Raw genomic sequence first — 72,089 nt, forward strand, 5'->3', positions numbered from 1 at the left:
ATTGAAAGATCAATTTGCAGACTACTTTTAGCTTTTGAAGACTACTTTTTCTTTGAGAAATATCAAGAAAATCTTTCTCCAACTTTGCCAAAGCCATCAAACAAACGCTGCCAGCTGCCGTACTTTAACTTCCGTTTACTTACAAGTGGGTTTGCATTTCCATGAAAGAAGACATCTGGAGATAATAACTTTTAGATTTGGTTGTTTTAAGTATTACTATAGACACCCTTAACCACTATCAGATTTGGTGGTTTTAATTATAACTCTTACATTCATGCATGGGGTTACTTGCTGGGTAAAGACATTCACTGTAACTATTTCAGGAGTTGTTATGTTATACACACATTCATAAATTTCAATTGAATTACTCCAATAATCAACCTTAAAGCTTATGGAGTACATAAGAATATTCGTTATCAACATATAACATCTAATTCACCTATTGATTCTAATTAAACTTTAATTAATTTTTCATTATCAATTAATTATTAATTATTAATTATTCTACACATTTACTAAATAAATAATATTTGAAATAAGAATTATATTCTCAAATACTAATTCAACAAAAAATAAAATAAAATCTAGTGCAATAATAAAAAGAGTTATATTTTTATAAACTTCAAATACATAATTGTCATTATTATATTGTTTAGTTCTATGAAAAATGGCAATCTCAAGATCTCTTTAACTTGTACATTCATGATATTATATCTATACACTTTTCTTTATAATTTTTAATTAAAAATAGTTATATATTACTAAATTATGACCATAGTTGAAAACCACGGCCACAAATTTTCATTCGTTCTTAGCAAGAATTTTAAAACAAAAACAATTTTCAGGATTTGACCATCTTGGCTTTTCCAACTGGCGGTGGATAAATTTTTTTAATTCTTGTTTGTACGTACATAAATATCTACAACTAGACTATAGGTACTATCATTCATCATTTTTCAATATATATTTGTCTATTTCGTATGATTAATATATATATAGGTGCTATCATTCATCATTTTTCAATATATATTTGTCTATTTCATATGATTAATATATATAGGGAAAAGAGAGGTATTAACATTTTTGTAGATGTATTTGGACTCAGTAGATTTCAATTATGGAGTCTTTTTAAGATTAGAAGTACTTAGTTTGTCATCTTATTGTGAAAGAGTACTATAAAAAAATTGTTTAATTATTATGTAATTTTTTAGTCAAATTAATTTATTCATGTTTCATAGTGTTTATCTATTTGTAGTTGAACACTAATGGCTAAGTACTAATAACAATTATCATAACTAATGTGTAATCTAAAATGTATGAATATATTTTTAACCATAAATAGTATTTTTAACCCTAATGTTACCTAAAACTAAAAAGATAATTATAATTATAATTATAATAAAAAAATCCAACCCCAAGTCTAATATTAGTTCTATGTGAAATCTTATATTTCAAATTCTGTTAGCAAAAAATAATTGAACTCTTAGCACATTCCAAACTCTACTCCCATCTTTGATGAAAAATTAGGTCCACATGATAAATGAATCGTGAAACCTAACCCTAAATTTATGCTAAACATAATTGCATCTTGATCCATGTACAATCCAAAGAAATTAACCGAATCATGTATTATATTATAAATATTTTGAATATACATCGCAATCTTAAATATTTTATTATAGTTATGATGTCCTTCATTTAGGAATAATAGTACATAATGGGACAAAACTTATTGTTGATAAGATTGCACATCTACAATACTAAATTCATTGTATTAAATTAACACTTTTTTTAATTCTATCTAAATAACTATATACTATAAATGTTCCTTTCATATTTTCCCTCTATTAAAATATATATAGTTTCATTATAAATTCATTATCTTTCCGTTGAACATAGTATGTAAACAAAATTTGATCATAACTTTTAGAACAATTTACCAACTTGAAATTTCTATGCTTATAATTAAATAATTTCCCATGCCCACTATTATATCCAAACTATATCACTAGGCAAGAAAACTAATAATATAGAATAAATTATATATATATTCTTTTAAAATTTTAATTAATGTACAAGTTAGTATAGTATTTTATTATACAATTAAAGTTAGTATATTATGTTCAATTATAGAGTTAGTTATACTAACTATATTATCTTATCTAAGTTATATAATATAATATTTTTATTATTAATCTTGTTTTCTAGATATTAAATATTTATAGATATTTATCTGCAAATATTTATAGATATTTATAGAAAATTTTGTGCCTTCGTTATAGTAAGAACAATCAATGCTAAGAAAGACAATTACACAAGCACCGTAATCTCTTTTGTTTAAACCAAGTTTCTTAACAATTACATTCAAACAATTTTGATTTGAATATTATACTGATCATACTATTTGCACCATTTGTGGTTGAAACATTTTATGCTTTTAGACAATTGCAGTAATGCATACTACTTTATAATATTCTTTGTGTCATATATTTCCATTGTTTTATGCTTTTCTCAAGTTGTTTAATATCTATGAGCTTGAGTGAGTTCTTCATTTGTTCTTAAATTATTATCTTCATAATTGAATGACTGGTATGGAAATCCTGATGAATCTTCAGATTTTGAATTTTATGATGTATAATACTCTTACCAAGCTGAGCCATCTATTGACTGTTACTAGTTTATGCTGATTATTAATGCTGTTACTAGTCTGTGTTGATTGAGATTTTAAGCTTTTTAGGTGGCTTAAATTACACTATAGCTCCTGATTGTGCATCCCATTTTCAGCAATGTTCCACACTTTACTAGTATCTTGTGTACTGTCAATAGCCTGTTAAATTTGTTCAATTGCCAATAAGCAAACTATGATAAGTTTGCCTATTCATCACATGAAACTGCTACACTAAAATAACTAAATTTTTTGTCAAGCTATTTTAATTGTGTACAGCATGAGCAATTTGCATTCGTAAAATGATATCCCATTAACATTTTGTCTTTCAGTTTAGTATTCTATATGCAGTTTCATCCTAATAGTGCAAAAATTATTAGGCTCTTTTCTATTTTTAATATATTTTTCAGCATTAGTCTATTTCTATTTTTTATCATTTACCCTTCTATATATACTATATACTCTGTCATAAATTAGTTACCTTTATTCTTCATTTTTAATTTGGTTGACATTGAACTTTAAAATATAGAATCTGTACGTTTAAAATATATAATAGTCTAAATAAATATATAAGCTTCTCAATTCTTTTGGTTAAATATCTTTACATTTTTTAATATCTTTAGTTAAATATAAGTAAGATACTTTTTAATAGAAATATTATTTTTATTTTCTAATTCAATTGAATTTCTTTCATTTTATAAAACTCTTCTATATAGAGAAATATTTAAAAATGGACTATTCAACTTATATATCCAAACTATATGACTAGGCAAGAAAAATAATAATATACAATAAATAATATATATATATTCTTTAAAAATTTTAATTAATGTATACGTTAGTCTACTATGTTACAATTAAAGTATTATGTTCAATTATAGAGTTAGTTATACTAACTATATTATCTTATTTAACTTATATAATATTATATCTTTTATTATTAATTATTAATTATTTTATACATTTACTAAATAAATAATATTTCAAATGAGAATTATATTCTCAAATACTAATTAAATATTGATTGTATCTTAAATATATTTATTTATCATATTATTATTTGGTATTCTATAATTGTCTCCTCCTTTATCTAAGATATCTACGTTTATGAGTCTCATCTATATTTCTATTTTAGGATAAGGAGTCAATCAATCTTTTTAGTAACCATTAATGTCACATTTTCTAAATTGAGGTTGGCTAAGAACACTTGTTGCTTTTGACAGGTATACACACATAGTAGCTTGCATAAAGAACATAAAGCACATATAGAAAACAAAGTCAACAAATCAGTCAAGAGAATAGGACACTTAAGGTATTAATTCCATTTTCCCATGTATTTTATGCCTATTATTTTTGCAGAAATGAAATTGCTTTTCTATTAGGTTTTGAACAAAATATATAGTTTCTTTTCACTTTTGACTACTTGTATCATTTTTTTTTTGTATTATTTAATTTATGCTTTAGAGAAGTAGATCACATTCTATTCTAGTATCGCCACAACACATAAACTAAAAATAAAAAATATAGAAGTTGAAGACATTGAGAACTATGAAAACAATAGAAAAATTCAAGATTGTAACATTGATAACATACTTAGGGAACAAGGACTTTATAGATTACATACATTCAAATATAATGTAGGAGACTGCCTTTTTGATTCACTACAGTTCTTGTTGAACAATACATATACGTCAATACAATTGCGAAAAGGCATTGTTCACTATTTCTTAGCTTGCCTAGAAAGACATGAACCAGAAGCCATTGAATCCACAAAGTTTATATGAGTTGCACAAAGTCAATGATGTTCAAACATATTTACGAAGAATGCAATTGTCTACAAAACCAACAACACCAAATACAAAAACTGGACTTTGGGGAGATATATTCTGTATACACTGGCTATCAAACTGGTTGAATATACAAATATCTATTTGGTCATCAACAAGAGAGAAAAAGTACTTGCATTTCAACAAACATTCAAATACAAAATCATACTTATTACTATTCCATGATCTTAATCCACTATTTGGACATTTTGAACCTCTCATGGAATCTACAAGAAATACAAACACACAAGATATGCAATGCCTACCCAAAGAGCTTAAGAAAACAATTGATCTCAAATCAAACATATATAGATGCAACAATGACAAATCAGGCAAATTCAAAAAGCACTAATGAAATCAAAACTCAAATTAGCATGGCCCAAAAATGAAAACCAAATGAACATACATCTCTTCGTCACCTAAAACGAAAAATACGAGGAAACTATGAACTTGATTCCCACGACTCTATCTGTCGAAATACAATGGTGGAACAACAAAAATTCCAACCAAACCACATCAAAACCTCTTCTAACTTAAAACATAAACAATCCATACCTAAAAAAACTAAAAAAACACTATCCCCAACACAAGTGTTCGACGAAATAATTAAAGATACACCAAAGTATACATGTTCTGTTTGTTAATTATTGTGTTTCAAGAAAGGCATCATAACATTCAAAAATAAACAAAAAGAAATGTATCGCAAATTGGTCAAATCATTTGACAATCTACTAACAGATTCAATTTGTCAAAATTGTCAAACTTCATTAAAGCATTCCACTGTACCTAAATATGCAACTCCACATAATATTAGAATGAACAATCCATTACAATATGTACAATAATTAACACAATTAGAAGAGTGTCTAGTTTCACTACGAATTGCATTTGCACAAATATGGGAAATTGGATACAAGAGATCACAAATGGGCTTGACAGGTTCAATTATTAATGTCCTAGTCAACACAGAAATTATACAAACAGCATTGCCTTTATCAACTAATACCACAACAACAATTGCTGTATCACTGAAAAGACACATTGAATACAAAAATACCTTCCAAAAAGGCATGGTGCATCCAAGTTTGATCATGCAAGCACTTCAAAAATTAACAACCACAACCTTATACAAATTGCAAAATGTACAAATAAATGATAACTAGAAACAAGCACTTCAAACCAATAACGACATTGAAGAAAACCTAGAAAATAGCACAACTGAAGTAGATTCTGAAAGTGACAGTGAATATGAAGCATCTCAAACTCTAGTCCATGGATTCACTGAATCAAGCAACATTCACAACATGCAAGAAAAAGTAATAGAGATTGCACCTGCACAAGACAACTACCCCATTGGAATATTTAGAGATAAATATGCAGAAGAAATGAATTTTCCAACACTATTTTTTGGCATACCACGCTATGAAGATATTTTGAACAACTATAGCCAACAAAAAATTGTGCAATGGGAATTATTAAATTCAAATAAAAATTTTGCGTACCATACAACAAATCTATTTTTCAAAACAATAAAGATACTCATTCAACAAGTGCTATCAACAATGTGGATCAGAATACGAAAAGGACAATTAAAAGGAAGAAAATTATTAGCAAAAGATGTCAAACATAAACCAAATCTAGAGAAAATACTTAAACTAGATATTGGCTATGTTGACTTAAAAAAAATACGGATATCTTTTGACTACACAAAACAATTAAAAAAAATGTTTTTGCGATGATATGACAATTGGGGCCACCCACCTTTTTCCTCACATTCACTAGTGTTGAACAAAATTGGCTACCTTTGAACACCACGCTTGAAGAACTTCATAACTCTTACCAATTATCAAGAAAACAAGATATTTATAACGAAAATCAAAATGATGCATTTAGACTAATCAAAAGAGACCCGATAACTTGTGCTCGATACTATAGACATAGGATAAATGCATTAAAAAAATTGATCTTTGCAGACAACTCCATTTTTGGAAATATTGTAGACTATTTCTTTGTAACTGAATTCCAAAATTGCAGAAATGAACATGACCATTTTCTCATATGGGTAAAAAGTGCACCAATTTATGGAAAGCAAAATGATTCAAGCATTGTACATTTTGTGGACACCTATATCACATGTGACACAAAAGATTTAGAACCACATATAGCTATATTGCATAAGCACCATCATACAAAATAGTGCAAAAAAAAAAAAAAAACCAAATGTAGATTCAACTTCCCAATTCCACCAATGAGCAAGACTACAATACTCGAGCCATTACTTGAAACAAATGAAACTACACGTTCACTTGCAAAAAAAATTCTTACAAAAATTGAACAAGCAACTTACATCACTACATATATGTTCCAAAATTTCTTGGATGATATCTCAACCAATGAACCTGAATACATAATGGCCCTAAGATCAACAATCAACTGACCTACTATTTACCTTCAATGAAACCCTTCTGATATATGGAACAATAGTTTTGCCAAAAAAATACCGCAAATATGGAAGGCAAATACGGATGCACAATTTGTCCTCAATGCATATGCAGTAGCAATGTATTGCAGCTCATACATGACAAAAGTTGATAAAACAATGACAACTGCATTTCATCGAATCCGTAAATACCACCAAGAAAACAATATTGATGCGGTCAAAATGATTTCAAGGCTTGGAAATGCTTTACTTAACTTGCAACAAATGTCATCTCAACAAGCAACGCATCTTTCTCTATCACTCCCTTTAAATTATAGCTCCAGAAAGTGCATTTTTATCGACACAAAATTAGACGATAATCGTACTTTCATATTGAAATCTACAAAAGACTTAAACAAAGAATCTGATGATTTTGAAAATGTCATGCACAAATCTATAATTGACTACTATCTAAAACGCCCTCACACTATTGCACACATATGCCTTGCAGAATTTGTGTCAAAATACAAAAAAGATGGAAGAAAACTTCAACTGAACAACAAACCAAGAGTTATACGATTCATTAATTTCAACAAACACATCGACACAAAAAATTATTTTAGAGAACAATTACTCTTGTACATGCCATTCACACTATGTGCAGAGACATTGAAACATAATTTTCAATCTTGGAAAAAGGCATACTTCCATCAAGAGAATACTATCCAATTGAATCGAGCAAATTTTTGCTATAATACAAATTCTAGATGGGGTGATATTGATACAGCTATCAATGAACTAATTGAAAATGAACCCAACATTGAAAATACATGCTATATAGACAAATTGCATAAACAAGAAGACCACTATAATATACAGGACGATATGCAAACCACATTCCATATAACCCCACAAAATATATCTCGAAATGGATTTGAAATTGCTCGATGCCCACAAATAATGGATAATAATGACTACTACAAATTGAGAAGAATGTTAAATATAGAACAACAAGCAATTGTCAAAGATGTTATTATGAAAAAAATGAAAGATTTAAAGACTCCATTGCACTTGTTCCTAACAGGAGGCACTGGAACAGGAAATACATTTACTGCAAAAGCTATTTATGAAGCTCTAATACGTCTATATAGCAATTGCATAAACAATGATCTAGATAAACCAAAAGGACTAATAACTGCATACACAGGCAAGGCAACATATAACATTGGAGGGACAACACTACACTCAGCCTTTCACATACCTTTCAACAAATCTGAATTTGTCCCACTTAGCATAGAAATTATGGACTCAATGTCCAAGAATTATAGTCAACTACATGTGCTCCTCATAGACGAAATTTCATTAGTTGGCTCTACATTTCTACGATACATTGACAAATGATTACGAGATATAAAACAATTACCTACTATATACTTTGGTAACCTTGGCACAATTTTCTATGGTGACCTTTACCAGGCACTCCCTGTACTAGATGCTCTAGTCTTCGACAACAAACACAATCTCATAGAGTTAATGCCTCACAATTTCTGGAAGGACAATGTCAAGTGTTACTCATTAACCACAACCATGCAACAACAAGATGAAAATTTTGTCTCAACACTCAATAGAATATGCTTAGGTATACAAACAAACGAAGATATACAATACATAAGCTACAATTGTCTAAAGCCACCACCATCTGAACCAACATTTCCCTACCTTTTTTTATAGAAGAAATGATGTTAATAGACACAACAACGATATTCTCTCAAAAATTCCAGGCACACCCATAATATTAAATGCAATAGATGTTGAAGATGACAATTATTCAACAACACGACTATACAATCATGCAGCAATACTACCAACTCAAATTATCCTAAAACCAAACATACTCATTAAAATTATTGGAGGGAACTACAACACACAAGATGGCCTAGTAAATGGGTCTGATGGAATCTTCAAGTCATACACAAAACATCAAGATTTTGATATCGTATGGATCCAATTCAATGACCCCAAAGTTGGCAAACAACAACAAAAAGCACTAGATCAATACTATGCTCCAATAATAGAAAAACATTGGGTTCCCATAACTCGAATTGCAAGGCCCATCCCAAAGGTACTTAGTAATGAAAAAATAAAAATTAGAAACTAATTCCCAATACAGATCCCATGTGCTTGAACAATTCACCAATCACAAGGATTAACAATGGATGGGCTTGCATTTGATCCAACAGGCATAACACAACATGGATTAACATACACAACACTATCAAGAACAAGAACAATTCAATCATTATTTATATTGACTCCTTTACTTCCCAAACATTTTAAAGTCAAACAAAAAATTGAGCAAGCAATGTATCGGCTACAATCAATAGCACAATGGAAACTTGACAAGCCTCTACCATGCTCAAATTCTTTGTCCCACACAATATTGTGCACATTAAACACACGTAGCTTAAAAGCCCATGCACATGAGCTTACCACTGACCATGACATAATGTCCTCAACCATTCTATGCTTACAAGAAATACACATATATACACCATACTCAAATATTTTGCTTGAAAAATATAACCACCATATGATGTATCATATACATGGCATAGCAACTTTTGTGTCAAAGAATCTACTTGTCTCCAATGTAAAACACCATCGAACAAAAAATATTGAAGCCATTACATTGACACTATGCCACCATTCCACTGATCTCAATGTCTCCAACATTTACATGTGACCTAATACTGCATTTTCCGAAATCATGACATCAATTTATGAAATAGTCACATCTATAACTACTGATACTCCTCTTTTCATTGTCGGTGACTTCAACTTTGACATGTCTACAAAAAAAAAACTAACACAAAGATTCATTGAACAAATGCAACAACAGAATATGAACTTCATCCTGAATGAAGCACATGCTGCAGACAAAATACTCATCAACAATTATATGGACAAACGGACTAGGAAAAATATGTTCCACCTACAAAACAGAAGCGTATTGGATAGACCACCTTGCCACCTTCACAAATATTCACTTTCCCCCCTGACCACATTTCAACTACTCTCATACACAATTTAGAGTTCAAAGAACAACATAAGAAATTAATCCAAGTGCCAACTACTCAATCATCTCTCCAATCAAATTTCAACTCCATCGATTTCTCTTAGATTATACCTTGCAACATAAAAAAATGATTTGAGGTACAACTCAACCAAGGTGGCAATTTTATTGTATCTCTTCTTCCTAATGACCTTCATAGACTCAAGGATGATCTAACTTTAGAAATAAGATTTCCTAAAACATTTGCAATTCAAGAGATGTTAGGCGAATCATTCTAAATTTTGAAGGGAGATGAATGTTTAATGTAAATTGTAATAATTGGCTACTGTGGCAAGATCACATAATTAAAAAAAATAGAACATTCTATATAAGTTATACCAATAAATCTTGTCACACATATAGGACAGGATGAAGATGGCAACCCCTACTGACTAGCTTGAAATTGCAAAAACCTAAAGTCAATTTTTTCACTGAGCTTGTCTTCCCTTTACCCCTGCAATCTAAACTTTTTTGTATCCAAATCCAGGCCTTCTTGTTCAAGGTTCGAACCTCACAAGTGTTGGAGTTGAGGAAAGCCAACTCCGAAGACGCCAAGATCACCTACATGCGAACCTGTCAAAGAGAAGCCATAGAAGGGAAGAGCATGGAGCACGGGCAAAAAACCCTAAACGGACATGAGAGCCATCATAAATGCAAACACAATGAGAAATGTATTTACAATAAGAAATGATGTGATGATCTATTATGTTACAATGAGAGAGAGCCCGAATATAAAGAGCTCATGGAAGCTTGTAGAACAAGCTGGAAGGAGGTAGAGGACAAAAATGACAACTCAGCACATATCCACAAAAAGTGGAATATGCTAAAAAAGGAGAAAACTCCCGAGTTGTCAACAACTAACCACTACATGCATTAAATACAAAAGTATTAAATAAATGCATGACCTAAGTAAGCTTAAGCAATAGAATAAATAATTAAATATTAATTATTTACTCTAACACCCCCCCTTAAGTGCAACTTAGGGAAATGCCTTAAGCTCACAAAGCTAAGATGAAATGCATAATGGGTCCCGGCAACGAGGCCATTTTAGGTACCCAAGTACAATGCAAGAAGAAATGCAACCTCTGTAAGCGAGGAAAGAGAGAAAACCACATGGGAAAAACCCTCCCCCAAAAAGAGGTAAGAACCCAGTGAAGAGCTGAAGAAGTCTCCAACTAGGGAAAATGTCCCCTAAAACAGGAACAAGAAGTGATCATGAAGAAGCAGCATCACTGAAGCATGAAGAAGTCGCAAATCTGCCAAACTGCTGATCTGAAGAAACCTCCATGGAAGAAGAAGGCACGAGCCGAGCATGTCTATATGGTAGATGATCCATCTCACCGAAATGCATAGGTAGCCAGCCACTGCAATCGCCTTGTATGTAGGATCAACCACTGAATACATAGTTCACACTATCGAACCATCGAACCACGGATGCATTAGAACACAGCATAATCCCCCCTTAATGCAGACGGGGTGTGATGACAAGCAACTGAGAAGGTGAGCCAAAATCTTCTGAAAATGAACCAAGAACGAGGAGAGAGGAAAAGAAGTACAGACACCGATAAAGACACGGTCTTACTGACTCTGCATGGGCTAATGTCATGGAAGGGACACTCACTTGACAAAGGGAGAATGCCTAAAACAGCAAACAAATAATCCCCCCCATGGTGCTTTATGAAATAGTGCAAGTACACCTGACTCAAAACAACGTTCATGACTCCCAGAATGTAAAAGTGATAGTTTATCTCAGTGCGAAAAAGAAAAGTGCTTCAAAAAGATAGCTGCAATGATCAAAACTGAAAAAGAGCTGAACCAAAAGAAAGTACAGCCGAAAATAAAGCAAACCATGCCAGGAAAACGATCCTCGGGCCTAAAACACTCAAAATATCAACCATAGAGCAAAAATGCCAAAACTATGATAGAAAGAGAAGAGGCCAAAAAGAGAGGAAAAAAGACGACAGTTCTGAAAAGTTGAGAAAACCAGCTTTCCAAAAATATAAAGTTTTCCAAAAACAGACATGGGACGCAAAAGATATGCATGCCGGAGTCAAAAAGAGGACTTCGGACTTTAACTGAAAAAACAGGCAATAAAAAAACATCAAAACCTAAAAATACCTGCACCAAAATCTCCGTCTCGGAACCAGCTTTCCGGCGCTTCTTTCAAATCGGAAAAATACCTCCGTATGCAAGAGTTATGGCCAAAAAACCACAAGTAGGTCCAAAAGAGAACTTGAAGGAGAGTGCAAGCAAGGATGATGATGCAGCGCTGACGTCAGCAAGTCATGCGATTAAATTTGACGGCTTGGAGGCCGTCGCCGCAAAAAGAGTGTGCCACGTGGCATAGCCACGTGGTAGCTGTCATGGCAGGTACGGATCATGACGTGGCAGGGCCACGTGGCAATGTGCCACGTGGCAAGCCTGCCACGTGTCACGCGCGGATTGAATACCTGCCGCTGACTGTGCAGTGCTGTCCGGCTGAGCTGTCGGCGGGCGGAGGCGGCCGCACGGGCGGCGGAGCCGGGAGGAGCCGCCGGCGGAGGTGGCCGCAGGGCGGCGGGCTGGAGAGGCGCCGCCGGTGGAGGGCGGCGGCCAGGAGGCGGCCGAGCAGCGGCGGAGCGCGGGCGGCGCTGCCTGCTGCGGCCGCTGCGGGCGGCGCGCGGGTGGCGCGGCGGCGGCGCGGCGGTGAATATATTTTTAAAAAAAAATTTTAACGCCCTGCGTCCGTACGATCCGTACGGCAGCGAACCCGGGATCCTCAAAAAATCGCCAAAATTGCCCTGTCTCCAAAAACGAAAAGCTTTATATGAATCCTGACTGCAAACGGCCTTCCGGATCCAATGGTGATGTCCGTTTGGGCTGAAAGTGCTCCGAAAATTAGCTGATCCCCTGATTTGAAGAAAAATTGCACAAACAAACTAGGGTTTGTGACTTCAAATCACGGCTTCAAGATTTCTTTAACGAAGCAGCAACAGGAAGGCTCTGATACCATGTTGGAGTTGAGGAAAGCCAACTCCGAAGACGCCAAGATCACCTGCATGCGAACCTGTCAAAGAGAAGCCATAGAAGGGAAGAGCATGGAGCACGGGCAAAAAACCCTAAACGGACATGAGAGCCATCATAAATGCAAACACAATGAGAAATGTATTTACAATAAGAAATGATGTGATGATCTATTATGTTACAATGAGAGAGAGCCCGAATATAAAGAGCTCATGGAAGCTTGTAGAACAAGCTGGAAGGAGGTAGAGGACAAAAATGACAACTCAACACATATCCACAAAAAGTGGAATATGCTAAAAAAGGAGAAAACTCCCGAGTTGTCAACAACTAACCACTACATGCATTAAATACAAAAGTATTAAATAAATGCATGACCTAAGTAAGCTTAAGCAATAGAATAAATAATTAAATATTAATTATTTACTCTAACAACAAGTTCCTTCCAATCCACGATCAATAATACTACAATAAATGCCTACAGTGAGCAACTCTTGCATTTGTTTCCTCTAAAGGCAAGAAAATACCAAGCTTATCCTTCATTAAAAATTGTAAGAATCTTGTTGCTTCTTTTAAAATTGCATAGATCCCTCTCTTTTGTAGATTATAGGTGGCAATATTCTCATAGCTAAAAATTTGGCCCAAATTCTTTACAATTCCTCTAACTTTTGAGGCCATAGGAATCTTTACCCCTACAGTCTAAACTTTTTTATATCCAAAGTCGAGCCTTTTTGTCAAGGGTTCAAACCTCACAAGTTCCTTCCAATCCATGATCAATAATACTACAGTAAATGCCTACAATGAGCGGCTCTTGCATTTGTCTCCTCTGAAGGAAAGAAAATACTGAGCTTATGCTTCATTCAAAATTGTAAGAATCTTGTTTCTTCTTTTAAAATTGCATAGATCCCTCTCTTTCACAGATTATAGGTGACAATATTCTCATAGCTGCAAATTTGGCCCAAATTCTTTACATTTCCTTTGATTTTTATGATCGTAGTTACTAGTAGAATCGCATGGGTATGACAGACCTTCCTCACAATTGTTTTAGTGTGAAAAAGCCAACTCGTAACTAAATTTGCTAGGACATTTCGCTCGCTTATGATTCCAGGACATTTTGTACTTAGAATTGGCTGGTTAGTATGCTAATTCAGCAACTTAGGCTTTAATTTCATATTTATTTTAATTTTAATTTATATATAGTTTAAATTAGAATTCAATTATTTTTATTTTTACATATCTAAATGAATGCTTTTAATAGATTTTCTTTTATTTTTTATTTTTATATATAATTTTATTAGATTATACATTTATTTAACATATATAATTTTTATTATATTGATATTTTTATAAGTGTGTTTGGTTTTTTTAAAGCATAAATATTATTTTAAAATTATTTTATGTTTATTTATTTTTATGCATTAGTTAGGAAGTAAATTTAATACCTTTGTTTTTTATCCTTTCTTCGATACCCTTTTGAGTGCTTCCCACTCTATTTTATAAGGTCAATTAAATGTCGAAGTAATTGGTAAATTAGTAATTAAACCATTGTGGTCAAGAATTGTCAAATGGTGCAACAGTTGTAAAGAATTTGTCTGTGTTGCGAGACAAATGGATAAATACGGTCGATAAGACTACAACTTTCTCTTCATTCATCGAATCTTCCCTTGGACGATAAGTCTTCAAGTGTGATGTGAGACAACTAGGTGAATACTCTTGATAGTTTTCTTTCTGGTTCTCCCCAACTTGTTGACTACGATATGCAACAAAGCAAATATATCATCAAAGCACACGTCATCAGTTAAATGAGGAATCAGTTATAGATGCATTCACACTTTTCACCTGTATAGTAAATGATTTCTAAGCCAAAGACGAGCTATAAACTAAACCAAAAAACATTTACACTTAGATCATCATGAACTACAACCTTGGTAACTTTAATTATATGATTTTTCCAAAAAATTAATCTCTTACTTCAACCATAACATAAACTGTATCAGTTTGAGTTGTCCTTATGCACAAGATGCTATACTTGCATCCTTATTTACTATGCAAGTTAGCTCTAAAAGCCAGCAGATCCAACCTCTTTTCTGTTCATAAGTTGATAACCAAATTGCCCAGGATAGTTGTTGATCTGAAAATTTAGATTTGGATTTGGCTTCTGCAGACAATACTAAGTTCAAATGGCCCAATGCCTGATAGGGTTTTTGTCCCTCCTATTCTTTTGAATGGAAGAACAATGAATGCTCAAGCAATGCCTACTCAACTCCAAAATCACTAGACTTTTTGCATTGAAATCAAATATGATCCTAGGGTCCCAATTCAACTTAGGAGATCTATAGCTCCATCTACTCAATGCACTATCCTTTTGTGTACCTACACAAGTGACATTTTGAAATCCACCTGTAAGAAGACCAATCACACACTATAGCTCCATCTTCTCAAAGCACTGTCCTTTTCTATAGTTGCACAAGTGACGTTCTGAGATCCACTTGTAAGAAGAGCAATCACACACTACAAAAACTTGATCGATTCCTTAGTCAATTACTTTTCAAGACCACCAATCTGTGGTTCCATAGCAGTAAACTCAAGAAAGTTAACACAAACTCTCTCATTTGAAGGTTTCCAACACCTCGCACTCCCCAATAATGCTTATCACCGAAATTTAACTTTCTATCCCAAACATAAGTGAAACCTGAATATAAGCAATAATAATTATTTGGTGCCTAAACATCTCATGATTACTCAAATCCATAATTCTTGAAGTCCAATTTTTCAAAAATACATCACCTGCTAAAAAAAACAATTTCTTCAATAATGGACAACCTTGGCCAAAATGAAATTTCTGATCTTTTTGTTTGCTGGAATACAAAATAGTCAAAGCCTACACAAAATATATCCCGGGAAAACCCCTTCTCAATGAGAGAAACAACCCAACCCACTACAACAATAGATACTTTATTGAAATATCAAAACCAATTACAAATATCTCTGCTCCGAATAGTACAATTGCTCAATAATCATATAATCAGAGCTTATGCATACATAATAAGAATATAGATAGAAAAGCCACAATATACTTATGTATCTCAGAAGGTCTTTGTTAATGCTCGTTCCCAGAATTTGAGCAAGTACTCTTGTACAGGAGCCAATTTGATATCTTAGATTAAATATTCAAATCTTCTCCCACAGCAACAATGGATTCAACAGGATCAATACATGAACCAGACCCAAATGAAGACAAAATGGCAAAAAGGTAATTATATTGAGCATTTAAACTAATGACATTTCTTTCTAACACTACGAACATAAAAAAACTAATGTCATGGTTCCTCATTTGCATAGGCCAAAACTGACTACTCAAAGGCTAACAACTATTGAAGCTTTAAATGCCAAAAAATCAGTCAATACTTTTCAAGGAAATGTGCTCGTTGTGTACAAAGTTGTCCTTGATAGATCCATAGGAACACGAGAAGTTCTACGTGCAGATTTGACAAACTCCAAAGGTGAAATGACTATAACACTTAGTATTGGAAGCAACCTCATACATAAATATGAGAATACAATAGTTGTAGGCACAGCTATAGCAATTACAGATTTTGACATTGGACCTAAGAGTGAGTATGATCGTGGAGATTCAGACTGCACACTAACTCTGAATGATTCTAGCATAGTAGAAACAATTCCACTGTTGTCAATTGAATACAAGCTCATTCCAAGCACAACTATAAAAAACTTGCTCGCTAGTACAGAAGACTACCCCAATGGATCAGTCGACGCAATAGTCATAGCAGCATACAAAAAAGGATCTCAATACATACTCGACATCAAAGATGGTCACACAAACATGGATCAAGCACCAGTATTCTTTTGCATAATATTTCTATTTTCATTTGTACTTGTATGTTTTTATTTCCTTTTTTTTAAAAATCAAATGATTAACAGTTTTATCTAATAACACTTGTACATGCATTCCAAATTTGCCCACTTTTACCTCCAAATGCAAGAGAAACTACATAAAAATGAAATGCCAATATTGCTCTTTCGAAGCATTGCAAAAGAGCTTGATCAAAAACACTCTCTTCGCACTACTGTTGCAACATATATTTGTCCACTGAATGACAAAAGAACAACTCAACAACTAAACGACCTCTTGCACACAACATTCGAGGTAAAAATTTAAAATGCCTATTGTTCTTCATTTCTTCCTCTCCATTTTATTGCCATACTAACACCATCTTATTTTTTGTAGGTACTAGGAGTTCTGAAGCCTACAAATGCCTTTTGCAATCCTTTCCATGCTTACTACACTAATTGTAATTTCAGATTTGAAAAGTACAATGTACTTGATGACAACCAAGCTTATTGTACTGGATGCAAAGAACAGGTCAACTACATGTATTGTCTACACATAAAAGCAATTATAACAAATAACAATAACCAAACAATCCATTGCTTTGCTGAAAAAAACATTGTCTAGCAAATTTGGCCTTCCTTAAAAAACATGACCTATGAGAAGTACATTTTCGACAAATCAGCAGTCATTTTCACTTTACGAGACTTCACAATGAAAGGCAAATTCACACTCAATCAAAACAATAGGATTGTATGTGCCACTCTACTTCAAGAATAATAGAATGACATCATCAACATAGGTTAGTGTACTATTGATCTTTATGTTTACAATCTTATTTCCACTTGTTTGTGTTAAACAGTTCTAACATTTCGCCAGCATGAATCTTGTTTTACAGGTAACATACTATCAAGACTAAAAACATAATGCATACAATTATACATGCTTCCATTTTGTTTATGGCTGGCTTAGAAAATTTTGTCCCTTCGATATAGTAAGAACAATCAATGCTTAGAAACACAATTACACAAGCAATGTAATATCTTTTGTTTGAACCAAGTTTCTTAAGAAGTACATTTGAACAATTTTGATTAGAATATTATACTGATCATACTATTTGCACTACCTGTAGCTTAGACAATCACAGTAATGCATACTACTTTATAATATTTCCTGTCTCATATATTTCCATTGTTTTACATGCTTTCCTCAAGTTCTTTAATATCTGCATATATTTATACATATTTATTATAATGGTATTTTATGCTGAAGATATCTACTGTATTTTGAAGACAATTTCTGTTTAATTAGTTCATAACAATTCATTTCGTCTTCTTTACATTCATTTACCAAGAATATTATAATGTCATCCTAGCAAATAAAAAACAACAGAGAAGCAGAATCTGGATACATAGATTAGATAGGCTTATGTTGAGTTTCGTTAAGCTTGGATCAACAAACTGACTGATTTAGTTCTCTGAAAAAATCATAATTCCCCAAGTCCTTAAGATAGGAAATCAACAAATCTGATTGCTTTACACCTTCCAATGCAAAAATGTTCTTCGTACAAGACCAACCTACCAAAGCGATCTCTGACAGACATAACATTTAGATTTTGGTTGTCAGTACCCAGAAGGTTGTGCATAAACCTACCTAGTCCTTAAGCAATAATTGCTTCCACCTTTTGAAAACTCTTTTTCTTAAGTCTTGCCAGTTTGAGCTTTTTGTGAGTCTCAAGATAAACATGTTTCTATCTCCATCTATCAACAAATATTTTGAGTTCTTGCATTTTTTCCACTACCCCCATTGCTCCATCAAAAAACACTGAAGTACTTCTCTGCTGCACAATATCCATTAACTAAAAACAAGTAACTCTGCTCCAAACGACCAAGCTTACAAGAACACCAACCTCAACTCGTGGATCCACAACCAGCTCATCCAAAAAGGCAACCATCAACTTAGGCCTGTGGTTTTCAGTGAGACCAGTCATAATAATAAGGTAGATTGTCTTTGATGAACCCACCTCTCCTTCTCTCATGTCTCTAAAAAGTCCAAAAGCTCCCTTGAAATCTTCAAGCATCATACAAACATCTATAACTAATTCCATTCTGAACTTTAAAATGCTATCCCCCACAATACACATATCGAAGTTCCCCAACCTCCTACAGATTCGGAATGATATATTTTGTAACCAAATCGCTGGGCAACACCAGAAGCACAAATTTTCTGCCCTTGAACGGATTGATAAAGATTGATGACACTGTTGTGTCTAATTTGTCCATGAAACTATTGATAAAGATTGATGACAAACAATTATCCAGGGCCGGTGTCTTCCACGGACACACAGAGCTTTCCTCAGCTCAGGTAGATAAGAAAACATTTACTTTTTTCATGAAATTGTACAGTTAAGTCTATTGTATTCTTCATTGGTATGGTCAGAAATGATTCCCACTCATGATGGCCTTGTCCAGAACAAACGAAATGTTACAGGCTCGAAATACGTTTATACAAAAAAAATGAAAAAAATCATAAAAAAAAACAGAGATTTATTTCTAAACAAATATCCTGAGGCGTGTAGCACTTGCTAATACTTTTTTTTTTTTTTTGGGTCACCTATGGTTAGAGAACATTGATGGCTGAAACAAAAAAATGAAATAAATTGGTTAGTATAATATATTTCTATATTATACTAAAATTGATGCCACACCAGGATTTTTACTTGATTTGTATGCATGTCTATTTTTGGCTATGTTATAACTCTATCTCCATCAAGAAAGCATTTTAATCAATCAAAGTGCTATGAGCTCCATGAAGAATTGGCTTGAGTTTATGATTTTTGAATAACCGATATGCTGTTTGAAATGCTTAAAGTTGGAAGATTGCGAGTTTGAAATTGTGAAGAATTTAAGAGTCACGAAACCACGTCACTCTAGAATTCTGGATAACATATGGCAATATAAGATTCTTCAACTAAATGGTTGCTTTAAGTTGCAACCTGTCACAGCTGCCAATTTAAAGACTTCATCTTCATAATATTTGTGGGCTTTCAAGGCAGGCGAATCTGCACACCCTTAAAATGCTGAAAATATCCATCTCTTTATCTCTATTTAGTGGCATAAGCATACTTATTTATTGTTCTTGGTCTTACTCATTCTTGTTAGTAGTCAATCAAGATTGTTACAATTTAACTAATGTTCATGTTCTATATCAAATTTAGAACATTTAGTGAAAATCACAATATTAAATTTTTAAATCAACATTAGTTATTGAACAGATTTCAGAATAAGGACAAACAAGATTATCATTAAAGAAAAACTTTATACTAATTAATTAACTTATATTTTTAATACAACAAAAATATCTTCAAACGTAGGAACTTTGGCGCTTGTGCCTCTTGTTTAAATCGTAAACTTTTGCAAGTATTCCATTTCATGTGTTCATTTGGTAATCTTTGTGGAAATGGTGGTTTGCATAGTGGATAAAGGCATTCGATCGAACAGTTTGCATGCTTTGTATATTCAAACATAACCAAAAATCATAGTGCTTGGCATTTAAAGTAAGGATCTATGAAGCTTCCAACACTGCAAGCTTTCGTACCTTGTATGTCATAGACTCTTTCTCCAATGCTACCAAGCATACCAAGAGTTACAGGCTTTGAAACCATTAGTTAGCATATATGTTTTTGTTCGCAGGTTATTAGCCTGACCCCAACAAAGGATTGCTCTATGTTAGATTTTGGAATGTCTTCCCGTGTGTAGTCTGACACTATTCAAAACTCTTGCTTTGAAAAATATATTGACTGTGGTTTTAGAATGGTATTAACCATTTGTCATAGGCAATACTTCCTTGTGATGACATTCTATAATACATTGTCTTGATTTTCCATTATCACAAATCCTAATCTGTGACCAATTTCATGAACTTCTCGTGCATGTTCTTGAATGCCTTTTATAAATTTGAATCCTTTGCAGTGAGATTCTTCATTTGACATAAAGGAGAGGACACATTTTGGCTCTATACCTACAAATAAATTTTCCAAAAAAGTTCAACAAAGTAGTTAATTTGAAATGTGAGTTTGGGTTGAGGTTCTTGAATTTTTCAGGTTAAAATAGGGCAAAAAGTTAAGGTCATAACTCAAATCCAACTCAAACTTCTCAACCTTAACTTTATAAACATAAGTTAAGGTTTGGGGAGAGAGAGTAAGAAAGATTAACCATTAACTCAAACTCCTCAACTCTAACTCTCTAACCTTAACTTTTTCTAAAAGGTTATAGTTTGTAGACAAAATCAATTAGAGTTCAAGGAGAGAGAAAAAGAGTTAGAGTTCAGGAAATGATAAAAAGTTGGAGTGAGAAGGTTTGAGTTGATGGATAGAGAAAAACTTTAACATTTTAAAACTCTCATCCAGAATTAACCTCACACTTTCAAATCTTTAGACACGGTAGAAACATTAGAGTAACAATTAATAAAACAAAAAAGTATATTTTAATTTTAAGTAAACTGTTGAAGATAAGAAATTGTAAATATTTTAATCTCCTTACTTTACTGAACTTCATATATGATATTTTCTTTTCCTCCTTTCCTAACACGGCATACTAATTTTTTCTTCTATCCTCATATTTTATACTACTTAGGAATATGTCTCATTTAAGATGGTAGTATGGGAGAAAACATTGTGACCGAAATGTCCTTTTCATGTTAGCTTTTAGCAAAGACTTTAAGCTATCTCAAGAGAAAGATTCCTTTTCCTAGCATTTGTTCACCAACTTTGGTTTGGGTCTGCTGGTCTTCTTCTTTATTTATAAGCAATCATGTTTTCCTTCATCTAATGCATTACACACAAAGCTAGCAATAGAGCATGTTTTCAGTAAATGATTGGCATACTGAATATAATAAATAGATTAGTTGATTAAGCCTCTGAATTGAAACGTAAGCAGCTTTAATTTGTTAATTAATTCTCCTTGACTCTTCATAATTACCAAAGTGTTCCCCCTTCCCCCTTCTATAGAACCAGCATTTTCCACTTCCCACCTGTAAAGAATGAATTAACTTATTTTTTATGTATTCAAGTCGGAAGTACTTCTCATATTTAAATGAAAGTAACTTTCTGATTAAGTTATCGTGAGTAGAAAATCCAATCTATCGGAATCATTCAAGATGTGGAATGTAAACCAGTCAATCTTCTGAAAAAATGTAAACCTTTTAATTCATTGAAAAAGATAAAAACAAAGATCCCAACATCATTAAAGATGGAGTCAGTGAAATGATACACTTAAAAGAGTCATACTTGTGAGAGATTCAGGAGATGGGCCGTTATCCATGATGGAAATTGAAGCTGTGATGAGCAGAGAGAAGGTTCCCGCAGTGACACTAATCATAATTCATCATAACACTCAAAGTCCAACCACTCAACCAAAACCAACCAAAATGCAGCGACATCTCAACAGCCCCATTGCTTCACATATAATTTTCCTAAACCTGCAAACTAAACAACGAAATATAGTCATTAATAAGTTTCTTCTTATATTATTATATATCTGCCAACCAAGGCTGACATTAGCTTTCTACTAACTCTAAAACCTGCACTGAAGAAAAAGACATTCTTCTCTTTCAGTGACCCACAGTTGGATTGATCTAATGTTGCTTCATATATTGGATTCAATATATAATGATGCCTAGGCTTTGTCGTCTTTCCTTTTCTACCAATTGTGTGGTAAGGTTACATAGATTTGAATGATAAGAAAAGGGACAATTAACATAGATTGTGTGTTATATACAATTTCAAAGTCTTGGGAATTGGAGGGTGAGGATGGTGAGAGCAGGAATAATACGAAGAGTGTGCAGGATCAGGCTTATTATCATGCTCCTTTTCATGGCTGGATGTACTCGCTGGATGTTCTTCACTCCTTTTTCTTTGAAGCTAGACTATGAGCTCAGGAATTCTACACACGATGATCACGGGAAGGTAAGGTGAGTGCCATGGTTGTTCACTTGTTTTCAAGATCCTCTTAGGTTCCCCTGTTATGGTAAGATTTCATTGTCTGATATGAATGAGTTTAAGCATTTCATGAGGAGTTGTTTGCATTTGTTTGCAAAGAGGATGACAGGGTGGAATCCCTTTAGCATTGACCTCTTACATCATCATGAGAGAAATGCCCGTGCATTGAAATTTGGAAAAAAGAAAAGGAAATTTAAGTTACAACTTGTCAATGGAGTTGATGACGTTATTATCAGAAAAAGGTTCCATATATTTTAAGAAATTTGAGTTTAGAACCAAGGTTTTTCAAGGACAACACTGTAGCAGAATTTGCTAAAATCTCTTACCCGAGTTATTATGACTGGAACATTGTACTTAACATGACCCAGATGAATTCAATTGCTTAGAACCAAATACTTTTGGCATTGATAGAATAGATGAACAGTTTTCAGAAATTCAGAAATAATTTCATATTACCAGTTTCAGATGGACAAAATTCCTAGTTGAATCTCTTAATAAGTAAAATTGTGGGGTGTTGCAGATGGAGAGATTCGGAGAAAGTGGAAGCCATATGGGAGAGAAGCCTGAGGGAAGAGAGGAATCCACATGACATTAATGTTATTGATTGGCGTAGGCTTAGCTCCATGATTACATCTGTTATGAAGAGTAACCATAACAAGACTCAGAGCATGAGGATTGCGCTTGTGAACATTCAAGAAGAAGAAGCCCAGCAATGGGAATCTCTGGGAGAAACAAAAGTGATAAAGTTTGATCCAATTGACTCGGAGGAAGTGCGGTGGAGTGATCTGTTCCCGGAGTGGATAGACGAAGAAGAGCAGTACACAGCCCCTGCCTGTCCAAATGTACCAATGCCGGAGATGGAAGATGAAACAAAGTTTGATGTGGTTGTGACAAGAGTGCCTTGCAGGAGACCAGAGAAAGGGTGGTCCAGAGATGTTGTGCGCCTGCAAATCCAGCTTGTCGCCGCGCAAGTTGCCGCTAAGCTTTCAAGAAATGGGAAGAGCGTGGTAATGCTGTTCTTGACTTCATGTCGGCCAATGCTTGATCTGTTCAGGTGTGAAGACCTCGTTAAGCGGCAGGATGACGTCTGGCTCTACATATCCCAAGTTAAAAGGCTGGCTCACAAGATTTCTCTGCCCGTTGGATCTTGTGAATTGGCTGCGCCCATCAAATATGAAGGTAAGATTATTTGTTTTACTCCGGTTTTTTGGGGCTTGGCCATAGTTCTGGGGAAAAAGAAAAAATAACTCGTCAGTTTCTTGAATCGTTACAGAGGTGGATATTTTACACCAGAACTCTGAGTTATCAAATAGGAAGAGTACTAGTTACCATTCATATTTCAATTATCATTTATTGTGTTGAGAACTCCATAAAAAAATTCTATTGATCAAAAGTCACATTTTTAAAAACATTATCATTTATTGTTCAATTATCATTTATTGTGTTGAGAACTCCATAAAAAAATTCTATTGATCAAAAGCCACATTTTTTAAAACAGAAAAGTAGTTGTGCAATTTCATTGGTACTAAATAGTAAACCAGGGGACTGGCAAGAATCAATTCACGAATTTTTTTTAAGGGGATGCAGACACCGAGGCGATTGTTGTACAGTTCAGCTGTCCATATCAAAACAGGAAGCCTGTCTGAATCATGCGATTAAAATTGGGAACCAAATTAGAGGAGGCTGGTACTAACCATTTAGTGATGGGTACTTATCATTAGAGAGGAATAGTAGAAAAGATTGAACCGAAGAGCTTAAAGCCTTAAACTGGGGTTTTGACATTAATACCAAAAGAGCATAAATATACTTTGATAAGACATTTGAACTAAAATCTGTTGTGAGGCCATTGATGCAGGTAAGATGCTTCAGAAGATAAATGCGAAGGCAAAGCGCAGGGAAGCATACGCCACAATCCTTCATTCCTCGGAAACTTATGTTTGCGGTGCCATAGTTCTAGCGCAGAGCATACGAATGAGCGGGTCCAGCAAAGATCTCGTCATTTTAGTGGACAAGAGGGTTCGCGAAGAGAAACGAAAGGGGCTGCGAGCAGCGGGATGGCAGGTTCGAGAAATACGCAGGATCAGAAACCCCATGGCCGAAAATGAATCCTATAACGAGTGGAATTACAGCAAATTTAGGCTATGGCAGCTCACTGAGTATGACAAAATCATCTTCATTGACTCTGATCTTCTCATTCTTCGAAATTTAGACTTCTTATTCGATCTCCCGCAAATCTCTGCCACCGGTAACAGCAGATTCGTCTTCAACTCGGGAATGATGGTGATCGAGCCCTCCAATTGCACTTTCAGGTGATTTCTACCGTTGCATTCTAATATGAACTTCTCCATTTTATGATTCCTTCCAGTTTGATGGTAATATCCGGCGGCTCCATCCCAGGGTTTCTTCTGCTTTTTCTATTTTTACTTTCAAAGCCAAAACAAATTGAATGAAAAAGAATCTTTCTCAATAAAATCTTGAAACGAAGCTCAAGTTGCAGCTCTAGAACAGAGCAGATGAGGAATTCAACAACTAATTCTTCAAGCAGACATTATATAAAAACAAAGTTGGGAGAGTTTTGAAAATTTTGAAGCTGCAGTTGTTTCGAAGTCGGTTTGGTTAGGTTAAATCTGAAAGTTGTCATGAATTCTTAGTAAATGAGCTTTAAGCATTCTTTACTGACTTCACTGAGCGGTTCTTTGCAGATACCTGATGGATCACAGAAAAGAGATCATATCCTACAATGGCGGAGACCAGGGTTACTTGAATGAGGTGTTCACATGGTGGCACAGGCTGCCAAGGCGAATGAACTACCTGAAACACTTCTGGTCCAACGATACTGAAGAATATGAGATGAAAACCAGTCTCTTTGGTGCAGATCCACCGGAGCTGTATGTGCTGCATTTCTTGGGCATAAAACCTTGGTTGTGTTACAGGGATTACGACTGCAACTGGAATGTGGAGAACCAGAGGTCTTATGCGAGCAATGTCGCTCATGCCAGATGGTGGAGAGTTCATGACAATATGCCGCCCAATCTGCACAAGTTTTGCCTCCTTCCCGCACTTCAGAAGGAGAGTTTAGAGTGGGATAGGTCACAAGCTCGAATCGCAGGGTTCTCGGACCAGCATTGGAAGCTCAATATCACAGATCCCAGACTGTACATGTGATCATTACACGGATTTATAAGAAATTTTTGCATTGTATCAGAAGTTTCTTGTGAGCCATTCGGCATTCTTGTGCTGTATTTTGATGAGGAAATGAAGCATCTAGATTCTAGGGTGAGATTTGGGGAGCCATTTTAGCGTAGACATTGGCCAATCACATTCAAACTTGCTTGAATTTACAGGAGATAGATTGCGTACCTTATTTAAAGTTTATATTTACAGAAAATTTGAAATCGTCTCACATTATAAATGCTACGTATTCTTCACAACGAATCGAGACTGCCTGATTTTTCTTGCGAAAACAGTGCCTTTGAACTGCTTTAATTATTATACCATTGAACATGCATGCAATTACCCTGGGGTCCCATGGAGGCTCGGGCTCTATATTTAAAGAACTGGAGGTCCCATGATAATATTTTGGGGGCTAAAGCTTAATTTGGAATCTTTTCCTATTAACTAGGAGCCCTTACTTTTTAGTTGAGCGGATGCAAAAGGGGGTGTTTAGGGAAGAATTCTGCCACTTGGCAAGAACCTACCCTTCATTTTCCCTCCAAATTGAAATCATCCTACCAAAAATTCTAAAAACAACGATTTATATTTTTAATATTTCCTTCAATTTATGAGCTAATTTTTTAAAGCAGATTTATATGTAATGCCATGAGACCGCTCCCCTTTAACTGTTCCTAAAAAAGCTCAGCGACCCCCGCTCTATTTTTAAGCAAGCAGGTGCCCATGGGACCCCAGCCTTAGAATGTCTAGGAGTAAGCTTTGCTGAAGGTTCGTGTTTCACTCAAGCTTTTCGGTCTCCGTGTTTCTTTTGGACTATTATGAAGCAAATCATCTAGTCTTTGTGCCATTTATTTTCCATGAACTAAGGAGCTGAAATAGTATATTCCATAGATTTTGGATGGATCACTTTGTCTTTTCTTTTTGGATGGTGGTAATCTAGAAACAAGTTTTAGGTACTCAATATGGTCCACACATGCTTGAAACCTCTTCGGCTAAGAGCCAAGGACTAAGGAGCATTCATGCTGTCAAATTTGCCCAGGGTGTCTTCGAGCCTTGCACTCAGCAAGACTTGATCCCTAGTGGGCTCTTTGTGAGCCATTCAACTTCACTAGTAGACTAAGGGCCCATTGACTATATCACTTGTCTTTTAAGAGGAGGTGATCTATATTAATCTTTTTGATATGAATTCAAACATTGATTCTTTGACCATGAAATCAAGACTTATCCTTTCATGTCAACTTTGATTTCAAAACTTTTTTTTTCAAACTTTAAAATTGCTAAATAAAAATTAGGGTTGCAATATTGTGGGATGAAGAAATTGTCAACGTCAAAACTCTTTAAATATGGGGAATAATCTCTTGTAGTCAAAAGCCATAGTTGCAAATATCAAGTTAGTTGTTGAATGGTGGAGGGTTGTCTCAAATTTTCAAAACTAATGTATAGCAAGGGAACATTTTTTTTGTGTCTAATGATATCCAAAAATAATAATATTATGGAGATGCAAAGATGACAACCCGCTTTTAATTGGCTTATTTATAACAAACTTAATGTTGTAAAATTGTGCCTTGAATAATTTACCATTATGTCATGCTTCTTCCTTAACCAAAAAATAAATTTCACATAAGCCTCCACATCCCTACATATTTTGTGTCCTTTTCTAGCAAGATATTTGGCCATGCAACTTGGTCAAAACAAGATGTGTGTGTGCTACAATGATATTTGTGTCACCTTCTCATTTGTTGATGTGCGATGAACATTTAAAGTATTAAAACTACCACCCCTTCAGTGCAATGCCTCTTACCACTACATATCAACATTGAGAATAATCCTCCTCATTTTTCTTTTTCCACACACTTAAAATCTCTCTTGACAGATTGGTTTTCTTCTATAACACTTCTTTAAGGGCCCTTTTGGTAGCATTAATTGAGATGGAATTGGCAAACATATATGCAGGAATTCCTAAATCTATTGTTTCTTTGTTAAAAATAAAAACTAGAATTAAGATTCATAACTTCTAATTTTAGCCCAAAATGGGCATGGTAGTCTTCCCTAAAGAAAAGGTAGAATTGCAAAACCAATTCTAATTCCACCTTTTTCTAAGGCAAATTTGATGTGGTGCTGGGTCCTCTTGCCCGCATTATAGTTGTTTGGCATGTGAAGGACAATTGTTTTCATTCAAGTCATATCTATGGAGCTAAGAAAACCCTTATTTGTTACTATTTGGTTTGCATCACCATTTTGTCGGTCGTTTTCCTTGTTATTAGGTGATTTGCTCCTGTATTTTTCTTTGCTCTTATGTTTTTATTGCTATTAGGTGATTAGCTCGTGCATTTTTCTTTGCTCTTGAATACTAATGTGATGGTTGTGACTTTCCATGTTGTCTAGACCGTGACAGCTACTTATTAACGTATTTTAAAAATATGTTTAAGAATTTTCTATGCTTTTTGTTATGAGAAACTTATATTTTCTTATATTTTGTAGGGTTGTTTGTGATTGGGGTGGCTGGTAGTGTAAAAGAACTAGGATAAAGGGTTTATGTTGTACAAGACTAGTGGTTTTGGGTTTATTTATTTAAAAATTAACAATAGTTTTGAACAACAATTTATTGATTTAACAATTTAATGATAATATTATTGCAATGTATGCAGAAGAGTTTCATTCTAAAGGATTCAAAAACAATTTTCAGGGCTTGAAAGGTTTAGGGTTTGTTTTGGTGAGTAGATATTGTTTGGGGAGATTTGATGCAGTTTAGACCTACATTTGGAAAAGGGCTTCTTTATTCCTCATTGATAGTAAGCAAGATCTTTTGAGTCTTTTTGTGAATGTTTAAGGGATAAATGTTGAATGCTTTTGATATTGCTTTTTCCTCTTTTCTTGTTTTCTTTCTTTCATCATTTTAGGTTTTGAATTAAATAGTGGAATGGCATATGCTCTATCAGTTGTCCATGTCTCACTTTGAATCTTGAAGTGTTCCCATACCTGTTGACTGGAGTATTTGCAAATGCTTTATAAAGCAACACCTCTTCTATGCATACTATCAACTTATTATGTGTATTTTTTTTAGAAATCCTATATTGGCATGGCTTGGAGAGTATCAATAAGGAGCATGGAGTTCAACTCATTCAAAACTAATTATACTTGCTCTGTAATGTTTAAATATTTTTCAACATAGACATGCCATGCATATCCTACAACCATTACATTTTGTGAAATGACACGTGTATGTCATTTAGTTAGATAGTTATCCTTCTCAGTTCAAATGATTAAAATCCCTTTTACTTATGCCTCAAAAGGCAATCATGGGATTTACCTCATAGTTGTGTTTGTAAACTAACTTGAATCTATGTACATTGATTATGGTTAATTCATCATCCTAGTTTCCAACATCAATATGTTCCATAGGGCTTAAAAGTAATATTTAAATTCTCTTTGTTAAGTTCAACTCAAGTCGAGAATATTTTCAACTATGAGCATCCCAAAGACAGATAGTCTTATCTCCAAAGGCATTAGAAACCAACTCATAATGTTTTGGGCTCCAACATAACAGGTCAACACTATCAATGTGCCCTATTAATTATATATCCTTTCCCTTACTATGACCAAATGTCTCAATTTAACAAACATGAGATGCCTAATCAATAAACCCTGAAGCAAGCTTTGTTCTAGTACAACTCCAAGCAATTGAATGTACCCCTTTTCTTTGTGTCTAAGCTAGTATAAAGGACTTCACATGTCTTCTGTACCACAAGTCTCTTTAATAGTCTCTATCGCCCTTCTTTGTTTTGAAGGTCCTACTCCTCTCTTCGCATTAGCACTTCGACATTGCCAATTGAATGAATACTGGTTAGTGCATTTCATCATAATATCTTCTCTATATCTAGAAGTGTCTCTACTTACAACCTTCTCTTCAAGTGCCACTCTTTTTCATTTTTTTAGCTCGTCCCATTCTTTGCGCATGAGAAAATCCCCTCCTATGTTTTCACTTGTTTGTAAGCTTTCACCATATACATGGGATAAAGATGTTGTGGAGACCCATTTTTTTTCATTTTTTTTCCTTTTTATGGACCAAGCAAGGGTCTACTAGTTTGAAATCTCTCTCTACATAAATCATTATGATCCTACTTTTTAATGGAGGTCTCTAAAAGAATGAAGGTCTTCAATGGAAAATGTTAGTCAAACCATCTGTAGACATATTTGAAATAATAGAAGAGTGCAGAATAATCATCTATTCATGAACAAAAAACATGATATTTCTATTGCTTTTACCTTTACTTGTCTATGTATAAAACTTCTATTTTTAAGCTCTCAGTTTCTCGATCAAAATTTGTGTTTCCTCTTGACAAATTACACCATTATGCCTGTATATGTATAAAACCAAAGTCTTAAAAAACTACTTGACCTTTATATTGGAATGCATTAGTCTATAAGTGATTTTTTTTTTTGTTTTAAAGAAATTGTGTCCTCCTTCAATGGAGTACACTTATCAATAATTTTTTGCATTCTTGAAGATCTTAAATATTGTCACCTCTCGATATGGCATGTGCCTATTTATGTAATTGCATGTCTTATTTTTTTGAGAACTTGTATGTCATTAGTATGTAAGTTCTAAAAATAGTTGTTTGTGCATATATACATCGATAGTATGCCAATTCTTAAAATGCTTCTATGACACCTTTAGCTGAGATACTATGACCAATGTGGGTATTTATTATGAATTATTATCCTTGGATTTACACCATGATGTGATCAAAATCAAATCCCTTGTTTACTTTAAATTATGGTTCAAACCAATAAGAGAAATGATAAGTGTGTGTGTGTGTGTGTGAGAAAGAGAGAGAGAGAGAGAGAGAGAGAGAGAGAGAGAGAGAGAGAGAGAGAGAGAGAGAGAGAGAGAGAGAGAGAGAGAGAGAGACCTGATTGTATTTTGTAAAGTATATATTGTGACTGTTGTTCGCATTTGATGCCATTTTTATACCCTCAAACGAAAATAGTAGCATGAATTGCGCATGAGAATAGTAAAACCTGATCGATTTTACCATAAAAAATGATTTTTGATTGCATCTCCATCCATGATGCCCCACAAACAAGGTAATTCTTCATTCTATTCGTCGTTGATGTATTTTTTTAATCAAATTTTGTAATTTGGTTTTGTGATTTATAAGTTTCATAATTATTTTTTAATTTTTTTAATATAGATGCATCAAGGAATCCAAGAGAATGAGGGAGAGAAGAAAGACCATCTCTTACACAATCAAACCCTCCACCTATCATGGCACAACCCCAAAACACTCCAGCCATTGTGACACAACCACAAAACCCTCCACCCATAGTGACACAACCACAAAACCCTCCACTCAATGTTCTCGTTCAACAACCACCGCCTCCTATAAAACCTTTGCTCATACAATTACATCATTTAACTACTATAAAAGAGGACCTTATAAACCACTTCTCAAAAAATACTGCTAACATTACCCAAATGGTCAATAGGTTGCGGTCATCTACACTTTCTCACCACTCAACCCTAGCAAATACACTTGAACAAATGACCCAAAATGTAAATGAGGTGTCTAGGGAGGTTACAAAATGGGTTACATGGAGGGATAAGTGTCATGCATTTTATGTCGATGGGTAATAATATCAACAATTGAAAGATAAAGACATATAGAAAGGTACTATATGTTCTCTTTTTACCGATCCTATATCCGACAACTCCCTATTGCACATAGCCAAAACTTTTCCTTTTCATTGCTACACTCATGCTAAGATGAGATCATGTTTTTGGGATAAGTGGTATATGGTATTTTACCTACCACCATGTAATACTTATGAGGTGCCTCTATATTTTTTGACAAAACTATATTATGAGTTCATCCTTGGTTAGAAGCCAAATTACTTTGACATCCATTAGTTCCAGGGTAGAGGGAGAAGCTCTGTGTAGGATAGACGTGGGGCTCGTAAGGTGGTACCACAAAATAAGAGTTGACATACAACACAAAAAACTATGCCTCATGTTGTGCTCCCATCAATTGTGAAGGATTCTATTGATTTATAGACTCTTAATCGGCTGCATCATTAACAGATGTTATCATTGAGTGTGATTCATAGTTAGGTAGTTTTACTTCACCTATGGCACCCCAACCATCATTAGATGCACTTTTAGGTTCATCACAATGTGCGGCAACTCCATCATCATCACCTATGGCACTAGGGTCATCACAACATGTGACAGCTCCATCATAATTACCTATGGCACCTCGGTCATCACAGCCTATGGTAGCTCCATCAACATCACCTACACCACCAGTGTCATCTCCACTTGTGTCACCTACACCACTAGTGTCATCCTCACTTGTTCCACCTGCATCATCATCATGTCCATCATTATAGTCTTCGAGGCCCAATCTACATTTTTGTTTTAGCTGCCAACACATGTGTAATGGGATAGATATGGAGGAGTCTGAGGATGAAGTTTCATCTCACCCATGTGTACATTATGGACATACTTATTATTCATACAAAGGTGGACATTTCACATTCGTAGATGATTTGATGGCGATGGTCTTTGGTGGATAAGATACATAGGTTTGTTTGTTTGAGTTTTGACACAATATTATTTAATCACCTAGATATTGTAAAAGTAAAAAAATAATTATTTTATAGATCACTCTAGATTGATATGTGAACAATATGAAATGTAGGGTGCAACAAGCAGTTCAAGAACACCATAGAGTACTCATTCTGCTAGAGGTGTGAGACTAGGAGCAGGACCGCCTGAGGTAAAAAAAAATTAAATATTCTTAAAAGTACAATAATACATTGGTTTAAAAGTATTGTTTCTTAATTGGTATGACACTAACAACCTTCTTATAGATCATCTTCTATCCATACCATCATTGAAACCCTCCCATTCATCAAATCCATCCAATTCCCATCCACATCTCTTGCTCCTAGCATTACCCAAACCCCATCTAATGAACCTCATGAGTTTTGACATGATATTATTTAATCACCTAAATGTTGTAAAAGTAATTTTTTTTTCCATTTTATAGAGCACTTTAGATTGATATGTTCAAAGAATATCCAATGCAAGGTGCAACAAGTGGTACGAAAACACCACATAGTACTCATTCTACTAGAAGTACAAGGCTAGGAGCAAGAGCACCTAAGGTAATTTTTAAAAAATATTCTTAAATGTACAATAATACATTGGATTTAAAATATTGTTTCTTAATTAGTTTTCTTAAAAGTAAAATAATACCTTTCCATCTTCTACCATCATTGAAACCCTCCCAAATTCATCAAATCCATCCAATTTCCATCCACATATCCTTCTCCTAGCATGCCCAAACTCCATTTAATGAACCTCATGATTTCATCCTCCATATCACATAGGTTTTCTTATAGGAGTGTGGATATCATGAATCTCCACTTTTATTTCTTGACAAGGTGTCAAAAGTTCATTCACATCTCTCTTTTCCTTCTTAGTCTCTTTTTTTAAAATTTAGTCCTTGTCGTATTTTTGAGCCCCAAATTTTTCTATCTTTCAACTATCTATCAATATCGTCCTTCAAGTATTTCTTGTGTCTTCTTTCCCTCCTATGATCTTGTCTTTATTGTGCCTTCTTTCCATTTACAACATTATCTCATATTTATAACAATACTCTTTACTATTTTACAGGGCTTGGTGGGGGCTGAAATTTCTCAAATTGATGATGCCACACTTTTTGCCATTAACCTTTCCCTTGAGAGCTATGTTGTATAATATCTTGCACACCTATCAATTTTATGATTTGAGTTGAACTCATAATGTGTCTTATTGTTTCCTCTAATGTTATATGTGTTTCTTCTTTAGGGTACTCTACATAGCTTGAGGTCTAGAGGAAATGGGAGAAAATCAACAAGAACACCAAAAAAAAAGGTATTAAATAAAATTCAAGTTTATAGTTTGAAATTTATTATGAATGAATTTATATACATTTACTTAATATTGATGAATACATGTTGACTTGTTTGTTTTATATATGTAGAAATAATTTAGTTTTGTAGAGTTGATGAATGCACCTGAGATTGTCGATGTTGAGGCAATGGAAGAGGTAAAATATCATATTTTCCTTCTCATAAATTTTAGGTTATAGTATGTATTTATTCTATATACATATTAAATAGTTGTATTTGCAAATGAGTACGTGTTTTTTTCTTGTTTTATAGTAATTATCAACAATTTGTCTTATCAAAATGTGTTATTTATCTTTTACCTATTATAACACTCTTTGAGACTTCGTGCAAATATTTTCCCATTTCATTTTGTTAGGAGTCACGAGTGTCAAAGACAAGGTCAAACACAACAGAGGCTAGAGGTATGTATGTAGAGTCTTAGTTGAACCCTCTTGTGATCTTAATTTGGATCTCTTGTGTGTGATAGAATACCTAATGCCTACTATACAATTTTAACATTTTATCACTTACCATATAGGTTGTACCTCATACCAACATTGATTCATCAGTGGTTGTGCCTCCTACTAGTATGGGAGATCCAACTCAGGTTGCAACATATATGTTTTTTGTTTTTTCACTCTATTTGGAATCACTAATGCTACTCTATAATGCTAACATTTTATCGCATACCACATATGTTATGCCTCATACCAGTACTACTTCATCATTGGTTGACTTCCTGCTAGCACGAGAGATCTAGCTTAGGCTGCAGTACATTTTTAAATTTTTTAAACTCTATTTGGAATTCCTAATGCCTACTCTACAATTCTATCATTTTATCTCTTACCATAAAAGTTGTTCCTCATACCAGCATTGATTCATTAGTGGTTGTACCTCCTACTAGCATGAGAGATCTAGCTTAGATTGAAGTACATTTTTTGTTTTTTTACTCTATTTGGAATCCCTAATGCCACTCTATAATGCTAACATTTTATTGCTTACCATACATGTTGTGCCTCATACTAGTACCGATTCATCGATGGTTGTGCCTCCCATGAACATTGATTCATCAGTAGTTGTGTTTCGCATTGTCACTCTACCTCATCATTTTGTTAGGAGTCCCACCATCAACGAAGGAGCCCATTACTGTTATCATTCAATCCAACTATGGAAAAAAGGGATGAGGTAATGAAAAACTCAACTATCCACAATTTAGAACCCAATTTCTACTTATTTTCATATTACTTATAGATAAGATATTTGATAGTGTATTTTAACTTTTGTTCAGTAGAGACCTGGCAAGCCACAAACTACATCAAAGAGGCTCAATTTTGATGATCTTGCATAGTCATAGATATTGGTAGTCATATACATGTAGTTGTGGTCATCACATGGCATTGACATATATTTGACTTTTGTATTGTATATATTTGAGATTTCTATTGTGCACATTTGACATTTCTTAGACACATTTGACATTCATTGGGTGTTCAACTTTTGTATTGTACCGATGAGATACAACATATTTTTGTAACTATATGATTGATATGACATCATTCATTTTGATATACATTAAACTTAGATTTCCATCCAACTTTTTCAATGTGTGCATACAAACTTGTATTTTAGCTTACTTTCTTGCAATTAGTCAAACACATGAGCATTCATTATTTTATATAGAAAATGTAACATTTTTATCAATTCATTATAACATGTAATCATATGTCACTTATTTTGATGTAATAAGACATGAAAAATAAAAATATGTCATGATTTAAAGTATTTGTGTCAAAGATCACAACCTGATAGTGCATAGAGACCCTTAGGGACACTTCCATTTAGTGTGGTTGATACCATCAAAGGGACATTATGGTTGAAATGAGGTTGGTCCTGGGCTAAACCTGACCAATTGGACCTAATGGAGTAGATGATTCAATCCTAACACCAATGTTTTGAAATATACACAACCTTGCTCATTTTAACTAAGAATCATTACAACTTTTGGCAATAGGCGAGATATGGATGCCAAGTCAAAATAAAGTCGAATATATCATAACTAAGATAGATTGTTGTAGGCCTAGATTGTTGAAAATATAAGAGGAGTAACTAAGAGGGGAGGGGTGAATCAGTTACTACTAAAATAAATCTTAGATCCCTTATATGTCAATACAAAATAAACTCTAAAAACTAGATACTACTGATGCTTGACAATTATACATAAAATCTTGTAACTTGGTAAATACTGAATATGCTCAGTAAATACTTGACATGAAAATATTAGATGTTATCTGTGATTACCATTATCTTAACTTAGAAGCAAACATATAAAAGAAAAATAGTATGAACACATTTGACACCAAGATTTAACGTGGAAACCCAATTTGGGACAAACCACCAATTGCAACTAGTTACTGTTTTCACTTTTCTAAAGTGAGCCCTATTAGGAGCCAACCTTGTTAAAGGTTACAAAACACACTGTTAGGTGTGACCCTATTAGAGGATTTAATCACCCTGTTAGGAGTGGCCTTGTTAGAGGTCTTTAAACAATTCAACAAAACTGCCACCTTGTTAGAGGATTTACAAATAGTTTATAAGCCAACTTTGCCAAGAGATTTAGATCACTGCTACAATGGTTAGAGAGTAACAATGAGATGACTTGATTTGAATGCGACTGAATTCCTAATTATAGATCTCAATTCTAGCTTTACTTGTCCCTTCCTGATTGAATATATCTTTTTTGCTCCATGAGGATATTCTACTTATCCATTCTGATTCAGTACCTTATTGCATCATTAGGTCTTCAAAATCATCCATGCATTCACATTTTTACACACTTTCAAATTCACAACTTGACCTTATACTTATATCATTCATATTTTCAAGTTGGCTCATATACAACTTAGAATAACTAGTATTCATCTCCTCAGTCAGCTAGAACCAATAGATAAATGAATTAAGCTTAATATACCAAAATAAGAAAATCCTTTGTTAGCCGACCTAGCTTGGTAGACACTAAATCAAAAATGATTTCCTATGTTAACCAATAGAAGCTTGTTTAATATTGCAAACTCAAATATTTCTTTGGTAATTGAGTGAGCTCGGTTAATACTAGTTTCATCCAACATTTTCTTCATTAACCGAGTGAGCTTAGTTAATAGTCATCTTCTGTGAAGTTCCTTTGACACCCAAGTGAACTTGGTAGACACTATCTTTTGAACTAGGCAAACTCAGTAATGCTCGGTAGATACAAAAAAATGTCTTCACTACCTGAGTGAGATTGACATATACTAACTAATAATGATATGAAATTTGTGTAACATCAAAGATAATACACAATTAATCAATTGTATCCAACAATCTCCCTCTTTGGCATTGATAGCAACACAACATGTCATAACACCATGAAATTTTGGATTAAGAATAAAGTAAGGAACATATCCTTAGTTTTATCCATGAGAACTCCCTTTATCAGTGTGAGCTCTTTGTTTCTTTAGTTTCTTCCTCTGTCTGCAATAACTTCCTCACAGATATCTCTTCATAAAGTTTCTACGATAGCAAACTTCTTCTTTATGTAATAACAGAAAATTTCTATGAGATATGACAATAAACTTCTCCCTCTTTGACAATGAATGCGAAATACAACAACTCTGTTAATATCAATGTACCTTAAGTACTAATTCATTTTCAATATGCCCTTATAAATTCTACACCAACTGATTGATCGTCAACTTGCTCTAGTTGATGAATCACTAATCTTTATTTAGTGAGCTTCAGATAGGGGAATGACCCCTAGCTTACCTTTTAGATACAAAAATACATCCTTAGGTAATGGCTTGGTGAATATGTGTGCAATCTGTTCTTTTGTATTTACATATTCCAATCTAACTTCTTTATCCTACACCAATTATCTTAAGAAGTGATATTTTATAGAAATGTGCTTTGTTTTGGTATGCATTATTAGATTTTTTGATATATTGATTGCACTAGTGTTATCACAGTATATGACTACTAGATCTTAGATCTCTAACTTCATTGCTTCCAACAATTGTTTGAACCAAACAATGTTAGAACAATTGACTATTGCTACCACATATTCTGCCTCTACTGTGGATTGAGAGATGCAATTTTATTTCTTGTTTGTCCAAGATACTAATCTTTTACCAAGAAAGAATGCTCCACCACTAGTATTTTTTTCTAGCATCAAGACTTCCTGCCCATTTAGCACTAGTAAATACTTTCAAGTCCAAATTGCCTTTGAGTTTGTACCATAAGCCATAGTCTTCTGTACCTTTTAGATATATAATGATTCTCTTGATTGCCATCATGCAATTTTCTTTGGGATTTGCTAAGAATCTTGCCACCATACCAACTGCTAATGCAATATCAGGCCTTGTATGCACTACATTCTACAATTTTCCAATCATTTCTCTGTATGTGATCTGATCTACTTCTTTGGAATCATCATTCTTGGAAAGCTTATGTCTAGTAGACATAGGGGTTCCAACTGGTGTTGAATTTTCCATTCCAAACTTCTTTACTGTCTTCTATATATACTTAGATTGAGTGATGTAGATACCATTTTTGTTCAGTTGTATCTGTAACCCAGAAAAGATTTTTATCTCACTAAACATGGACCTTTCAAATTCTTTACTCATTTCTTCTAAAATTTCTCTGCACAAGTCATCATTTCCTGTGAACAAAGTATAATCAACAAATATTTCTGACAACACAATCTTCTTGTATAGTCCTTCTTTGATATACATACTATTATTATCATTTGTTCTTTGAAAGCCAATTTGTATCAAGTAATTATGAAGTCTTTCATACCAAGCTTTGGGAGCTTGCTTGAGACCATATAATTCTTTGTGTAATTTGCAAACCATGTTTCTTTTGGTAGGATCTACAATGCCTCTGGTTTTTCAATGCAGACTTCCTCATCAAGAATTCCATTCAAGAATGCAGATTTAACATCCATTTGATACACTTTAAATCCTCTTTGTGTTGCACATGCTAGTAAAGCTCTAACACCTTCTAATCTTGCAACGGGAGCAAAATTTTCACCATAATCAATACCTTCTTCTTGAGAATAGGCTTTATATAGTTGTCTTGCCTTATTTTTGAAAACTTTTCCATCTTCATTCAACTTATTTTTGAACACCCACTTTGTGCCAATTACATTTTTATCCTTGGGTCTAGGAACAAGAGTCCAAGTTTTGTTCTTTTCTAACTGTTCTATCTCTTCATTCATTTCTTCAACCCAACTTTCATTATCCAATGCATCTTTAATATTCCTTGGTTCAAATTTAGCAATTAAACATGTACCTTGTAATTTTCTTCTTGTCATTGTCCATCAACTTTGTCTCCAATGATTTGTTCTAGTGCATGATGCCTTTTGACATATCTTGCTAACATAGGTTCTTTGGATTTGGAATGAGTTTCACTAATTTCATTATGAACTTTAGTATCAAGCTTAGGTCCCACTATCCATGACTCGGGTTCATCAGACTCTGTTTGAACTAGCTTAGTAGCTTTTGACTATGACTCAGGTCCTTTCGACTGTGACTCAGGTTGCACTGTCTGTAACTTGGTAACTGTTGGAGATTTTAGGGACTTGAGAGATAAAGTATCATTCCTTTTAGATAGGTTTGGTAGGGTATCAGGTTCATAGTAAACAAATCTTATGTAATCCTCTGGCTCTTTGTTGCTATTTTCTTCACTCTTTTCTACAAACTCATGAATTCTAACACATGCACTTTCTATGATTTTATGAGTAGACAAATTCAAACATTTGTATGCTTCACTTTTGTAGGAGTATCTTAAAAATATGCCTTCATCACCTTTTATATAATTTTTTCTTTTGTAGATTGTTTCAAAATATAACATTTTCCATATATTTTCAAGTAACTTACATTAGGTTTGTAGCCATACCATAGTTCATAAGGAGTTTGATTTGAGTCTTTTTTTAATTGAATTCTATTCAAGGTATGAACTGCATTGCTAATAGATTCCTTCCAATATTTGATTACAACATTCTTTTCTATCATCAATGTTCTTGCACAATCCATGATAGATCTATTTCTTCTTTCAGCTATACCATTCTACTGTGGAGTACTAGTGGTTGATACTTGTCTTTTGATCCCTCTTTCAATGTAGAAATTATTAAATTCATTAGAGATGAATTTTCCACTTCCTTCTAATCTTAAACGTTCCAATCTCTTTCCAATTTATTTTTCTACTCTTTCCAGATACCATTTGAACTTTTGAAAAGCTTCCAATTTTTTCTTTTAGATACATTACAGTCATCATTCTAGAATAGTCATAAAAAAAAATACTGAAATTTTTTTCTCCATTGTAACTCTCTGTTCCAATAGGTCCACATAAGTCTATATGAACAATTTCTAAGACTTCTCCTAACCTTTGCTTTTAAAACCAATCTTTCCCATCTTACCAATTTGGCAATTCATGCATAAGCCCATATCAGGTTTCTTCAAACTAGGAATTCCTCTTACTCTTTTATGTTTTCTTATCTTAATTAGATTATCAAAATTTACATGACATAGTATTTTTTTCCATAACCAACTTTCTTCTACTTGAGTAATAAAACATGAACATTCATTGAGATCAAGATAAAATATATTACCTTTTGTTTGCTTGCTAAATCTAACCAGATTTCCTTTTCCATCCAATAGTTTGGCCTTTCCATTCATGAATTCTACCTTGAATCCCATGTTGTCCAACTATGCCACACTTAGCAGATTATGCTTTAATCTTCAACCCAATAAGCATTGTCACATACAAGTTCCTTAGTCAATGAAATACATCCTTTTCCTTTTATATTACAAGGTTCATTATTTTCAAACCTTACACTACCTCCATTATAACATTCCATGTGCTCAAATTTTGTTTTATCTCCAGTCATATAATGTGAATAACCACTATCAATAATCCATGTATCATTTTTGCTAACATGAGAGATAAGTGCCATCTAATCTCCTTCATCATCAAATTCATCCTTTATAGTAATATACACCATTTCATCTTCATTGTTATCAGAATCTTTAGCTATAAAACTAGATTTCTTACCTTTGTCCTTATAGTTCTTGTAGTTCTTGGAATCCTTCTTGCCTTTGTGCTTATTGCTTTTCTTTTCATCTTTTTTTTTTTCTCTATTTGGACACCTTGCAACAATGTGACGAACTTCTTCACAAGAAAAGTAGATTAGAGGAACTTTATCTTTGTACTTTCCTCCGCTTTTGGAATATTTTCTTGCAAATAGGGCTTCAATAACTTCAATATCACTATCTGAGCTTTCTTCTATTTATTTTTCTTCACTTTCTGATTGTTTGGACTTTGATTTCTTACTCTTTTTCTTGAGTGAGAGTTTAGCTTCAAATGTAGACTCAATAATTTTTGAATTAGGAACATAGTTATCAAAGTTATCTAACTCAAAAGCTATCAATCTTCCAACTAGAGCATCCAAAGATATTTTATTATTTGGATCACATCTCATCTCTTGAATAACAAACACTCTAATTGCATAAATAGGAGGAAAAGTTCTAAGTACCTTGCTTACAATCATTTTATCTTCAATGTCTCCTCCAGATGCTTTGATTACACTTACACTTGCTTTGATTCTTTCCACATATTTTTTAATGTTCTCATCTTCTCTCATTTTCATCTGATCAAAATGACCTCTAAGAATTTTAGCCTTAGCTCTTCTTACACTGTCATCTACTCTATGAATATCTTTTAGTTTGGTCCACATCTCATGAGTTGTTTTGCAGTCTTTAAGTTCATCAAATTTAGCGTAACTAAGAGCAGATGCAATATCAATCATCATGATGTTATGATTCTTCTTTTCAGCAATATCTTCAACTGATAATGTTCCAGTGGGAGTCTTGTATTCATCATCAAGATATTTGCACCCTGAATCACTAATAGTAGCCAAATGTAACCTCATAATTCCTTGCCATGCTACAAAATTGTCTCTGTTCAACTTGGGAATCTCTCTTCTGTAAGACATCTTAATCTTTAGCTTAGGTCCTTGAGACCTTATTTGCAAGCACCAAAAGCTCTAATACCAATTCTTAGAAATATAAGAGGAGTAACTAAGCAGGGAGGAGTGAATCAGTTACTACTAAAATAAATCCTAGATCCCTTAGATGTCAGTACAAAATAAACTCTAAAAATTGGATACTACTGATGCTCGACAATTATACATAAACTATTGTAACTTGATAACTACTGAGTATGCTCAGTAAATACTTGACATGAAAATCTTAGATGTTATCTGTGATTACCATTATCTTAACTTAGAAGAAAACACATAAAAGAAAAATAGTATGAACACATTTGACACTAGGATTTAACATGGAAACCCAATTTGAGAAAAACCACAAACTGCAACTAGTTACTATTTTTAGTTTTCTAAAGTGAGCCCTATTAGGAGCCAACCCTATTAAAGGTTACAAAACACACTGTTAGATATGACCCTATTAGAGGATTTAATCACCCTGATAGGAGTGGCCTTGTTAGAGGTCTTTAGACAGTTCAACAGAATTGCCACCTTGTTAGAGGATTTACAAATAGCTATTAAGCCAACTTTATTAAGAGATTTAGATTACTACTACAATGGTTAGAGAGTAACAATGAGATGACCTAATTTGAATGCAACTAAATTGTTGATTACAGATCTCAATTCTAGCTTTACTTGACCCTTCCTAATCGAGTATATCTTTTTTTCTCCACAAGGATATTTTTCTTATCCTTTTTGATTCACTACCTTATTGCATCATTAGGTCTTCAAAATCATCCATGCATTTTAATTCTTACACCCTTTCAAATTCACAACTTGACCTTATACTTTCATTCATATTGTCAACTCGATTCATATACAACTTAGAATAACAAATATTATCTCCTTAGTCGGCTAGACCCAATACATAAATAAATTAAGCTTAATATGCCAAAACAAGAAAATCCTTTGTTAGCCAACCCAGCTCAATAGACACTAACTCAAAAACAATTTCCTGTGTTAACCAACAGAAGCTTGATTAACACTACAAACTCACAATGATTATTTGGTAATCAAGTGAGCTCAGTTAATACCATTTCCATCGAACATTTTCTTCATTAACCAAGTGAGCTTGATTAACACTCATCTTCTACAGACTTTCCTTTGACGCTTGAGTGAACTCGATAGACATTGTCTTTTGAACTAGGTAAACTCAGTAATGCTTGGTAGATATAGAAAATTGTCTTCACTGCCTAAGTGAGCTTGGCATATAATGACTGATAATGATATGAAATTTGTGTAACATCAAAGAAAATACACAATTAATCAATTATATCCAACACTAGGTAACATGATCCTATAGCATTTGATAGTTTGTCAATACCTTGCACAAGCTCAAAGAAATTCCTAATCAAAGATCACATTTCGATGGTGCTTAGATACCCTTAGGGATGCTTCTGTTTAGTGTAGTTGATATTGTTGGAAGGATATTGTGGCTAAAAAGAGGTTGGTCTTAGCCTAAAACTGACCAAGCAGAGCTAACAAAATAAACAATTTGATTCTAGGACCAATGGTTTAAAATATACACAACCTTGCTCATTTTAACTGAGCAATATTGCAACTTTTGAGCCAAAAGTTGTTGAATGTGTTAAAAGTTGTTAGGGATGGAAAATTAAGGTATTAGGTTACTTAATACATCCTAGGAATCTTAACTAGGGTCCTATAATAGTCCTAGATGGTCCTATTTGACCAAAAGATGTCAAGAGCATACATTGCTCAAAAGTTGCAAAGTGGCTCAAAAAGTTGCTTGAGCAACTTTTGCAATTTTTGTGAAAAGTGCAAAATGGAGGTTTGGTCATAAATAAAATCTACATCATGATCTCAATAAAAATACACTCCTCCAAGTCATTTGGTCATTTCCTAACCAAATTTGCACTTGGTTGTTTATTCTTGACAAATTTTGCAAGAATTTGCAAAAATTGTACTTTTGATAAATTTGCACTTTGTAAATTTTTAACAACTTTTTGCACTATTATGCAATTTTTCTCTTCTCATGCTTTATATAGGGTGGTTGGGTGATTAGTCACCCTTTATAAATCCTCTTCAACACTTTGCAACTTTCTTGCCAAAAGTTGCTCAAGCAACTTTCGAAAGTGACAAAGTTAGACAACACAACTTTTACATTTTTTTTCAACTTATCACCAATTTGGTCAAATGACCTTCCTATTATCTCAAACTTAACCATAAATATAAATTATGGTAAAAAAAAAACCCTAACTCTTTGTGGACCCTATTGACCTCATTATGACATCATTATCATGCCTTGTGCTAATTAGAGGGTTATTTTAAGCTTAAAAAGGGGTGACATAGTGTGATAGTAAGGACACAGTCCAAAACAACACTATCCAAGATTTGCATATATTTTAAAGAAGCCAAATGGGTATCCAAATCTATAATTTATTTTTCTATGTTTTGGAAAATTTGGAAGAAAAATGCAAAAGGACAGCCATCTAAATCCATATAAGTTGAAGACAATTAAATATTTTCTTAAAGATATCATCAAACCCACAAAATATTAGCATCTAAATATGCACATATTACATGTCTTCTCTTTTTTATTTACAAAATTTGGCATCTAAATATGCACATGTGACATCTCTTATCATATTTTTATACAAAATATGACATACAAATATGCACATGTTACATGTCTTCTCTTTTATATATACTAAATTTGGCATCTACATATGCACATCACTATGAAGTTTTAACATTTTGAAAAACATATATACAAAATTTTCAAAATTATTCTACCATATGTAGAATGATTTATCTATATAACACACAATCAATCAAGGGAACCTTCTAGATCAACTCTAACCCTTATTGTATTAAGTATTGTCTCGTGATCAAATTCACATACTTTCCATAACTTCTTGTTAAGACGCCTACCATGATATAGTATCAATTTTATATTTTTTGTAATAATAAGGTTAGAGTAACAAAGAATATGTCTGTGTGTCTCAAAATCCTCAAATGACCATGTTGTGGATTTTTTGATAGGGCACCTACATTTAATTGTAAAGACAATTTAAAGATAGAACTGATACATTATACATGACAAATTGACTTAAAGAGATCTCAATGGCAGGGGAAAAAAAATATACTACTTTCTAAGCCATGTGCCTATCACAACGATGAATCCTATTGGATATTCAATATCCTCACCATTAATGACTGTAACTATCAAATTCTTTTTTGGCTCAATATACTGACATAGAAACTAATATGTTCCTTCATCAATATTCTGATATGCAATAACTACATATACATGACCAACATTATATAAAAGGATAAGTTACTGGAAAAAATTGAAAGTAATCTATTTTAACCAAGTATTAAATTAATAACTCAGTACCTAGTTCAACTAAGTCAGATACATGCTCAAAATCTATTGATGCTTCAACCTAATTGAGTTGTAGGAAGTTGATATGAATCAATTGGATGCAAAAGTCTATGAGGCCATTGGTCAACCCACTCTTTTGATTCACATTCATCCCATAAATGATGTATACACAAAGAGTAAAAGCATACAAGCTTGCTAGTATGAATATCTAGTGGCGCTACATTTGAACTTCAAAATGAATGCATCTCACTTGATCTTGTAACTATACAAAAATCTTGCAAATTTTCAATGTTAGGTTCACATATCAACCTAAAATATCTAGAAACCATAGAATTACTTGTATGACCTAGTCCCATCATAGAATTACACCATTGAACAATTTTTCCAACATTTTATAATATTGTGCCACTTTTGTACTTTAATTCCTCTTTACTAAGGGCTCTTTTCACACATGCTCTAGCATTATCATGCTCTCCATTTCCATGTTTCACCTCAATGAAATTCCAAAAAAATTTCACTCCACTTGTCACATGCATCCTACTCAACCAATAGAACATCCTTATATTTTTGAATTGTGTGATGCAATTGTCTGACCATATAATGTGTTGATTGTATCTTTCATCTCTTTCTCTCAAATTGTCATAGAAAACTCTAAAAAATCCTTGCACAAACTATGATGAATGAGTTTAATCATTGCTGATATAGAAGTGATATTCTCTTAATACTTTTCTATCATCCTCTATTCTATCATGTGCATGAATAAATACTATGTGTACAAAAATTGACGCTTGTATAGAGTTGTAATACATTGGTTGCACTTTATTTTGAGGTTTTAGTGTATAGTTTTCAGAAAAGTCAACAACCAACATAATCATACCCAAGGGAAAAGTGTCCTTACACAACTTGAATTTCTCATCTAACCATCTAGCTCTATGTGTATGGCCTATGTAGTCATAAACTATTTTCTTTTGAAACAATTTCATAAAATCAACTATACATACGTCACTTTTCACTAATTCACACCTCTTTAATTATTTTTCATCTTTAACACCATATATAACTGATTTTTACTTTCCAAGAGAAACTAGTGTCTTACTAATCTCATGTGTTCTATCTAGATGTAGGCATCTATGAAACTTTTGCAAACCACCACATTGAGGGCAAAAACCTTTCAAATACATGGTCTTCTAATAAATGCACCCATCATATTATTTACATAGTACACTTGCAATAAATTCTCTTGGTGACTTAGGAGGTAATTGTAGACCACATTCTTGCAATATTTTGTTAGTATGCAAAGTACAACATATATAATGATAAACATCATAATGCATAGAAAACTCAACATGAACCCTACAACAATATGTAGTGTGTGCATAATTTATTTTAATGTAGAATGGTTTTGTCATCTCAAAAAACCTTTGGCTGATTTTAATTTGAGGAAATATTTGAAGAAATATTTCATAAATTTGTGTTTGAGTCGTATCCAAAACATGTTTTGCATGTGGCTCATGGTTTGTTTTTCCAACTCTTCTTTTGACAACATCTTTTTGGTTTGGTGAAGCCCTTGTGTTGTCATGCCAAAAGTTTTCTATTAATTTTCTTAGTGCATCAAAAATAAATGTATCTTCACATGGGAGTCTACCTTGGAATGATTAAAAAGAAGTCTCATTATAATTCTTAGTCATAAAAAACATTCTTTCTTAGCACTTTCCTCATGATCCCAATCCCACAAGTACTCACACTAAGCGGAGATAAACACTATGTCTACCAATATTTTGTGTCCTTCATAGCCTTCATCTTATAATGGGTTGAAATAGGCATGTTTTCTTGTCCCCACTTGGGTCATTTCTCTTGATCTCTCAAGAGAAGGCTCGCTAAAGGATTCTAGACTAAACAAAATAGATCCACTTTTGGAGGTCAAGATTTTTGATTCATTGCAAGGGTGAAGAGAATACTCTCCTATTCCAATTGTTCCCCCAAACACACTAAGAATCTCAATTATGCCGCTTACTTTCAAAATATAAGGTTGGGTCAAGATTTCTAATTCACCCCAATGGTTAAGAGCATACTTTACTACCACCAAAAGACCCTAATTGCAAGTTTTATGTGCCTACAAAATGAACAACTATTATAATGATGGAAAAAATAAAGAAAATATAGGAAAACTTGTTTGTTTGTTTTTATACTTTTAGGCAACCCTTAAAGCAAGAATTAGTAGCCTCTTAGCATTGAATCTTTGACATGTGTTCATTTAGGGAAATTTTGCACACATTTTTAGAGCAACCCTACAAACAAAAAATGCTAGTCCAACAAAGGTTTAGTCCAAAATAAGATAAAAACCTGCAATAAGCCTCTATCAAATAATAATAGACCTCATAAGTTTGAAAAACACAATGCTAAAGTCTTGAAATTGACCAAATAACTCAAACAACAACAAGTTACAGGTAGAGTGATACTTTTTCACTGACAAAGTATCGTAGAATACTTTTGAGTATACAAGGATGATATTTATGCTCTATGCAATATATTTTAGTATACCTATGTGATAAAGCTTACACTCCTAGTGTGACAAACTTCTATATGTGTGTGTGTGTGATACTTTAACTAGTAAAGTATTGCACTACGGAACTAAGAAATATCATATGATACTAATATTGCATGATAATTACAATTGCAAAGAGAATAAAATGCATAACAACAAATGAAAGTGCAAGACAAAAATGTAGATATAGAGGAAAAATTTAGATGCCCTACCCCATGGTAGGCTCCAATAATGTACACTAAGAAAGTGTATTTCTCTAAACCCTTATATCGAAGGTATCTCATGAGTTGGAAAGATTGTCTTTTAGTTTAGAGCTCCCTATCCATGGAGTGAAAAAGTGTGCACATAAACATGAAAAGGGATCTTAGGTGAACCTTAGAGATGCAACCCTTGCTTATAGTAAAAAAATAAATGGGAGATTTCTCTAGACAAGAGAATGAGTGCTAGTGTCAAGGAAACTCTTGAGTATGTAATACAAGAATGAGCTATACTAGAATGAAATGCACAATGCAACTAAACTAAGAAAAAAGAGAGTGTTACAACCATTTTAATTAAGCTAGGTGATTTAAGTTATTGCAAAAGAAAACTAAGTTATTGCAAAAGAAAACTAAGTTATTGAAAATGAATCTAAAATATAATGAAATTCAAGAATGATACAAGAAGCAAGAATTTATCCATAAGCTCTCCAAGAAAACTTGTCAAGAAACCTACATCATAACAGTAACTCAAAATTGAGATACTTAGAAAGGGAGAGAGAGCTCTCTCTTTTAAAGGTATATAGGTGATTGAGATCAAGATCAAGGGCGGGGGTTGACTTTTGGCATGATCCATGTGCAAGATCATGTCTACCAATAAGAGATAGTTGACTTTTCATGTGAGGAAAAATCTTTTCTTTTAATTTGTAAATAGATAAAAGACTTATGTGTGCACATTAGAGTGGGTTAGAAGAAACAGGTCTTTTATTTAATTAAAAGAGGACATGTTCTTTTAATCAAATATGGATTTAGGATTTAATAATCAAACTATAGGTTAGAATCAAATAAATTAAATTTTAGAAATTTTGCGTAGGAAATTGATTAAATAATTTAACCAAAATGCTAAGAAGGGAGATAATTGATGTAGTGCAAGGTAGGAGAATCCCCAAAGGAGATGTCCTAGCCCTCAAGAAATAATGACACAATGGAAGATAAACAACAATGCAAGATTTGAAGCCAAGTCACAATAATTTATTCATAGATATAATTGATTACATGCAATGTGTTGGGTTGTAAGGCCTTCCTGGTTAGCCAAGTACAAAGCAAGTCATAGTTCTGCAAGATCCCTCAAGATCCAATCCAAACCCTAGCTAGTCTAGATCCACACTTTGGTAGAAACCTCCAAGGAAATCCAAACTCACAAGCCCACCATGAAATCTCCTTGTTTCCCAAGCCTCAGCTACTAGCCCTTCTCAAAATTTGCTCCTCTACCACCTCCTCTTCTTTGAGATGGATTTATAATGACTAAATACTTCACCACAACCCCTGCTTATACCTAAATAAGGCACAAGTTAGCCTAGTATGCTAGAAATTAAATATCCCTTATATTAACTACTTGAAGAGCCACAAGTCGACCTCTAATAGAAATTTAATACGAAATACCTTTAAAAGCTTACAATACTTATTAAATACATTATAATTAATTACCCAAGACCCAAATATGTCCACTCAACCCCACCAATATCCCTTAATTATGCATGATAGCCAACTACCCTAGGATGCTCCTACATCAGACTCCTTAGGTGTGAAAAGATGTTTTTAGTAGCTGAAAGAACATCTTTTAGAATCCAACACGCAAATCCCAAAATGGTTCTTCACATACATGTCCTCAAAGTCTTCAGCTTGTACACTTTTTCCTTTGCTCTTACTCCACTTTTCTATCCTTGGTGTTCCACCACTTTTTTGTCCACACTGATCGCTAACCCTTTTTGAATTGGTCAACTCAACTCGCTTGCCAATACTCAGGTTCCTCCTACTGACCTCTTCATTTTGCAAAGAAATTAGGGAATCCTTCCTACCACCTTTCTCAATTGTAAACACATTCTTGAAACAATCATGCATAGCCTTGAAATCATACTACTAAGGTGTACTAAACAACACATGATAACTTTTCATGTCTACAATAACACACAACACTTGATCCTTATACTATCCAATCTAGAAATCAACAAGGCACTGCTTCCTCACTTCCAAAGAATGCTCACCTTGCAACCAACCAATCCTATAAGTATAAGGATGTCTCACTTTCTTCAAACCAAGTTTTTGAACCATCTCCTCAGCAACAAGGTAATTAGTACTACCACCATCCATAATCACATTGCAAATTATACCACTAGACTTATAATGAGTCCTAAACAAATTACTCCTATGACATTGTAGACTATACCACTAGACTTATAATGAGTCCTAAACCAACTAGTACTTGCCGAGCCAATAAAATCTCTCCTTGCTCAGGTTCATTCTCTCCAACCTCATTTGCAACACTAGCTCTTCTATCACCAATTTTTTGTGGAAACTCGTATGATCTATGTCCCTCTTCATGACATCTAAAACAAGTACCCTTAAACTCACCTCTACCTATCCTTCTCTTTTGATCCTGGTTTTGGTTCATCTTCTGCACTCAGTTTAGCCTTTGTTTGGTAGTCCCGCTTCTCCTTCCCTCATGAACTACCTTGATTGTTCATCTTCAAATTTTATTATACTCTCAAAGCATACTAATAAGAATCCTCAATCAATGAAATATTAAGCATACTAACCTCATCCTGAATATTGAATCTCAAACCATTAATGTACTGAGCTACCTTTTCCTTTGAAAATTCTCTATGCTCAAACCAAATAATTAGTTTGTAGAACTCCTCTATATAATCTTTCACAATCATATCCTTCTACTTTAGATTCTACAACTTCTTAAATAACTTAAGTTCATAATCAACAAGAATGAACATAGTCATCATAAATCTCCATCTAGTGATCTTTAATTCACCTTCTTCTTCTCTGTCTCTTTGTAGTTGCTTCCACCAAAGAGTAGCGCATTCCTTTAGCTTAGTTTGTGCCAACCTTACATTGAGTGGATCTACAATATCATCAACATCAAAGTAGTCTTCCAATTTGCTAATCCAATCAATTAGGTCTTTAGGATTTAAAGTACCCAAGAAATTAGAAACCTCCATCTTATGCTTCAACTTCAACTAAGATCTAGGTCTAGCAAACTAACAAATCCTATTTCCCATAGGTCTCTCCACATGATCAGTTCTGGCCTCACCAATCAATTTAGAAAATTCAAAGTCTTCAATAGCTTCCTCATAACCATCTTCAGTACCCATTTGCTAAGGTACACCACCTATAGGACTTATGATCTCAACAATCATATCACTCTTCATCAATGCCATCTCAGATTTGAAATTGGCTTTAACCTCCTCTATTTTAGATCTAAAATCTAATTTAACCCTCTCTAAGATCCTTTCTTCCACAACATCACTAAGATCATCAATCACCCTAGGGTCTAATCTTCTTGGAGGCATCTTCCAAGATTTTGTAAACCCTAATAAATCCACTTCACAAAACCATAGTGCAAAGTGCCTCAACGTTGGCGCTCAGTCTACACACTTAGGAACAACCTTTCTCTTATTCCATTTGATGTAGTTCAAGGTAGGAGAATCCCCAAATGAGATGCCCTAGCCTCAAGAAAATGACCACACAATGAAAGGTAAATGACAATGCAAGATTTAAAGCTAAGTCACAATAATTTATTCATAGATATAATTGATTACATGCAATGTGTTGGGCTGTAAGGCCTTCCCGGTTATGACCAAATAAAAAGCAAGTAATAGTTTGACAAGATCCCTCAAGATCCAATCCAAACCCTAACTAGTCCAGATCTACACTCTAGTAGAAACCTCCAAGGAAATCCAAACAAGTGTCCCAAGCCTCAGCTACTATCCTTCTCAAAATTCACTCCTCTACCACCTTCTCTTCTCCAAGATGGATGAATAATGACTAAAGACTTCACCACTACCCCTACTTATACCCAACTAAGCCATAAGTTAGTCTCCAATATAAATTAAATACCAAATGCCTTTAAAGGCTTATGATACTTATTAAATACATCAAAATTAATTACCCAAGACCCAAATAGATCCACTCAACCCCACTAAAATCCCTTAATCATGCAAAATATCCAACTACCCTAGGATGCTCCTACATCAATAATAGTCTAGATGACCAATTTTAGGTGATTATATTAGTATATGTAATGATGCCAAAGTCTTCCAACCCAATGGATTAGGTGATCACACTTCCTCAAACTAAGTAAATAAGGTATGTATTAAATAGTGTTTCAATTTGCAAAATCATACACCAATTCCAAGCTAAAAATATATTAAAGTCTACATCAGCTTGAGTGAAGATACATAAGGACATATGTTAATATTTGAACTAAAATGTGGTGTTGAAAATTTGGTAATGATTGAGTGTTAGTTTGGTCTGTTAGTATGGGTCAAGATATGGTACTGATTGAGTGAAGTAGTAGGTGTCTGTGTCAAGTTTTATAAAGCATGTCAAGATAGTTGTTGTGCACTCTGTGTTTACCTAGTAAGAGGAGGGAACATTAATGGAAGATAATTTCAACCATTTGAAGGTATATAGCTAATTTTTTTAGTTCATTTTAATTCACCAAGCTATCGAATTCTTAGAATGAAGAATAAGATGATTTCAAGGAGAAAATTGTCTCAGTTTTAGAAAATCTCCAGTATGTGCCATCAACCAAAAGTATAAGTTTACAATTTTTTTTGAATCAAGTAGTTAAATTGTGAAATTGTTTAAAGGTTTGAAACCCTAGTTTGTGAAATAGCATTTTCTATATCTACAAGTGAGAAGAGGGAAGCATTGAAGGGAAGTAATGCTCAGATTATTTGCAATGATGCATGTCATCCTCCAAAATTCAAGGCATATCCAAATATTATATTGGTGAGAGACTTTTCAGGAACATGTTTGAGTTTTAGAAAATCTCTAGTATGTGCCATCAGCCAAAAGTGTAAGTTTACAATTTTTTTTAATCAAGTTGTCAAATTGTGAAATTGTTTAAAGGTTTGAAACCCTAGTTTGGGAAATAGCATTTTCTAAATCTACAAGTGAGAAGAGGGAAGCATTGAAGGGAAGTAATGCTCAGATTATTTGCAATGATGCATGTCATCCTCCAAAATTTAAGGCATATCCAAATATTGTATTGGCAAGAGACTCTTTAGGAACATTATCTAGAACTCCTTTTGGTGTAATCATGGTGCATGATGTAAGGTCATGCTACATATGAAAAAATTGTGACATAGGGAATTTTGAATTGAGGAATGCATATGATAAGTTGTACAAGAATGTGGTATTGAAGGATGAAAATGAAGTTATGGTTGAGAAAGGGTTAACTCATGCCCTAGAATTTCCCAAAGTATTTAAGGTTGAATGGATTAAGATTTTTTTAATAAGGGTACAGGATATGATGTTATAGCTAGAGATTAGGCCAATTAAGATTAAAAAGTCCACCATTCATCATGTAACTAGTTACCATGTTCTCAATTGAGTGAAGATTGTTCACTATCAGGTGATGGATGTGATTGAAGACCTAACTAAGGAAAAGTGCAATAGATGAAGTATGTTAATCAACTCAATTAAAGATCTAGTTATTGATTTTGCAATTTGTGTTGTTGGACACAAGTTCTATTAGTCAAGCTGACTAAATAGTGTGCATGTGTAGCTATTAACATGGGATATAAACTTATCAAGAGGGACCATACATATGACTTGGTTAAGCTACAATTGATTTAGCTTATAGAGGACCTTGGAGCAATGAGGAAAGTTACAAAAGCCTTGTGTAAGTTTGATTCTCTCAATATTTGTTTAGTTTTCCCTTTCCCATAGTGGGAGATGTTGTTAGGGATAATTCAAGGCCTGTTGCCAAGCAGATAAAAAAGTTTATTGGGTAGATAAGTGAAATTATTTAAACCATTATGGATGGATACTTTGAAGACTTTAAGAGAATGATAAAGAATAGATCAGGGATACATAAGTCAATTGTTGATCACTATTATGATCATGTATGTTTTCTAGCTGATACAAACTATACATATGTTCAAGCAATAATATCAAGGGTGGCAGGGCTAAGGCCTATGCATTATGAAGTGAATGTATATCAAGTGTATATTGTAACTACAATATTGTTGGCAAAATTTTTTAATAAGAATGTTGAACCATTCAGAACATATGAGATTTCCAAGATAAAAATGATGATATAGACTAAAGTCCCTAAGATGGAAAAAAAGAGAAAGAAATTCATCTAAGACGTTAGGATAAAACCACAAACAGAAATAAAAACTACATGCAAATATAACCAATAATAGAAAACAATAGATCACACAGAAATAAACACAAGGCACCAAGATTTAATGTGGTTCACCTAATCCCTGGGCTACATCCACCAAACTATAAGTCCAATATTATTATAATCTAGTGATTACAACCTGATTACAATCTGTATCCCCTTACATCTCAATACCACCACAAGAAGAAATTTTGCATCACAACATAATGAAAATACCTAACCCTAAACCCTTTTATACAAGTATTTTATGCCATTTTAGGGTTACAACATGTCAGCCATATGTCAGCTACAATGTCAGCCTGAACCCCAAAGAATTTATGTAGTATGTATAGTACTTTCCTAATCAGTCACCACGATCTAACAATCTCCCACTTGGGGACTGATCAGGCTCCACACTAAACAACAATCTCCTACTTGGAGACTGATCCTGGAGCAATACCACTACCACATGGGGCTCCCACTGGATCAAACCACCCTGGACTATGTTGTTCTTTTATTCATGTTCAGTCTAAAAGACCAACCGAAGTTGAAGAGGAGTTCAGCTTCTCTCTTGTTACAACCTTTGTCAACATATATGCTGGATTGTCATTTGTATGTATCTTCTCTAGCTTTAACTGTCCATCCTCCAAAACTGACCAAATGAAATGGTATCACAACTATATGTGTTTGATCTTAGAATGCAGAGCTGAATTCTTTACAAGATGAATGGCACTCTGACTATCTGTGAACAAATAATTATCCTTCTAAGGATGTCCCAATTCTTCCAAGAAGAACTAAAGCCATATCATCTCCTTGACTACCTCTATAGTAGCAACATACTCTACCTCTGTAGTGGATAGAGTATTAATCTTTTGTGACCTAGAAACCTAGCTCACAGTTGCCCCACCAATAGTAAAGACATAACCTGTAGTACTCCGCCTGGTATCAATATTCCCTGCCAAATCTGAGTCAACATAGCCCTATAAATCAATAGTAGAGCCCCCAAAGTGTAAACACTTATTGGATGTTCCTCTCAACTATATGAGAATCCACTTGACAGCATTCCAATGCTCAAATCCTGGATGACTCATATACCTGCTAATGACTCCCACTACATGTTCAATATTTGGCCTAGTGCATACCATAGCATACATCAAGCTTCCTACAACTGAAGCATAGGGTACCTTGGACATCTTATCCTCCTCTTCTTGTGTCTTGGGACACATCTCCTTAGTCAACTTCAAATGACTAGGTAAAGGTGTGTTGACAGCTTTAGCATTCTCCATAGAGAAATGTTGCAACACCTTCTCAACATAATCAGCCTTAGATAGCGTCAATGTTTTGTTCTTCCTATCTTTGCAAATCTTCATACCAAGGATTTTTTTTGCTGCCCCCAAATCCTTCATAGAAAATGCATGTGCTAACTGGCATTTCAACCCCTTAATATGATCCATGTTAGACCCACCTACAAGCATATCATCAACATATAAACATAAAATAATGTAGCTATCATTATCCAACCTATTAAAATAAACACAATAATCTAAATGACACCTACTATAGCCATGCTCATGCATAAAACTGTCAAATTTTAGATACCATTGCCGATGTGCTTACTTCAAGCAATATAAACTTTTCTTCAATTTGCACACTAAGTTCTCCTTACCTTTGACCTCAAATCCTGTGGCTAAGCCATATATATTTCTTCATCCAAATCACCATGAAGGAAGGCTATTTTAACATCCAGCTGCTCTAAATGAAAATCTTTAGTAGCCACAAGACTTAAAACAGTATGGATAGAAGTCATTTTAACAACAAAAAAAAATATCTCATCAAAATCAATTCCCTTTTCCTATGCAAATCCTTTTACAACTAACCTGGCCTTAAATATTTTCTTACCTCCTTCCTCTTCTTTCAACCTGTAAACCCACTTATTTAGTAAAGTATTTTTACCTACAAGCAACTTGTACAAATCCCATGTCTTATTCTTTAGCAAAGAGTCCATTTCATCTTTCATTGTAGACTCCCACTGAATCTTAGTATCCACCTGCATAGCTTCATCATAACTTTTAGCTTCACTAGCATCAGTAAGTAAAATAGAATACAAAGAGGGAGAAAATCTTTGTGGAGGTCTAATTTGCCTCGTTGATTGTCTAACATTCACTAGTGTGTGTGGTATTTGCTGTTGCAGTTTTTGCACATCATGAGGAATGGTTGAAACATCAACTTTTGGAGTATCATCCAGCACTACATAATTATCTTCTTTCTTCTCATGTTGCTGCAATAGATCTTTGTACAATACTTTCTCATTGAATATGACATCTAGACTTCTAATAATTTTATGATTTTCAAAATCCCAAAGCCTATAACCAAATTCATTAATGCCATATCCAACAAAGACACATTTCTTTGATTTAGCTTCTAGCTTGGTTCTATTTTCAGAGTCTATATGAGCAAAAGCTTCACAACCGAAGGTCTTGAGAAAATAATAACTCACCTTCTTACCAGTCCATGCCTCCTCTAGAATACCACAACCCAAAGGATTAGAGAGACCTCTATTAATCAAATATATTGTAGTATTGATAGCCTCCACCCACATGTGTAAGGGGAACCCAGCATGCAACCTCATGCTCCTTGCATGTTCCATTATAGTCCCGTTCATGTGTTCAACCACTCTATTTTCCTGTGGAGTCCTTGGAATAGTTTTCTGTCTAAAAATATCATTAGTGGAGCAATAATATTCAAATTCATGACTACAATACTCACCACCATTATCAGATCTAAGACATTTTAATTTCTTACCAGTCTCATTTTCAACCAAGCATTTCCATTTCATAAAAGTTTGAAATACATCAGATTTCTATCTAAGGAAATAAACCCATACTTTTTTTGTATCATCAATAAATGTAACATAATAATGAGAGCCACCAAGGGAAGATACCTGAGTTGGTCCCCATACATCTATATGCACAAGCTCTAATTTCTCCTTTTTGTTTTCCTTCCCAGTCTTTACAAAACTCTCTCTTTTGTTTTCCATTCACACAACTTTCACAAAAATCCATATTAACACATTTCAGACTTGGTAAAAATTTCTTTGAATGAAGTAGTTTCATACCTTTCTCACTCCTGTGCTCCAGTCTGTTGTGCCACAGTGCTGTATCAGAATCTATAGCAGTTATTTTTTCTCCCTGCTCAGCTGCAACAATTGTTCCTGAACATTCATTTTTCTCTAAAATAATCAAAGTAGAAGGAACAATATGACCTGTACAAAGATATAAGGTGCCTACTTTCACACCTTTTGCTACTACAAGGGAACTTTTTGAAACCTTCCAATTTTTATCATTAAAAGTAACTACACAACCCTCATCACCGAGTTGCCCTACTGAAATTAAATTCCTACTCAACCTTGGAACATGTCTTATCTCATGTAGTAGCCAATGATTCCCATTCTGCAACTTAATCTTAATTTTTCCCTTTCCAAAAATTTGACAGGGTTCATTATCCCCCAAATAAACAAGCCCAAAATCCCCTTGGACATAATCAATGAAGTAACCTCTATGAGGTGTAGCATGAAATGAAGCACCAAAATCTAAAACCCATGAATCATCAGCACTTTCTAAAGATAGAAGCAAAGCATCCTCTTCTAATTTTTTACTTACCACATTTGCCTCGTCTCCATCTAATTTATCTCCTTCATTTTTCTTTTGATTCCATCAATCTTTCTTTTTATGACCTGGTTTGCCACTGTACCAATAGTCGTTTGGTCCTCTTGATTGAGACCTTTTCCCCTTTGACTTTCCTCTTGATTTCCCATGATTTCTAGAGTTATTTCCTCTCTCAGTTGTTCTGCCCCTGCTTTATGCATTGAAAGAACTTCTTGATGTAGATCCACCTGAGGATTTCCTATGAGTTTCCTCACTCAAAACAACATCGATCACATCTTCACATTTTAGGGTACTAGATCCAGGAACAAAATTACTTGCAGCCATTACCAAGCCATTCCAGCTTTCAGGCAAAGAACACAAATTCAAGAGAGCCCTAATTTATTCATCAAAATTGATACCCACATAAGATAATTGACTAGTAATAGTAGTAAAGTCATTTAAATGATCTGCAATAGATCCACCTTCTACCATTTTCATATTAAATAAATGCTTCATGAGAAATACCTTGTTTGAAGCGAAGGGCTTTTCATACAGGGTCGCTAGGTTTTTCATCAACTCTTTTTTCATCTTTGCTTTTGTAATATTAAATGCCATCGATGGTGCCAGGCATAACCGAATGCTTCCAAGTGCCTTTCTATCCAAAAGATCCCATTCATCATTTGACATAGATCCCTGATTCTTGGCTTTGCCTTCCAACAGCTTCCATAAATCCTTCTGATAAAGATAATATTCCATTTGCATCTTCCATAATTGGAAGTTCTGCCCATTAAACCTATCAACCGTTAGCTTAGCCTCATCTACCATCATTCCCACTCAACTGTGAGACTTTCCTGCAAAGGATAACTGAAAGAGAACCTGGCTCTGATACCACTTGTTAGGAGAAAACCACAGACAGAAATAAAAACTACATGCAAATATAACCAATAATAGAAAATAATAGATCACACAGAAATAAACACAAGGCACCAAGATTTAATGTGGTTCGCTCAATCGCTGGGCTACGTCCACCAAACTGTAAGTCCAATATTATTACAATCTAGCGATTACAACCTGATTACAATCCGTAATCCCTTACAACTCAATACCGCTGCAAGAAGCAATTTCACATCACAACATAATGAAAATACCTAACCCTAAACAATTTTATACAAGTATTTTATGCCATTTTAGGGTTACAAAATGTTGGCCATATGTTGGCTACAATGTCGTCCACAACCCAATTTTTTAAAAAAAGAATTTATGAAGTATGTACAATACTTTCCTGATCAGTCACCACAATCTAACATAAGACTTGGAAGGAAAGCTTGGAGACTCACCACTATAGATCATTGAAGGTAAAGGAGAAGACCTCAAAGTGAGGGTGATGATGATGAAGAAAATGAAGGAAAATGAAAAGAGCTTGTTGTTTCCAAGAATCAAGAAACTAAGGGAAAAGAATTTGTAATTTTTGACCCTAAGGTGAAAAAGATTTTAGAGAAAGTGAAAAACCTACCCACATCTACACCAAGAAGAGTCATTGAACAAGGATATAAGCCAAAAAATCATGTAGATGTTGATCTAGCAAGTCTTGTAGCTTCTAAGATAGCAAGGAAGGGACTAGTAAAGATTACAAGGTCAATCAAGGGGAAAATTCCAAAGAAGAGAATAGTAGAGGCCAAGCAAGGTCAAGAGAAGAAGAGACCAAGAAAAAAATTAATTGTCAAACTAGATGATGAAGATGATGAGGCTAAAAGGACTAAGTCGAATGAATTGAGTTAGATTTCAATAGTACCAAGGAGAGTGCCTCAAGACACTAACAAGGTATATGTAAATATATGGAGTTCAACTGGATTAACTAGTTTTAAGTGTGTTAAGTATGAAATTTTAGAGGAAGTTAAACAAATTATTGTAGATATGATGTTAAACTTTAAATATACACCAATATATTTAGGAAATGAGTTGTCAAAAGAGTTGTACAATAAAATTGATATAAAATGGAAATGGGCATTGATTATTGAAAAGAAAATGAGAAATGCTACATTATCCCAAATCAGTTAGATGTAGAGAAGCATCACATGAAAATAGAAATAGAATATTATGTGAAGAAATTTGTGCCAAAGACAAGGGCATACAAAATTGGGGATGTTGTTTAGGAGAGTAAGTTAATTTGAAATAATTTTTTTGAATTGATGACTACAATAGTAGAGGATGAAGAAAGTAAGATGAAAGAGTTGGACTAGACAATATAGAAGATATCTACAGTAATGTCAAGGAATTGGTGGAAATAGTTCAAAAGATGGCAAAATAGAGTGTGATGCAAGTAAAGACAGTCACTATTGAGGATGAAATCCATGAAAATACATTGCCAAATGGGACTACAAAGTATAAAAAGTTAATGTCTACCAAGCCAAGAAAAGAAGAGAAGGATCCTAAATCTATCAAAGATAATTTGATTGATACCAATCATGTAATTGTGCATATAAAGAGATATTCAAAGATTGGTGATCATCAACTACCTCAATAGGTAGCAGTGAGCTTAATAGATACATCTAACATTATTATTAATACAAATGTGAAAATGTCACATGAGGCACATGTTGTAGTTGCTAAGAAGCGGAGTGGGTCTGCATAAGAAGACAATAAGGAGTCAAAAAGCTAGAATACAAAAGTAGATCAATCTACTACATGCAATAAAAGGCCAATCATCTCATGACCTCTAATTGAGAGAGAAAAGGAGATAGTATAGCTAGACCCCATAGGTGAGCTCATAAGAGATGAGGAACCAAAAGGTGTATAGGCCACATCAGATATTGTACAATGACTGAGATTAGAGCTCCAAAGAAAAGTATGCAATTGTCATTTCTGAGTTCTAGCACTCCACATTCAAAAGGTAAGAGGATTAAGAAGAAGAAGATCTAGTCACCTTCCAAGTCAATGATATTGGATAAAGTTATTGTGATTCCAAATTGGGATACTAATAACTTAACTTATGAGAAGATGATAACCTTGCAAGACTTGTTGGCAAGAAAAACTAGACATGAAGAGTTGAGAAGGGAGTAGTAGTAGAGGTTGGTATTGCATGAGATCAAGGACATTTTGTAGAATAATTTGATGTTGAAAACCTTTTTGAGAAGGCTCCAATCATTTCTTAGCTAGTTAAAATAATGGAGAAGGTAAATGATACTAATGTTGATTCAAATAAGAAGTTGTGGTAGTGGATAGGCAATTTTTTTGAGAAGAATAAAATAGAGAAGGTCTCCACTAAAGTTGCAATAAGGAAAGTACATTTATCAAATCTTGTAAAAAGTGTAGAGGAAATTGTCAATAATATTCATTCTTTGTAATTTTTTTAAATCTAATTCTACATTCTTTACAAAATAAAATCAAGACCTCATAGATAGACAATATACATATTTAAGCTCACATGATTAATAATTTCCTAGAAGCTAGGTTAGTCAAGTTGATGGCTAATGATGGGAGAATAAGGGCGAAGCTAATCTCTATTCAAACAAGGTTGACACCTCACCTAGAGGTTATGTCAAGAGAGCTTACATCAACAAAGGAGATAGTACAAAGAGATCCAATCTCTCTATTACTGATAGTTTGGTGGATCTAGTTGCTACCCTACAAATAAAGATTCAAATTTTGGATTTTGTAATGACAAGTTGGGATCATGCTTTAGCCACAATAGTATAGATCCATAAGCTATTTTTGGATAAGTATGTCATGTTAGAAATAGATAATACTAGGGGGGGGGGGTGAATTAGTATTCTACAAATTGTTGCCTAAAACTAGATATTATTAATTACTTTACAACATGCATATGAAAGTAAACCAATAACATTGACTAGTAAATACATCCATATAGAAAGAGAACTCATAACACCATATTCTATTAACTAGGGAAACCCAGGCCAAGGGAAAACTCTGGTGGGGATGGTACCCACAAGATGATCTACCAAAAAAAAAAAAATGTTAAGGATATTGACCCTATTAGGAGTCTATGAAGTACATATAATAGCTTGGTCCTTGTTAGAGGACTAAGCCCTATTAAAAGCCTCAACCTTGTTATGAGTTGGTAATACAATTACAAATGCATGCAAGAAGAGCCCACTTCCCTAACATGCAATTATACAATATAGTGCCTTTATATAAAATGAGATAGATACAACAACCTATTTACAGTTGACTATTGTACTTTTCATATATATGATCTTACATCAGAATTCCTATCATAAATCCTTTACATAAATTTGCATATCACGTACATAGTTCAAATACTCACTGCATACTTTGCAAGTAATGTTTCTTACTTAAATATTTTTCCTTTTTGCAAAACTCTATCTAGTCTACTTTGATGGTTCCACATATTTGGATAAATACAAAATTATCCCATGACCCAAGGACTTATCTATAGGCAAGGAAAACAAAGCTTCTTTGACTTCCTACACATTTGGAATAGCCCTCAACATTTTATTATGATGTGGTTGGATTATCTGTGGAAGACATGAGACAATTTCATTCTAATCTAGCTCTAATAACAAGGGATCCCATGACAGAAGAGAAGAGAAAAAGGAAACAACCTCATTAGAAATTTCATTCTCTTTAGTCAAAAGATCCTACCCATCTTTTAACCCTAAAATTTTATTATTAGCTTTATGCTTTAGAGTAGAAATGTGGAAGAACCTAGTATTTTGATCACCCTCTTTCAGCAAATTAATTCTTGATCTTCTCTTCTTTACTTATAATATTGTGCAAGTCAGTTAGAATAGACAACTCAAAATTCTTGTTCAAATCATTATAGCCTTCCTGTTGAATAGTATCCAACTCACCTTAATTCAGGATACTATTTAATAGGGGTATAATGATTTGAACAAGAATGTTGAGTTGTCTATTCTGACTGACCTACACAATATTATAAGTAAAGAAGAGAAGTTCTAGAAGCAAAAATCAAGAATTAATTGGCTGAAAGAGGGGATCAAAACACTAGGTTCTTCCACATTTCTACTCTAAAGCATAGATCTAACAACAAAATTTTAGGGTTAAAAAAGGAGCAGGATCTTTTGACTAAAGAGAATGAAATTTTTGCTGAGACCGTTTCCTTTTTCTCTTCTCTTCTATCCTAGGATCTCTTGTTATCAGAGCTGGATCAAAATGAAATTGTCTCATGTCTTCCTTAGATAATCTGATCACATCATAATCAAATGTTGAGGGCTATTCCAAATGTGTAGGAAGTCAAAGAAGCTTTATTTTCCCTGCCTGTGGATAACTCCCTAGCTTCGAATGGTCTTCCAACTTTCTTTTTCCAAATTTACTGGGAGGTGGTTATGGAAGATATGGTGAAGGCTATCTAGGAATTTTTTGGAACAAGAAGCATTCTAAAGAGATCAATTCAAATTTTTTGGTCCTTATTCCTAAAGTTCCAGTGGCTGACTCTTTGGATAAATTTAGACCTATCAGTCTTTGTAACTCTTTCTACAAGATTATTTCAAAAGTGCTAACCTCTAGAATTCTTAAAATTCTTCCTTTGATCATATCTTAGCAATAGATGGGATTTTTTCTTGGAAGAATTTTTTTGGATTCGATCATGATGGTGTATGAAGTGATTCATTCTATGAAAGCTAGAAAAAGAAATGGAATGCTCCTTAAGTTGGTTCTTTCTAAAGCCTATGATTAGGTTGACTAGACTTTCCTTGGTTTGGTGCTTCAGGCTTTTGGCTTTGATCAAAAAGTTTGCAAGCTTATTTCTTAGCTTCTTGCAATTTTGGTTAATGGAGCTCCCTCTAATTTTTTCAAACCCTTGAGAGGGCTTACGCAAGGGGATCCTCTTTCGCTTATTTTGTTAATTATCTTGGCTAAATGCATTGGAAGGTTAATCAAGAAGTATAAACAAGAAGGGAGACTTAAAGAGTTTAAACCATCCTCAAGGTGTGATCTTTTTTCCCATAAGTAGTTTGTGGATGACACTATTATGGGAGGGGAATATTTAGTCAAGGAGGCAAAGGTGATGAAGGAGATTCTATATTTTATACTAGAGGATTAGGATAACTTATAAATTGGGATAAAAGCTCAGTTTTCTTTATTAATACTCCAGAGGACAGGTAAAGGAAAATTGCGAGGATCCTTGGGTGTGGAGTGGGAAAGCTCCTTTCTAGTTATCTTGGTCTCTCTTTGGGTACTAAGCCTCTTGACTCCTTTTGGAATGGGATCATTGACAGGTTCAGTAAGAAGTTGGTGGTGTGGAAAGGGGCTTCTCTTAATCAAGCAGGCAAGTGCCTTTTGGTTAAATCTACTCTTCAGAACCTCCCAATGTATTCCTTGAGCCTCTTTCGGATATCGATTAAATTTGTAGAGAAAATGGAAAAGATTCAGAGTGATTTTCTATGGTCAAGTCTTGAAGGTCAGAAAAGATATCCCCTTATGGCTTGGGCTAATGTTTGTCTTCATAAGTGCTTTGGGGGCTTGGGAATTAGGAAATTAAAATATCTCAATATGGCTCTCCTAGAAAAATAGATCTGGCACATCTTTAATCATACAAGGGAATGGAGGGATATCTTTTTTAATAAGTACATCATAAGACCTACTATTCAGTTCTTCCTTAACAATGGGGACATCCCAAATGGGTCTTTATTTGGAATGGTATTATTAAGGCAAGAGATCTGGCCAAGGCTAAGGTTATTTGGAAAGTGGGTAATGGGGAGGAAATCCTCTTTTGGCATGACAATTGGTTGATTCAAGGACCTCTTATAAACAATTAGATATTTGAAATCCAGGCTAATGATTGTATTAGGCAATTTGGGTTGAAAGTTAGTGATTACAAAACTGACTAGGGATGAAGAGACTTGTCTTTTATCTATGAGGATCTCAAGCCAATTATGACAATGTTGAACTCTATGGTTATCAACAATAAGAGGGATGAGTTAATATGGGGAGACAACCCTAATGGTTGTTACTTGGTGGCTTTGGGTTATAACTCTCTTTGGAGTTTGAATGAGAAACCCCCTTGGACAAAAGCCTAGTTACTTGGTCTTACCCCAAAGATTAATATTTTTACTAGCTGGCCTTACAAGACAAAATTCTTACTCAATATAATTTAATAAAAAGATGACATCTAATGCCCAATAGATGCATCCTATGTAAAAACCAATTGGAATTAGTCAATCATATGTTTATCCACTGTCCTTACTCAAGGGAGGTTTGGGAAAACTTAACAAAGAAACTTGGGTAAGTTGGTGCAAGCTAGGTAATCTTCTAGATTTCTTTTGCCACTGGGTAAGTATATTCAAAGGCTTAGATATGCAAGATTTAAGCACTTGGACTTTGCCTAATTTCTATTGGGGAGTTTGGAAGGAAAGAAACAATATAATTTTTAGAGATAGAGAGGAACCTACTTATGTTCTAGGGGAAAAGATTTATAGAAACATAAAGGAAAATTACCAGGTTAGGAAGGGGGGAGATATTGAAAATGGTGGTAACAAGAAGGAGAAAGATAAGGATAGGAGGACAAAAAGATAGGAGGTGAAATGGTTGCTCCCTCCCGAGGGATGGCATAAAGCAAATTTTGATGGTGTAGCAAAAGGAAACCCAAGAACTTCAGGTTGTGGAGGTATCATTAGAAATAATTATGGAGGGGTGGTGGCTTTTTCTCATCCTTTGAGTTTCTAGACTAACCATTTTGTAGAAGCCAGTGTTGCTCGCCACACAATGAAATTGGCCTTGGACATGGTGATTAAAAAGTTATGGTTGGAGGGGAATTTTAATAACATTATTAGATGTATTAAAGGAATCACTCAACCTTCATGGACTATAGCTAATCTTATTGAAGAGACCTACACTTTCCTTGACAATTTTGAATGTGTCCATGTCACCCATGTTAATAGGGAGACTAACCCCATGGTAGACTGGTTTGCTAATGAAGAAGTGAAGCAAGACAAGCTAATGATTGAGAATTTAGGTGGGAATATTTTGGAAGAAGTGAAGAGTCTTATTAAATTGGAAAAAATCCAATGAGGTATGGTGGAAATATTATTGTAATAATGATCATAAATGGTAGATTGGGTGTGATTTTTTGCAATTACGGTGTTCACGAAAAATGTAGTTAGGTGAGGTTATTCGTGTCATATTGACACATTTTTGGGTCAATTTTTTCATCCTTTGCTATCTTTTTTGGGGTATCAAAAAAGATATTAGTGCTTATCATAGTATTAGAAGCTAGGGTCTTCAAAGGCTTGAGAAGGGTTCTCAAAGGTTAGTGTTTATGAGAATTGTTGGTGTGGAGAGATCTGAAATGGTGGGGCAACAAAGTAGAAAGGAACCTATTGGTGAAGCAAAAAAATGGAAACAAAGGGAAAAAGTTTGGGAGAAATTAGAGAAGGGAGGTATAGCAAATTACATTGCTAAACTCCATGGTTTCAACCCAGTGGTCACTAATAGTATGGTAAATTCTTGGAAGGACAAGAGGGTTAAAGTGGAGGGGGTTTTATTTTAGATTATAGAGGATGTCATTGCTCTTATTTCTAAAATTTTGGCTGAGGGGTTTAAATTTTATAGAAACAACAAGTTGTTAGAAAATGCTATCAAGGATATTGCAAAGAACTTGAAGGAGAGGAATGAATTGGTAAAATGTGAAATGTAATACGAAATGGACTTTATCAAAAAACTATGGAGGTATTTTTTACGGGCTGTTATAGAGTGCATTTCTTTGGATACTAGATTTGACCAAGTGAGAACTCACCACTTTATTTTTCTCAATCATTTCTACCATGGCATCAAGATTTCTTTCCCCTTTTATTTATTTACTTTCATGAATAAGGCTATCACTGGGTACAATAAAAAACCCTTAGTGAATCTTGCTCTACAAGAGGGATTATTGCTTCTAATTTATGAGCATTTTAAAGCTCAAACCATTAGCAAATCTCCTTTGCAAGGTGCGAAAGCTTCTGTGGATTTAGGTAGCTCTAGCTTTTCCTCTGATACGGAGGCTATCCAAAGTATTAGTTCAGAGGGTGAGGAAAACATTTCCTCTGGTAAGAAGGCCAAAGAGTCAGAGAAGGAATCACCCTCATCTATTACCCTAAGCAGGAAGAGCCCTAGAGGACGTGGGTCTAATACTTCAGGAAAAGGTGATGAAAATGACAATGAGGAAGGGGATGATATGAAATCTGATGAAGAGGATGAGGAGGAAATGAAAATTAAGAAAGAGGAACCAGTGGCTGAAAAATGAAGAAGGTCAAAAGAGAAGGATGTTGAGGGGATTTTGGGTTCGGGATTGGATATCTTTGCCATTCCTGTTTCCCCTATTCATCCTCAGGAACAGGAGAAGGAGAAAATTGATGGTGAGGGAGGAGAGGTGGTTATGAAGGATAGGAAAAAGACTTAGAGAAATTTCAATGTTAGAACAACCAAAATGGGTATTTTTAGAGAGACAACAAACCCCCAAATTCTAGAAGAAAAATAGGGTCAGCTCTAGTTCAAGGATCTCATTGATCCAGCTATGGTGGCAATAATGGATAATGCTAGGGAAATTGGCATGAATTTGTTGAATAATGATAGAAATAACATGATCAACAATTTCAAGTCAATAAAATGGCTTTACCCTGAATTGGAAGAGTTCAGAGAAAAAATTGGCCAACTAGAAAACAAAAGGAAGGAGCCAAATTGGAGAAATTAGAAGGAACGGGGGAATCGTCTCAGTTTGGCTGAGAAGAGAATCTAGAATTTGGAAAAATATAACCATAATCTAGAAAATTAGATGATTTCCATTCTCAACTCTATCAATGATAACATTTTATCCCTCATTGGAATGTTCAAAGCCAGAGGTCTGCTAGATGAGGCTAAGGACAAGGATAGAGAAAGGAGCCAAGATGAAAGAGGACATGATGACAAAAAAAGAACTTTTAGCAATTTGGATTGGGAAGGTCAAAAGATTTAGGAGCGGACAACTGAGGAGACTCACAAAGTCTATGAAGAAACATAGACAATGTAGGAGCTTAAGCGAAAAATATACAAGTAATCTTGGTTTTTTATTCCTATCTTTTGTTGTTAGTTTTCTATAGTTTTTTGTCTAGTTGGCTTTTTCTAGTTCTGGCTTTATGGTTGTTAGTTGAATTGGCCCCTTGGTTGGCCTTTGTTTTATGGCTGGGCTTAACTTGCTTATTATCAGCCTTGTGACTTGTTATAATTTTCAGCTGGGCCTTTTTTGCTTATTATCAACCTTGGATATGTTTTAAATTTTGGGTTTCAGTGTCCCTGTAAAACCTATTTATCTAATCAATAACTAAGGGTTGACATCTAGGATGTCATCCCAAAATAATTAAGTAATTATTTCGTAAAAAAAATAATTCCTTAACCTATTATTTATCTTTTACTAATGTGCCATGTTGTGCTTTGTTAATTGCCTTTAATAGTAAATCTTATATAACTGATGTCATACTAATCATACCATATTATGCACTTAGACATGTCATTAGGATTTTTTGCACTACCTTTCCTTAACTGCACATATGACCAAAGTCATTGTAGACTTCACAATATCAAAAGCTATCTCTGTACTACCAGTGAAACTATCTAATACTTAGACAATGTTCTATCTCTGATTGTTGGGTCTTTATCTATTCATTCTACCATCTCATCCTGAGATATATGTTTCCATAAATGAAAGACCTTACTTATCTTACTTATCCATATTTCCAACAATATCCCCCTTTGGCATTGATGGAAACATATGAGAAAATTGGCTAAGTCCCAAAATGTTACTCAAAAATTGCCTCAAAATTAGCATTCACATAAACTTCAAAAAATTTTAAAAATAAAAAAATTGTGGATCATTATATTTATAACCATATTTTCTTTATATCTCCTAATAATATTACTATACTACTCTCTCTTAGTATATAACTATTACTCCACCTTTCATTGTATTTTATACAATTTTCTATTTCTTCTCCTCATATAATTTTTCGAAATACTAGTCCTCCTTTGACATCAATGACAAATGTGTCAAAATTTATTTACGAGTCAAAATCTTGGATTCTTTACCTCTTCTCTAGGCTGATAAGTGAGAAATATAGTTTGTAAAACTAATTGTCAGACTCTTCTTGCTCTTCTCCCATGTGCTTTTGCTCCTTTTGAAATGTTGAGGAGGGAACATAATCTATAGGATGCAAACTCAATTGCATTTAGGTCTGAGTAAATATACTTCTAAAATGATGCCTTTATTGCTAGGAAGTCTAACATTTTCTCAACTGTGCTAATCTTCACTGATAAGTATTCTCTCAGAACTGACTACCTTTTTATGATATTCTCTTTGCTAATTTCCAACAAACTTATTTCATCATGAGTCTTTCTCTCCTATGTTTCAATTCCTTCAATCTTGACACTAGGTTGGATGAGTTGGTCTGTTAGTGCTTTCACTTCATTTTGCATTTTCTTTAGCATCTCATCAATTTCTCTTGTGATATTAATAGACATGGCACATTTTTCATATAAGGTTTTGCCTTCAAAATTACACTTTCTCAATTCCTTGATACAAGCATCAAGAGTTTCTAGATCATTTTTGATGTTTAGAAATACAATGTCAAACAATTGAGCATCATGCCTTGCTTGAACCTACATTGTTTCTACTTCTAACATACTCATGAATTCAACATCAAATTCTTGAATCACATCTTTGGCTTTATCCTTTGGATTAGGATCTAGTGATTTTACTGTCAATGTACCTTGTAACTTTTCAGTTACATCCATCAAAGTCCTCTAAAAAATCTTCACTTGTTTATTATTATTGATGATCTTTCTTAGGGATGATATCAATTCAAACTAATCATCGTCATTAGAATATGTAAGTTCTTCAAGGGTTAGTGAAGTGCTTGGTGCATTGGCTTCCTCTTCTTTCTTCTTCCTTTCTTCTTCTTCTCTTTTCTTTTCCTCATCCTCTTTCTTTGTTTCATCTTCTTTCCTATTGATTTATTCTTCCTATTTTCTCTTCTTCATCTCTTCTTCTTCCTTTTCATTCTCTTCCTCTTCCTTCATTTTTTTCTCTTTGTCTTCATTCCTCTTCTTCTCTTCCTTTTCTTTATTTTCCTCTTCTTTCATCTTCTTCTCTTCCTCTTCTTCTCCTCTTCTTCTTGCTTCCTTACATTTTCTTCTAGTTCCTCTTTCTTCCTCTCTTCTTCTTTCCTCGCATTTTATATTCTCTTTTTATCTTCTGCATCACTCTTATTTTTCTCCTCTTCCTCAGTAGGGGTGGAGTAATCAGTGATATTGCCAACAATGTCTAGCCCAGGATCCTTGAAAGGATCTTCGGTGACATTTACTATTACTTATGTGGCACTAACTTGCATGGTGTCAGTCCCAATAGACAATTGTGAAGATAGATTTATCATCTAAGTGTCTTTGACTTCCATTGTTGTTGATGCTAATGCACTCTACTCAATAGACATGGATTTCTCCCCCGAACTTTGTCCTGTTCTCTGTGACCTTAGATATAGAAGTTGTTTATTTTATGATGGGGGACACAACCCAAGCACAGAATGGACACAACAGGAAAGGGAAATTTTTTTTAACTATGAAAATATGCTAGTACACTTAGTGCAGAGAAACAGACTACAAAACATGGCCTATGGGCTTACAATAGCATACATTTAGAGATAATTTCTTCTCGCAGTACCTTCCTTCAAACTCCACTCCGAACTGCCTTTTACAATGCTAGAAATGTCCTTAAATAGACCCCAAAGGGTTAAGGATTAGGAATACATTCTAGAAAGTGCTAGTTGGCATCCACTGACCAAATAGAAGGCTCTAGAAGTCGCGTTAGAAGTTGGCGCAAAACTAGAAGAATCCAGAAACGGTAACCAAACTTCCGAGAGGCATAACTTTTGAACCATAGCTCCGATTGACGAACTGTTTACATTAAAGTTCTCTATAGCCCTATGGAAAAGATTCACTCATCCCCCATTTTTTGGCCTTGTACGAGGTCATTTAATGCCCTGAACCTGACTTTGAAGAATTCTTAGAAGGTCTCCAAAAACTAAAAACTGTGATAACTTTCAAATCATGTAGCCTTTTGACCTAATTCTTTTTTTGGAATATTCTAAATTACAATTTTAATCCTCCCTCCAATTTACACCTTCTTATCTACCATAATTATGGCTCAATTACATAGTCTTATTTTTTTGGCATTTACACGTATCCGAAGGTGCTTAAATACTCTAGCCTAGAACACTGATAGTGGAATTGTGAGAGTTGGAACCTTTATTTGATGCAAATGGGTATCCAAAAATGAAAACACATGAAACAGAATCTAAGTCTAAGTACATTTTTTTTTTGTGACACAGGATTTCCCTTGTACCTTTGGATGCTCCTGCATCATTTTATAATTGCTTTCTCTATCTCCTTATTAAATTCTTCATAGTTTCCTCCTAGAAAGAGAATATCTCTTCTTCTTTTTTCAGCAAAATTTCAATACCCTTCATTATAACAAACATGTCCTCATCAATATTAACTTCACAAAATCTATTTATCATATTTTCTCTAATTTTCTTGTCCTCTTCAATCACTCTTTTTACCCTATTAACCAGTTTGTTATACAAATAATGTGGAATATTACTTTGTATATCTTCAAATATCTTGTTCTTCAAATATCATATTCTTGACTACAACAATTTATAATTGCAATCTGTCCATGTTGTTATATAAACTATAATACTTTGTTGGCCTAGCTTTTCACCAAGTAGAAATCCTTAAAATTCTTTGTGACAATCTGGAATTTCCATATATGTGATTAAGGTATGTTTTTCTCTTGCTTAATCATGCCCTAGAAAATACCTAATTGTTATGCCCTTGGTTCTTTTAAAAAATTGTTAAATTGATCGCAGCTTTCAAATTAAGGTAATAGATTTGAATAGGGGCCCTAATACCTCATTAATTTTCTTATTTTAAGGTTTTTTGTGGTCTTTTAAAAAAATCACAAATTTATTGTTCTACCCTAGCTTGTTACTCATTTTCAACCAAGAGTTATATTTTGGTTAGCTCAAGCCTCTCATTTTCCTTGTTCTTAACCTTTAGGGTGAGTTACTAATTCAACCATTGATTTCCTTCAAGATCAATGTGTGTTTTATTCTTGC

The 72,089-nt window shown here is 34.0% G+C and overlaps 2 protein-coding genes across 3 annotated transcripts in view; both read left to right on the forward strand.

The window, feature by feature from the left end:
• LOC149573308 (uncharacterized) overlaps positions 1 to 8,311 on the forward strand; it is an 8,866-nt gene extending 555 nt beyond the window's left edge. Inside the window, exon 2 of the mRNA XM_089815940.1 lies at positions 7,007 to 8,311. Coding sequence (XP_089672066.1) covers positions 7,007 to 8,311 — 1,305 coding nt within the window. The remainder of the gene's footprint in view (positions 1 to 7,006) is intronic.
• A 14,235-nt stretch (positions 8,312 to 22,546) lies between these two features.
• LOC149573309 (UDP-glucuronate:xylan alpha-glucuronosyltransferase 2-like) lies at positions 22,547 to 26,305 on the forward strand. Of its 2 annotated transcripts, none has more exons than XM_089814520.1 (4): positions 22,547 to 22,842; positions 23,391 to 24,049; positions 24,726 to 25,179; positions 25,573 to 26,305. In XM_089814520.1, exons 1-4 carry the CDS (start codon positions 22,682 to 22,684, stop codon positions 26,033 to 26,035), a joined length of 1,737 nt encoding a protein of 578 aa, XP_089670646.1. In that variant the 5' UTR covers positions 22,547 to 22,681; the 3' UTR covers positions 26,036 to 26,305. The 2 variants fall into 2 exon arrangements, with proteins under 2 accessions (XP_089670646.1, XP_089670647.1); XM_089814521.1 differs by having other exon boundaries at positions 22,666 to 22,837.
• Positions 26,306 to 72,089: the final 45,784 nt, after the last annotated feature.

Source organism: Cupressus sempervirens, chromosome 2 (genome assembly GCF_028749045.1).
Source record: "Cupressus sempervirens isolate cs-2001-9-10 chromosome 2, ASM2874904v1, whole genome shotgun sequence".
Taxonomy (NCBI): Eukaryota; Viridiplantae; Streptophyta; class Pinopsida; order Cupressales; family Cupressaceae; genus Cupressus; species Cupressus sempervirens.

Excerpts from the sequence above, each read along its gene's own strand:
- LOC149573309 (XM_089814520.1), top strand. The coding sequence starts at position 22,682 with ATGGTGAGAGCAGGAATAATACGAAGAGTGTGCAGGATCAGGCTTATT. Across the intron at positions 24,050-24,725 it reads TGCGCCCATCAAATATGAAG|GTAAGATGCTTCAGAAGATA; the intron begins GTAAGATTATTT and ends CCATTGATGCAG. Across the intron at positions 25,180-25,572 it reads CCCTCCAATTGCACTTTCAG|ATACCTGATGGATCACAGAA; the intron begins GTGATTTCTACC and ends GGTTCTTTGCAG.